We start from the raw sequence: 72,089 nt of genomic DNA, 5'->3' as shown, positions 1-72,089 counted from the left end.
AGTCGTTGTGAGCTAGTAACATTTTACCCCTCAAATGTATGCAGGCAAAAATACATATACAAATGGTTTAATCATTTGTTCACTAGCTTTAAGGAAGGCATTAAAATGATATAAAAATTTCTTTTCAGCTCCAATATCTTATACTTCAATTGGAATATCATATTTGGATTATACTCTTATTTTCCGTCTTACACATTTCTGATATCAGGGCTACTTTGAGCTTTTACTCTTCCTCTAAACTTGTACAAATATCCTGCTTATTTTGCTTTCTAATCCATCTTAAAACTCAATCTGAGCAGACTAGTTTTTCTCATGACTGTTTAACTGAGGAACGCTGTTAATCTTTCAAGTTTCTTGATGATTTGGCACTTAGATGAAATTCAGTCCATTATCATGGATACATAAATATAAAAATCTACCTGACAATGTCCTATTGGTCACTATTGCCTTTTGGTGACTTTACATTTTTATCTTCAGTGATTATACTCACATACTCATTTGGCCACCAATACCTATGACCACACTGTAGACCTTGAAATTACCTGCAGATACTTATCTTCTAATACACAGATTCAAACATCTCATTTTTAGAACACATAGTATTCTTCCATTTCACTCACTTTGTTACTCTTTCCACACCTGTTCTTCAACATTCATCAATATCTTGGAACTCTAGTCTTCAGACCACTGCTATTTTCTCCCTTTATATCACTACATTTACTTCCACTTATCTAAAGTAGAGTCTCCCCTACCCTGAGCCCAAGAAACTCCTGCCAGTTTATTCAACTTTTTACCTTATTTTGTCATCACATATTCTTGGTACAGGACCAAGCCTGAGTTAATCCAGAACTCACTCTTCTCTTCACTTATACCTAGAGCCTGAAGTGCTAAATGAAAAATTCAACACCTGTATCACTTAAATTTCCAACTCCAACATCAACAGTGTCCTTGATTTGCCAGTGCTCCAGTTCATTAGATAGAATTGTTTCATTTTTTTTACTTGTTTGTTCTTAGCAGATGACACTTCCTACATCATAGAGAAAACAGTAGGGTGATACTCTCAAAAGTTATTTTTATGAAAACTACAAGTATAGATGACTTTTGATCCATTGTTTATCCTTCCATTCTATTACAGGAGAAGTGTTACCACTTCCTGTGTCTGAGACTACCTTGTCTTACGTGATCTATATAACTATATTACTTTGCCCTTTGTTATTGGGACTTCATTATTTAATTAGTCTCTATTTTCCAAATTTCCCTTCCCTTTAGCTCCTTTCATTCCATCCTGAAATTCACTCCAATAAGGCAATAAACCCTTATTGAATTCTTTTCATCTCTCTCTCTCTCTCTCTCTCTTTTTTTTTTTTTTTTTTTTTTTTTTGAGACAAGGTCTTGGTCTATCACCTAGGCTGGAGTGCAGTGGTGGGATCTTGGCTCCCTACAGCCTCCACTTTCTAGGATCATGGATCATGGGATCCTAAGTCTCAGCCTCACATGGAGATGGGTCCACAGACCTATGCCACCACACCCATCTAATTTTATTTTATTTTTTGGTAAAACTGTGGTCTCACTTTGTTTCTCAGCCTGGTCACAAACTCCTGGGCTCAAGAGATCTGCCCCCCTCAGCCTCCCAAAATTTTGGGATTACAGTCATGAGCCACTGTGGCCATCTTTTACTAAATACTGAGACATCAAGTTTCTGTAAATATTTCTTACCTTCCTAATCTTTTAATTGCTTGACTATAAAATGAGAAATTCGGGTATGAAAAATTTAAACCGTAACATGAACATAATCTAAAAAAATTAAAAATCAGATAAAGATGGTAGACCGAGCATGTATATCACTTTCTTCTTTCTCAAAACACACACACACATATATATATTTTAAAAGAAAATGATACCATAAATCCATCCTAAAATATACTTTTATCAACTTCAGACAGATCTTTAAAGTGATCTCTGAATTATATACTGTAAATGGGGTTAGATTGCTGGAAAATCCATAGCAGAGAAACCACAACACAGGCAGGTAAACACCATCCTAAAGGGAATAAAAAGTTGTATTCTAACAACATTTTAAAATATACCACCTGAAGGAAGACATCAACAAAAACGCAGAGAAAGAAACTCCAAAATTCTACAGTCTCCTTCAAAGCAATGAAAAAATTGGCAAAAATAGCAAAGTCAATTTTTCAAAACTCTGAAATTAAGCAAAGTATTGCAGCAACACAGGAATCTCTTATTTAAGAAAAATAGGTAATCTTAAAAAAAAAAAAGCAAGTTTTGTAGTATGTTGACTAACATAGCTCTGTCCCCTAATCCCCAGTTCAGTGGTAGTTGTGAATATAGCAGCCTGCGTATTGAGTACCAGACGGAGAAGAATGGAAGTAATTAAAAAATAATTTTAATGATGTGCTTTCTCCTATCTCATGACTCTGTGGGACACTTGTTGAAAAGGCTAGTGTTTATTTTACTAGACTGTTGGAACTAGCCCTATCTGAAAGCTGTTATGTGTGTGTATGGGGTGCGTGAGACCTTTTCCAAAACATTTACAGGGAAATGTTTTAGTCACAGCTGCCCGAGGTGACAGGTAGTAGTGAGGGCAAACAATACATTAATCAAAATTTGGGGGAAAAACTGCTATAGTAGTCTTGAGATGCTATAACAAAATACCAAAAGCTGGGTGCCTTAAGTGACAGAAACTTGTTTTCTCAGAGTTCTAGAGGCAAAAAATATCAGATCAAGGTCCATCAGGTTCGGATTCTGCTGAGGGCTCTGCACCTTCCTTGCAGACAGCTGTTTTCTCACCAGGTCTTCACCTGGTTTTTGCTCTGGGCGTGTACAGGGGGCATGGAGAAGAAAAGCCCCTGATGTCGTTCCTCTTAAGAACACGCATCCTATCAAATCAAGGCCCCAATTTTATACCTCATTCAATCTTAATTACTCTTCCTTAGAGGGCCCATCCTCAAATGCAGCCACACTGGGGATCTGGCTTCAACATATGAATTTTGAGAGGACACAAACATTGAGCTCATAACAAATGTTCTGGAGTAAGATATCCTAAAAGGCTTTGAGAAGTTCTGATGTATTACTGGGATTGTAGAAGGCCACACACCTGGCAATGGCTGTGCACATGCTCAATAAATAACTTTATTTATTCTCACCTGTAGTTGACCTTGAGGCTTAGTAAATGAAGACTAAGACAAAGTTTTAAACTCCTGGGTGTTGAAAGTTAAAGCCAGCACATTCACAGAGTCCCTTAGTAAAGTTTGGAATTTTTTTTTTTTTTTTGGTCTCAGGCACTAAATGAAATAATCATCTAATGATTAGAATTTATTTGGAAAAATTACTAGACAATATAAACTACAATAATTAGTAACAGCAACAAATCATGGGGATAGGAGAGAATATAATTTTCAAATTTATCACATTATAATATGCAATATGTCTAGTTCATAACCAAAATAATTATGAGGCATACAAAGACCCAGAAAAAAAAGATCAACACATAGGAAACAAAAAACAATCAATGTAAACTATACTTGAAGAAGCCCAGATATAGATAAAAGCCTTAAATCAACCAATTTAAATATGTACAAGGAGCTGAAACAAAGCACATCTAAAGAAATAAAGAAATGTATGAGAACAATTTCTCACCAGAGGATATAAATAAAAATACAATAATTATTAAAAAGAATTGAATAATATTCTTGTAGCTAAAACATATAATAAATGAAATTATTACCAAAATAATTTCAGTTAAAAATCACAGCATATTTGAACAGGTGCAAAAAGAATTAATCAACTTGAAGATAGATCGACTGAGATCATTCCATCCGAGTAACAGAAAAAAGGAATGCATGAAGAAAAATAAACAATTTCAGACTCTTCTGGGACAGCAGCAAGCACACTAACAATATACAATGGGATATCAAAAGAGAAGAGATTAAAACAAAAAAAGAGTAGAAAATATTTGCATAACTAATGGCAGAAAACTTGACAAATTTGATGAAAAACCTAAATCATCTAAGAAGTTCCATGTAGGGGAAACTTAATCAGATCTACATCTAGACATACAATCAAACTTAAAAAGACAAAGAAACAAAGAGAGACTCTTAACAGCTTCAAGAGATAAATAATTCATCTCATGTAAAGGATTCTCAATAAGATTAACAGCCAATTTCTCATCAGAAACCATGAAGGCCTTAAAGCAGTGGGATGAAAGTGCTAAAAAATATCTCACTGGATTCTTGTATTAACTAATGATTTAAATACAATTTTTGACACATGTTCATTTTATATTTACCTATAAATTATTTTAAGTTTCTGAAAAATATACTTTAATAATGACATTAATATGTTACTCTATTTTTTATTTTTAAAATTAAAAAATTTAAAAAAATTTCTGCCACTGTAACAAAATACCTGAGACTGGGTAATTTATATAAAAAAAAGATATTTAATTCTCACCCTTTTGGAGGCTCAGAAATCCAAAATCAATGTACAAGCCAGTTCATTGTCAAGCGAGGGTTCTCTACTTTAAATGTAGAGGGTTCTCTACTTTCAATGTAGCACCTTGTTGCTACATTGCTTGGAGGAAACAAACATTTTGTCCTCACATGGGGGATTTAGAAAGGCAAAATGGCCTGAACTAATTTCCTCTAGCCCTTTTTGACAAGGCACTAATTCATTCATGAGGGCAGAGCGCTCATGACTTAATTACTTCCCCCCAAATTCCATCTCTTAATACCACTACAATGGAATTACATTTTAATACGAATTTTGGAGGCGACACATTCAACCCATTGCACCCAGATAGCAGATTAAACATTATTTCCGGATGAATCTGTGACAATGTTTCTGGATGAGATTAGATTTGAATCACTGGACACAGTAAAGTAGATTGTCCTTCCAGTGTGTGTATCATCCTATCTATTGAAGGCTTGAATAGAACAAAAGGAAATGAAATAAATCTTTCACTCCATTTAGCATTGCTTCTTAAGCTTCTTCTGCCTTTGTATTGGAATTTACACCATCAGTCCCCCTGGTCTTGGGCTTTTGGACTAAGACTGAATTACACCACTCAATTTTTGGTTCTCCAGTTTGTAGACATCAGATAGTGGGACTTCTCATCCTCCAAAGTCATGTGAGCCAATTTCTTATAATCTCTCTCTTTACGGATAGGGAGGTACATAGGTGTATATATCCATATCTATATGTCTACATAAATATATCTATCTCTATATCTCCTACTGGTACTCTGGAAAACCTTGCCTAATATAATTCTTAAATAGAACTTGTGGTCATTTTGATTGTTATATAAAAAAGTAACACGTGATGTGTTATTTATAACCGAATCTACAAAACCATGGAAGACACATCCATGGTGGAGGGCTACATTGTATATTATAGGTGCCAGAGTTACAGTCTTGATGTGCATGATCTTAAACAAAAGTTATTATTTTAATAATTTTTTGTTTAAAACAAAACATGATTTTACAACAGCTTCATATATTTAAAAACTAGAATGATGCAACTTACCTCACTTTGTAAAGCAAATGCTCTAATAATTTTTTAGAGTTGAAGAGAAAAAGTACACATCTGATAGGAAAGACAGAAGACAGAGAGAGAAAGAAAAAAATTAGCAGTAAGAAGTGCAGAAAATGCCACAGAAGGAAAAAAAAAAAAAGTAATGCTGTAGGTTACTTCTCCCAAAAGATATGTTGAAGTCCCAACTCCCAAGATATGTGTATGTAATTTTATTTGGTAATAGGTTTTTTGCACATGTAATCAATGTAAAATGAGCTCATACTGGATTAGGGTGGGTTCTAAGCCAATGAATGATTTTCTTCTAAGAGGAGCAATCTAGATGCTTGCTAAGAGGCGGACATAGAGAGAAGGCCATGTGACAATAAAAGCAGAATCTTCTGCTGCACACCAAGTAATGAAAATGACTGCCAGCAACGATTAAAAGCTAGGAAGGATTCTTTGCTAGAGCCTTCAGAAGGAAGATGACTTTACTGATACTTGAGTTTGGACCACTCTGCCTTCAGAACTGTGAGGGAATAAGTTTCTGTTGTTTTAGGCAAATCTGTTTGTGGTATTTTATTACAGCAGTCTTAGGAATCATATTATAGAAATATGAAGGTGCCAGACACACGTCTTAAATCACAGTTTTTCTCTTTCAAGTGTCTGAAGTTCTTGTTTTTTTTAATGTTTAATATGTAATTTATTTAGCTGAACAGATACATTAAAGTTTGAAGCAATGAAGGAAACTAAAAAATAAATGTTCCTTGACAGCAGAATAAATAAATTAATAATTTAGATCATGGCTTTTCTCTAAGGACAACATAAAACATAAACTGCCGTATTCTTTTTTCTTTTTAAAGTAAGTGACTATTACAGGGATTGGGATAAAATAAAGCACTTGCATGTGGAGTTTCTAACTTTAACAAGAGAACAAATCATTAATTCTTATTATCAGCCACCAAATCATTAATTCTTATTATCAGCCACCAAATTTGTAATCAAATTTTACATGCATCTATTCTAACATTTGTTCCTGTATTAATTCATTTATTTTCTTAGATGAAAGTAGTTATTTTAAGACAATTACTACAGTAACTCACCAAGACTAATGAATTTTAAATACCAGTATTGTTACTACAGTAAATACCAGTATTGTTACTACAGTAAATACCAGTATTGTTACTACAGTAGCGCGCCAAGACTAATGAATTTTAAACACCAGTATTGTTGCAATTTACTTGCCCTTGTCTTGACTTTAGATCTGTGGTATTAAACTCTATTAATCAAATATATAGGCATTGGATATGTTGATATGTTAATTTTTCATGATTTTCATCATAAGATAGCTCATGGGAAATTGAGAAATAAACAGATAAAATCATAGTAGTCAAGGGATATATCTGCCTCTGAAATAACATTAATGATAACTCACAGGCTATTGGGATTCAATACTGTTACTGGATTCTTCAGTAATTTTCTAGAACATGCTTACTATATAAACAGAGTTTATTTTATAGCTCTTATATGCATATTTCTAATATTTAAAAACATAAAATAATCTGAAGCCACCTATAAAATTGATGTTTACCAACAGTTTCCTAGTGGTAATAAAAGGCAGATGGGATACAAATACAATTATGTTCAAATAAAAGTAAAAAGGATTAATGCGACATTTAGGAAGGAAAATAGCAATTAAAATAATAGCTGAATTAAGTAAAGCATCATCCTGCATATTATTTGAAGGCTTGTAAACATACAAATGAAATATGCAGATATTTGTTTATAAATATCCTTGAGTATTTAAAAATTTTTTAAAATGTATAGGCAAAATAAATATTTTTATCTGACATATAGCCTAGAACTATACTGACAGATTGAATTAAAGAACTTTGTCTATTTATCTTTTTCATCACATATAGTTATATAATGTTTATGATGTGCCAGACACTACTTAAACAACATTACTAACAAAGCTTAATAAATATTTAGTTCTCATAACAACTTATGTGGCAAATTTTCTAAAGATACATATCTAGTAGATAATAACGTGGATTTTGAAACTAGTAATAATTTGTGTGTGTGTGTGTGCTCTTTCTCCCACTATATCTATTTATACAGATATTTATATAATGTGCATAAACACTATTTATATAAATATATTTAATATTTATTGAAATATATAAATATATAAGACCTATATATGTATGTATATATGTGTATAAGATGTATACATACATTATATAAGTGTATATGTATTATATATGTACATATGTGTGTATATATGTATTAAATTTGAATATTATGAGAACCAATTCCAATTAAGCCGAGGCTGTTAAAATGGAATTCATTAATTTACTTGTTTTCAAGGTCTTAATTTAATTAGATGTTGCTGTGAAAACAAAGCATAATTAAGAGACAAAAATAAAATGGAAGACTTTGTAGTAAAAGCACAGTTTAAAGAAAAGAGCATAATACATGTTTGTGTCTATATATATGGTAGAAAAATAAAATGACTATTCAGATTCCCCTCATAATCTTTATTTTTTAAATATTGATAAACAAGTGGTTTTGAACATATCTTTATGAATAATTGGTGAGTAAAGCAAAGATTAAATAATAAGTATTAAATTATATAAAATTTCAATTAATTTGGTAATTGATTTAATATTTTCATGTAAAATTTATTCCCCCAAATAAAAGAGTTTCTTACCTATACGTGGAACAGAGAAAGTGAGGAACGTTGGGTCAGAAAGCATTTTGAATTCATTTTTGAGGAAGCCATTCCAAGACAAAACAAGAAGGTGCTGTGAATGGCAGGGGTTGTGGGATTTCCATTAAATACTGTGTCTAATAGAGTACTTTTTAGTGGCTTTTCTCATAAAATACATATTGTCATACTGAAAATTGATTATAAATATGAAAATATGACATAGATTAGTTTCAGTATTCAAAAGTGTGCTTATAATTAATTGATCTGACTGGAATAGAAACTCTCGTTTTTCTTTACCAAGCATAAAATACTTAACAATATGTACCAAATTAGTCATATACTATACTATAAAACATATTTATAAATGTCAAAGTTTAATTTCATGACCTAAATTTAATAATGATTTTGTACACTATTTAAAAAATGAATCAGTATGGCCAGGTGCGGTGGCTCACACCTGTAATCCCAGAACTTTAGGAGGCCGAGGCAGGCAGATCACGAGGTCAGCAGTTCGAGACCAGCCTGGCCAACATAGTGAAATCCCGCCTCTACTAAAAATACAAAAACTAGCCAGGCATGGTGGTGGGCACCTGTAATCCCAGCTACTCCAGAGGCTGAAGCAGGAGAATCGCTTGAACCCGGGAGGCAGATGTTGCAGTGAGCTGAGACCGTTGCACTCCAGCCTGGGCGACACAGCGAGACTCTGTCTAAAAAAAAAAAAAAAAAATCAATCAGTGTGACAAAATCTAGCAATCTCTATACACCTACACATAAGCACACACACACACATATGTGTGTGTATATGTATATGTGTGTATATATATGTATATGTGTGTATATATGTGTGTGTATATATATATGTGTGTACATATGTGTGTGTGTGTGTATATATATGTGTGTGTGTATATATATATATGTATATATATATATATATATATATATATATATGTCCTGTATCTATATAGGACTTCCCAACTGTGACAACACATAGTTTTAGATGGATTGTAAACAATATCTACTATAATTGAACATACATACATACGTAGTTGAATATGTGTAGATTTTCTATTTAAAGATAGGCTGTGGCCTTTTGAAAACTTTAGCGAGTATCTTAGGTATAACTCTTGGGTCTGCTATTCCAGCAACGTAGTTCTGATCATGATATTACTGCCATTTCCCTCAACATTACTCAGAATTCTATTAGAAACAGTAAGGTATGACCCCAGCTTCAGCATCTCTCACAAAAGACACCATTCAACTTCTTCGGATATCTTCTCTATCATGCTCCTGAGACATTACTCTCTTTTTCTCTAGGGAAGTTGAATGTCCCATGACTGCTAGTGTAAACAAGTAGGTCCGATTTGACTGCCTGACTTTGGACATTTCTCTAACAACAACTAGACTCAATTATTTTAACTGAACTAGGATTCCTAAAACCTATTAGCTGACCAGGAGGCCACATTGGAGGCACTGTCAACTTCTGCTTACCAGCAAATGTCCCCCATTTTTGGAGAGGGTGGCAATAAAGTATAACCAATACATTTCTTTCTAGGGTCACCATGTATGTCCTCAAATTTGCACTTCTTTATATGAAAACCAGGCATTAATGCACTCCTATTTCAAAAATATAACAGCTCATATATTATGTGGTGTCATAAGAGACCTTTAAGTGTTTATAGAAATATACCTAATGCTAAATGACGAGTTAATGGGTGCAGCACACCAGCATGGCACATGTATACATATGTGACTAACCTGCACATTGTGCACATGTACCCTAAAACTTAAAGTATAATAATAAAAAAAAAATCACATCTGCCGAAGAAGACATTCAGGTCAGGCTCAACTCAGTGGCCAAGTTTGTTTTGGATGCTAGAATTTCACTATAATTCATTCTTGAGGGCCAAGGTAGAGTTTGTGATTTTTTTTCAGCTGGTTGAGTCTGGAAACTTAGGGGGAAGGTTCAAGGTTAATATGACAGATTAGCCTTATTTTGAACTTGGAATTCTGCTGATAGTCTGAATTAAATGCTGTATGAAACAACTGAGATTATTTTTTCCCCCAACTGTCTGTCATTTTTATTAATCAGAACGGTTGGCAGAACAACATTCTCATGGGACAATTCACCAGAAATCAAGACAGTGGAGAAAAGAAGAATGGGCCTCTCACCTTTACACGTGTGTTATAAGCAGAGGCACTCATGGCTTTTGTTCTGTACTGTCTTTTCAATGATGTTTGCATAGCACACAAACATCATTGAAAAGGAGATGGAGATTTTGCTTTATTCCAGAATTAAGGCAGGTTTATTTACTCCTAAGTGTAATAAAAATGATGTTTCTCTTTGGGACAAAGGTCAGCTATGTTTGCTTATGGTCCAGAAAAGGTCATGGGGCAGCAAAGACAGCATCCTCCTGGTCCATTCTCCATCACCCTGTGGGACTCACGGGACAAGCAAAGCTGGCATGAACTTCAAGATCATGCTGTCTGCTGTGTCCTGAGCAATAAAGTTCTATGACTGTCCCAGGAGTCTTGAATCTTCTGCCAACGTATATAAACCTGTGACAAGCTAAATTGTTAGCTTACACATTAGTTAAAATTCCAAGAACTCTTCACGGTTATTGAAATGAACCTCATATATTCAACCTCAGTAATTTTGGGGAAAATTCATGATCTCTTGATATTAGAACACTTTATAGTAGTGACTTACCGATATTTGTGGTAAAATATGTGCAGAGGCAAAGGAATATATTTTGTCGCAGAAGGCTAAGAGTAGAATCTGAAGTTTGATTTCCATTTCTCTATACCTTGAATCTTCTTCCAAATCAGATTTTCACATGAGAAAGAGTCATGTTAATTTTGCTTTCTTCTACATAATGAATTCACATTTGTCTTTATATGAAAATTATACATTAAAAGATTCTTCATATTCCTACTTAACTTGTTCTCTGAGTCTCTCCACCATGCAATCTTCATGTTGTATATATGGACTTAATGCTCACTGGCATAATGTTCTTTGTAACTAGGGAACACAACTCCTAAATTCCCTGAGGATTTGTTTGACTAAGATTTCAAATGGTTGTTACTAGGTGGCCATGAAATTCATCATCTCAAGCCCAGATTTTCTGATTATCTGGAGTCATGTAAAAATCCAATAATATTCATTTTGAGGAATGAATACCTTGCACAGCATTTTCCCTTTGCCCGATTGTCTGCTAATTTTTCAGTGCTCCCAATGCTGAGCTAAAACATGGTCAGCCACCATCATGTTCCCTGGCAGTCATGAAATCATGACATCTTGGAGACTCCACAACTTTCTTTAATAGCCTATTTGGAAACACTTTTATAGCTGGCAGCTTCTAGATGAGATTTAAACTGACTTTTTCCCTCTCATTGTATCTGGATGTCTTGGTTGTAAGTGGATTCCAAGTTAGAATTTAATTTTCACTGGCATTTATTAATAGAATATACTTCTAGATTCAAAATGTTAAGATATACACAAATTGGAATTTTATAAATGGACAAATTTTAAGAGTGTTTAGTTGATGCAAATTTTGCAACACTATTCATTATACATCAACCATAGAGGATAGGCAGAAACAGAATAGATAACTTTTTTCAAACCTGTACATACTCCTAAAAATGGAGAAAATGTGAGGGCATTTAGAAGACTTTATTTTTCCCCATGCCATTTTTATGCAGTGGAAATGCTTAGATAATTTATGCAGTGGAAATGCATAGATAATCATAGAATTACATTGAAAATTTGGATTCAAATACTGTGAACCTCCTAAGATGAAACTCCTAAGATGATTAATATATTTAAGCTCAACCAAAATATTAAATTATGAAAAATATGGTAAATAATTGATAGGATTTTAGAACATGTTGAAAGTTCTATTTGTGTTGATGTGTATTTAATGACTTATATGGTCATATTTTAGGGTAGAGCAATGCAGAAACTATTATTTTTATTCATTGTCAATCTAATATAATTTCCAAAATAATCTGTAACTTTATTGTTTAAGTGCATTCATACCTTTATGATTTTTAAGGAAGAATTGGATAAGAAACAGTCTTTTAATGAGTTCTGATTTTTTGAAAATATCTGTAGTTCATACTCTGGGGTATTTATAAGTTTAAACATTATATTAATAGAAGATAATTAAACAGTAATTTTAAGTCCCTGCTCAGCTCAACACTTCTTGGGGGTACTAGTGCAAATGTGTTGTCCTGAAGTGTTTGAAATTGGTACATACAAATGTAAAATACATTTTGAGAATATAAAAAGTCATATGGATTAGTTATTGATAAATTTTCATTGGGGCACAGGAATATATACTAACTGACATTTACTGAGGAAAACAAAGAGTTGTCGATGGTGACAGGGAAAAATCAAGAGTGATTGATAAAGGAAGTGGCATTTAAGATACAGCTTGATATCTGCCAAGATTTTGACACTTAGAAATTTAGAGAGTATGTTCGTCTTGGAGAAAATATTATCAGTCATTAACATCTAGGCTGCTTAGCATATAATTTTTAATTGTTAACAATAAAAGGGAAAATAAACCCTTCAGTGAAATTTGATCGCTAAGGAATTATTTTGGGGAGAATACGGAAGAGGGAAAACAAGTTTTTACTCCTGATGTGATAGAAGGCAACAAGCACAATATGGGAATGAGAAGCAAACATAAGGTAAGAAGGCAGAAACTGGGCACCAGCTTGAAGGTGACGTACTAGAAAGTAATTTTAGCCTGTTAGTGCTTTGTGCTACTCAGGAGATTCCTTTATACCAACTGTTTCTGCTCAGGGGATGTTGTCTTGTAAATTAGAATCACAGATCATTTTATTTCCCTTTAATTCTAATCAGGTACTTGTCATTTTAAAGGATTCATATGAAAAGGTAGCTTGCATTTTCATCCTCAATTTTAAGCAAATAAATTTGTGAGAATTTGGTAAAATGTTATGTCACACTCAGTAAATTAATAACTTATATTTTCTCTATTTACATAAGTAAACTTTGAGGGGACTGACAGATATGCCCTGGATGTGAAAATGCTACCACACGAGGCCATCTGGCTAATCAGATGTCAGCTTTCTTTTTTTTTAATCAGAAAATTTATTTATTTTTGTTAAAAATGAAGTGAGTTTTGCTAGCAAACCTTCAGAGACAAGATTACCAAACCCTTATCAGAGCCCTTGTGTAATAATGTTTTTGCTCTGCATTTCTTTATATCAAGTTTACATTTCCTCTTCACCTACAGTAGTTGAAGGTTAGTCAATGACTTGGAAAAAAAGTATATCTGACTATAATGAAAAGGAAATTAGGATAGTTAAAATACATGGTATAGGAGAAATATTAAAATTATTCCTGGATATGAATATAGGCTTTGCTCCTCAAAAATCATGACATTGAAAGTAATTTCCTCTCTTTTTTCCTTCAGTTTCCATGTATGTAAAGCATTTCAATCTTATGAGAAGTTGTAAGATGTATCTCCTAGCATAATATAAAGTTATCCTCAGAGGTCTCCTTGCCAGCCAGCTGGATAGTACAGAAATCACATTTCAATCTGTAAACTCAAGAAAAGAAGAAAATATACCTTTATTCTTATTACTAGCTCTTGCTTGCATAGTATTCATAAGTAGGGGCTAAATAAACATCAGCGGAATGAATATATGAATAATGCAACCAGCCAAATAAAAATTTGAATTCTGAAGTCCATTTGGTAAAACTGATTATGAATTTTCTATTTTGATATTCTAAAACAGAGAATCTGTTTTAAAATTACATCTGCAATCCTTACTTCCAGTTTCTGGGTAAGGTGTATACACAAGAAATTCTTATAAATATTTGTAAAATGATTAATGCAATCATTTCAAATTCAGTCCTAAATTTGGAAAGTTTGTGTTTTAATTCTTGGGGATTCAATGCTAAAGTATGTTTGGTTAAATTGATTGTGTATATTCAGTTTGGACCTTCCAGAAATTTGGCCTCTTGAGTGGGATATTTAGTCCCATAAGTGTCTTTCTTTTTATCATATTTATGATTTGTACTAATGTCATGTAATAACTTTATGCCAAAGCTTATTTGATACATGTCATTGCTTTTCCATTGTAATCAATCATTGGCTTTGGAAAATAGAAAGGTTAAAATGACATATGATAGAAACACCTTGAACTTTTGTAAATCCCATAGATTACATATTTTGCAGTATACATACAATGTAATGTATATTGCATTGTAGTTTGAGACCTTGTTAAAACACACAACCTATAAATTTTAGTGATAAAAATTATGGAGATGCATTTTGTTGTGCTAACCAATTGATTCATTCATTTATGCAGTTTTGGAAACTGCTTTCAGCCTTTTTCACAGCTTCTCCTTTTGTTGAAGAACAGTTTGTCTTGATTAAATCAGCAGTCTACTGATTTGGTCATCTTCTCCAGTGTTGCCTGCCAATAATGCACTATTTTCACTTTTGCTAAAGTAATAGTTCTAAGATAAACATACATTATATCTTTTGACCCCCATACTTGTATCATCCAAAATTGTCCTTCAGGAAAACAAAATTTAGTCTGTGATGGAAAGTAATTTATGATTTGGCTTCTGTTGATCACTCCAACTACATCCTATTAAAGTCCTGCTACATATACAACCTTATCGGCATACACTTTTCATATTAAATATGTTGCAGGTTCTCGACTACTACATGCTTTTCCATACTTCCATGCCTTGGCATACACTGTTCCTTCTTTTTGAAACATATCGTTGTTCCCTTACCTTTTAATCTCTGGCCTACACACATTTACCCTCCAAAATGCAGCAGAAACATCACCACTGAGGTTTCACAGAGGCCTTAACATGGTCTTACTTGCTTCTACTTCATTTTCTGATTGTACTACCTACATACACACTGAGCACTTTCAGTATGGCTAATGAGACTGAAGAGCAGAACTTTTCATTTTGTATAATTTTTATAAGTTTAAATAAACATGTATGGATAGTGGTTACTTTACTGGAAAACAGAATTGAAAGAAAGGTTAATTTCTTGCTGATGGAACTTCTGTGTATCTCCTTGAGTAAGTCATTTTACTACTCTTACTACCATTTACTTCAGTGCTAAAGTGTGCTTTTTAATATTAATATCCTTCACAAAGTTTAGAGGAGTCTCAATTGGATAACGTATGTGAAAACACATCAATAATAGCAATTTATGATACAAATGCTAGTTATGATGACCAAAAAGACTATAAAACTGACTTTTAAAAAATATAACTTTCAGCTATTCTTTATCTCATGCTCAAGTAATGGGCAAATAGGTGAACTGCCTATTAATTTAATCATGGCTAATTAATATTTTGCTATATAATGTTACTGCCCTGTGCTGCCAGTACATAATTCAACATTTCTTTCATTGTTGGAGAGCCACTGAATATAAAGGCAACCAACAAATACGAAATCCATTTTTTTTACATTAACATCTTTCTTTTGCTGAATAGCATTATTTTTTCATGCTCTATTTGGCTTTTAATAAAACAAAATTTCAAATTTCAAAATATGTAAATAACCAGAATGTTCAATGGATGTAGCTTTATTACATCATTTTGTTTGTCTCTTTTTTGTACTCATATGAGGAAAATAATATAATATTCAATTTAAATATGTTATTCAATATTCTTCAGTGTAAAATATTCTATTGAAACATTGCATTTCATTTAATAACTGTTGGGAAATATATGTATCTTAAATACAATAATTGTTATAAAAAGATTTTTAGTATATTAAATGTGGTAACCTGGAAACAGTTCTAAGAGCTTTCCGTAGATAGTATCTTGAGCACAAAAAAGTAGGATACTATTTATTGTAAGTGAATTGCTACTGGAAAGTTAATAGCAATATTAAAGTTGTTGTAAAATTTTGATTTTGCTATACTATTGATAAGCTTATGAAATCATGGTAATTTAAAAAGCCATATATGCTTATAATTTGAATACACCTATAATTTACAGAATGAGAAATTTAGACAGATCTGTCAGAAGAGATCACTGTCCATTAAGGTAAGAGATTGTATTAGGTGGCACTTCTTAGTTAAGACAGGACTGCATGTGAAGACTTAATATTTACAATTTTAGTTTTACCTTTTTGTTGTTATATTTTGATAACAGTCTAGAGTTATTTTTTATTTAGAATACTGACAAGTACAAGTTAAAGTTTACTCAATTAAAAAGAAAAAGACATTTCATTTGTATATAAGTATTCAGTAGTAAAGTTTAGTGATTATCTTATGATGTTAAAATGTAAAATAAACTCACATATTTAATTAATTTACTTAGACATATATACAGTATTATCTGTCCAAATAAGATCAGTTGCAATTAGCATTTTCTGACCGTGATAAAGAAAACTGGACAAAATATATTGGGAAAAAAAGATGTTTAGAAATTGGAAACAGGCAAATGGAATATTAGTCTTCAGAGATTGTTTAAAAGAGAGGCAACCAGTATGGCAGTCCATGTTTGTTCCCAACAGCATTTTCTAGACCATAAAAGCCAGGGGGAGATAACAAAGTTGTTTTTTTTTTTTTTTTTTCCTTTTCTTTTGTCTTTTCTTTTAATGTATAGTGGAAGTGGTGGACAAGGGGAGAAACAGTTGGTGTTTTCAGGTAAGAGTACCAGAAAGACAGAAAGGAGAGACCTACTTAAATAAAGAAGAAGAAGAAAAAAATATGTTTAAGGGTATCTTTGGGATTATTGCTAAATATGACCTTGTACATATTGAGAATGAGATTCCACAGTGGCGATCTGAGAACAACTCTCATGGAGCAATAAGCTGGAGAACAAGAGTTTATGAAATCCTGGGAGATGCTGGAGTCTCAATTAGCCACAGAAAAGACATATTGTTGAAAACCTGAGTATAGCTAGAGTTGCGTTAGAGTAGTAACTATTCTTTCTCTACTCTAAAAAGTTTAGAAAAGAAGGTCTGGATGAGTCAAGTTTATGCAAAAGTAAGTTAACTATCTGAAAATACTGTTTAAAAGAAAATGTACCCATTCAAAATATCCAGTGTACAATAATGACATTAATAGATATTCAAAATAGCAAGAAGTGTAACACACAACTATGAGAAAACCCAATCAATAGAAACAGAACCAAAAATTAAGATTGTAGTATTGTCAGTCAAGGACTTTAGAATATATATTTAAAAGATGTTCAAGAATTTAAAGGAGCCAGGTGTGATGATTGATTCCTGTAATCACAACGCTTTGAAAGGCCAAGGTGGGAGGATCCACTGAGGCCAGGGTTTCAAGACCAGCCCGGGAAACATAGTGAGCCTGGCGACAAATGCCTGCAGTCCCAAATGTGAGAGAATCACTTGAGTTAGAGGCTGCATGCAGCAAACTATAAACGCGCTCTTGCGCTACGTGCTGGGCAACAAAGCGAGACCCCATTTCTAAAAAAGAAAAAAAGAGAATTTAAAGAAAAGCAAGAATGAGTGATTATAGAAATAGAAGATACTGTAATTCAAAACATAACATTTCCAGATCTCAAACAATAATAGCCGAAGTGAAAAAAAAATTCCTCAACAGTCTTAATATCAAATTGTACAATATAGAAGAAAGTGTTTCAATGAAAAAGAGGGCATTTGAAGCCTTTGAAATTGAAATATCAAGGGCGGAAAGGCAGAAAAAAGGAAACTAAAGGGAGACTCAGTCACTTGTGGGAGAATAGCTAGTAGTTCAATATCTCTGTAATTGGAGTTCTTTAAGGGGGCGGGGTCGGGGGCAGAAGAAATATTTGAATAAATAATTTTTAAAAACTTCCAGACTCAATGAAGAAAGTTAACTCATAAATAAACTAAGCTCAATGAACAATAAGCAAAATAAACTCAAACAAAGAAATACCAAGATGCATTAAAATAAAATTATTATAAAAAACCTTGAATAAAACAATTTAAAATTGGCCAGAAAAAACATACCATTACACGTAAGGAAATTAAGGGAAGAGTAACCAATAGAACTTAGCAAAAAACATCCAAAAAAGCAATGAAATAATAACTTAAAAATGTGTAAAGACAAAAAGCCTCAACATAGAATTACATATAGTTAATATGTTCTTATATCAGTTATCTATTGTTGATATTATGTATGTATAATAGGAACTGTTGATACTCAAGTGAGAAATCTTTTGGGATAGATAATTTGTTTGAAATGGCTCAAATTTCCACCATGGATTATTTTTAAATATATGGTTTAACTTTAAGAAGATTATGGCCTTCCTAGTTACCTTTCTGTTATTGATTTCTATTTGATTCCATTGTGGTTACAGGGAACAAGACAAATGAGTCCAATCTTTTAAAATTTATTTAGGTGTTTTTATGTCTCAGTACGTTATCAACTTTGGAAAATCAAACCAAGTGTTCTTAAAAGGAACGCAAGTTCTGTTATTATTGATTGCTGTGTTCTCTATACAGATACTGGGTAAACTTATTAGTGTTGTCTGGATCTTCTTTATCCTTGGTAGTTTGTCTTTCTGCTTGTCTTACTAGCAATTGGATAGGTGTGTGTATTCCTACTATAATTGTGGATTTGTCTGCCTCTACTTTTTATGTCAATTATTGAAATTTTTATTTTTATGTAAGATTAGCTTTATATGTAGTTGTGAAAAATACAGAGATTATATACATATGTGAATGTATATAGTGTACATATTATGTGTTATTTTATATATTGAGTGTTATGTAACATAACATAATATTACATTATATATACACAACATATATATTTTATATCACAATGTACTTGCATTGGCATTTTACTTCTTCGAGTACAGTATAGAAACCTTACTTCCATTAAATTGCTTTACCCTTCTGACTTTTAAAATATAACTGACTTAAGTATTTCCTTTATACACAATGAGAACCACATCATGTAGTGTTATAATGTTTGCTTCACCTGTAAATATGATTTAAGAAACCCAGGAGAAGAAAATATATTTACAGATGTTTTTATCCCACTCTATGTTCTTCTTTTATTCCTGAATTTCTAAAACTTCTGCTTTCATTTCTCTTCTGTTTAAAAAGTTCTTTAGCCATTCTTTAGAAGTAACAACTTTTTTTTCTTATCTTTCCTTGTAATTTCTTTATTTCCTTTTCATTCCTGAAGACCATTTCAGCAGCTATCAAACACAGTTGACAGTACTTTTCTTTCAGTAGTTGACGTTATACCACTTGCTTCTGACCTTAATAGTTTTAGATAGGAAACCTACTGCAAATTTATATAAGTAATACACTGTTACCTTTTGGCTGCTTTCAAAATTTTTCTCTGTATTTCATTTTCAGAAGTTTGTGATGTTTTGGTTTGAACTTATTTTACTCTATATGAGGTTCACTCAACTTTGAAATCATTCATATCTGTCACTAAATTTTGGACGTTTTAGCCATTATCTCCTTGAATATTTTTTTCAGTCTCTCTCATTTCCTTAGATATGGAGAATGTATACAACTATTCATGTTATCTTCCCCCATGCTATGAATGTTAGTTCTTTTGCTGTTTTTACACAGATCCCTGAGACATCTTTTTTTTTTTTTCAGTTTATATGCTGGTTTTCACGTTGTATAAATTCTATTGATCTGTAGCTCACTGATTGTACTATCTATCATCCCCATTGTGCTCTTGAGCATATTCAGCACATTTTTGTTGGTGTCATTTTATTTTTCAATTCTATAATTTCCATTTGATTCTTTTTATGACTTCTATTTTCCTAAGATTTTTATTTTTTCAAACAAATATGTCATTGCTTGTTGAAATATTTTTATGACATTTTCTTTAAAATCCTTTTTTTTTCTTTTTGAGATGGGGTCTCACTCTGTCACCCAGGCTGGAGTACAGTGGCTGGATCTCAGATCACTGCAACCTCTGCCTTCTGGGTTCAAGTGATCCTCCTGCCTCAGCCTCCCGAGTAGTTGGGACTACAGGCACATGCCACCACGCCTGGCTAATTTTTTGTATTTTTAGTAGAGAGGGGGTTTCACTGTGTTAGCTAGGATGGTCCCGATCTCCCGACCTCATGATCTGACCACCTTGGCCTCTCAAAGTGCTGGGATTACAGGTGTGAGCCACCGCGCCTGGCCCGAAAGTCTTCTTTTTTTAAAAAATTTTTTATTTTATTTATTTATTTATTTATTTTATCAAAAAGACCCTTTTGAAGATGCAGCAAACTTTTAACCACCCTACTCTTCCCTATTGATGCTAGGTGGGTGTGTAGACACAGCACCTACTGTGCCCTTCAGGAGCCAGGGTAAAGATTACTGGTGACTAGCCGTGCCTTTCATCACCTATTAAGTAATTGTAATTGCTGGATGCAGGAGACTCAGCTTGTTGATGAACCCATTGATTGTTTCTGTAAGAAGTAAAGAGGTAGGTAACTGAAACATCCAACTTCATTTTGATTTATGATAATTCTTACTGATTTAGAGAGAAAAAAAGAAAATTAAACTGTTAGAAGAATTAATATGTGCTCATAAAACCCCAATATTTCTGTTTGTTTGTTTTACAGAATTCAGCCTCAGTAAGAAAGAAATGTATTTATCAGGCTGAAAAGATCCATAAGTGAAAATTTAGCTTGGGTTCAAAAGGAAGGTATCTGAAATAACTTTGCTGCTTTGGCACTAAATACTTATTTTGAGAATAGGAGGATTTTGAGATTGGGATTGGCTTAAGGAAAATGAAAAACTATTACTTACATTGCTTACTCATTGACTATTAGTAAGAAAAAGAAAAGGATAGTCAACCTACTTGTTTAAAGGTTTGGAATTCCTGCAAATAGAAATAATCTTTGCACAAAATATCTGTACTGTACTGTTTTTGTTTTCCATATTCAAATCATGATTGGTAAAATACGTATCATGGACACACATATTATTCGTTTCTATATTTAATATAAAAAGAAATACTGTTTTTTTGAACCTTCATCTCATACCTGAGTAAAAGTGAAAATATAAGACTTCAAAACAGCTGACATTTTAGATATTTTATCAGTCTAAATGATCTCAAAACTTTACACCTGAAAATGTGAAATAGAAGAAACAGATGTTTAGATAGTGTTCACCAAATTTCCTCCGTTCTATAAAATTATAATGAATATAAGAATAGATTCAGTAGAAGTGAGTCTTCTAATAAATGGAATGCAAAATATCCTTATTTCTAAAATCCCTTTCTAAGAACAATTCCTGAAAAAATTAGATGTCAACATATGTGAAAGCCTTGTGATTTTATGAGATAAGTCATGCTGATAAGTCTTTGCCTGCAGTTGTGAAAAATAATTCAAGTGAAATATTAGCAAATTGTTCTATCTGATTTTCAGTGTGTCATGCAATTTGATCAAGTGAAACCTGTCAAATGTATTACTCATAAAAAGGATCATATCAATGCGATGTTTTATTGTTAACATTCAAAGTATAGGGAGAGACAATAGTTATTTGAGAATTTTTTCTTTAACAAGAAAATATGTACATAATTGCAGGAAGATGATACACTTTGAGTGGCAGCCATGGTAATGATTTCAAACAAACAAAATAAAATGTATATTGTGGCCAATGCATAACAGAGAAAAACGTTTAAAGGGAATAGAAGTTGCACACTTCTATTTTATGTGCAATTTGACATGTGTCTCCCTCTTTGTTAATTTCTCCTACCTGTTTAACCATTATAACTTAATTACACACAGGATTTCTTTTTTTCATCACTTTTGTTTCTACACTGGTTTTACTCAAAAATTTGTACTCAGGTTCCTCTCATCCCACAAATCCACTATTTATGGTTTCAATAATAATTACATTGGTAGATAGATAGACAGACATACAATAGGTAGAGATAGATGACGTAGAGATAGATATTCTAAATATATATATTAACTATGGATTTGTATTTACAATTACCTCCTAGAAAGACACAGAAGGCAACAGAAATTGAAATAATATTCACTAATATTGTGTTTCACATGGCAAAATCTCTAAAGGTTTGTTAATCATTATTTATCTATATTGATTTCTTTTACACCTTTAGTTAAAAAGATTGATAAGAATGCAAACATGGTTGAGAGATAAGTGATGCAAAAATTTTAGAATAAAAAGTAATATTTTTCACATTTTCATTGAATTCATGAGCATGCCTTGAATTATTAGAAAAAAAGTGTCATGAGAACAAAATGACAATCATTTCGTGTTTTAAAAACTAGGCTATTAATCAACTTATATCAAAATGAGAGTATATAAAGATATAAAAATAATTCTGAACTTCAAACTATTTTTAGGAGATTTATCGTTGCCAGGGAAAACAAAATTATCTTCTTTTTGAAAGCACCAAGTAATGAATAGATTAAGTCCGCTGATCCTAGAAATGGAGATGAGACACACTGACTTCTCTTTTATTTAAAAGCTTATTTCAGAAAAATATTGAACATTCCAATCACAAGTTATAAAAACATAGTGTAAGTATTTTTCTTTTGTTAATTTTTTTCATTAGCCTTTGAACAGGATACAAACATGACAACTTTAAAAATAATTTATGATTTCCTTTCAATGAGGTTTCCATGTAGATAGAGCTTGTATCTCATGTCTGACTCTGAAATACTAGACTTATGTAATGATACAGCAAATAGAGGCACCCTAGAGGAATCTGATGTAAAGTTTGCTGCTGAAAGAGAGTTTTTACAAGGTGGAAGATCATCTGAAGCTCTGGAAGCCAGTGTGTTATTTGTCTCTAGTAGTTAAAACTCACTTGTCATCACAGCCTCTCGGATACATTGTCTGGAGAGATCATGTAAAGAAAGAGTCTGCTAAAATAAATCAATAAATAAGCAATTGTACTATTTTGATACCCAGGTAACGAAGTATGGGGCAGATAGAGACAGGAGAGTTCTTTCCATTTCAAGGTAGAAGAGGGCATGGCTTAAAACCATGACATGTCAAGGAACAGAAGGACTTTTATCAAAGCCTTCCTTTGTTATAATGGAGGACTGGTAGCAGTAGCAGAATACCATCTCAATTGGCTTCTGAGACAGAAGTCAATGAGGGAGGCTGGAATAAAAGGACACAAAAGGATTATGTGTGTGACATACCCCTGTTGGACCAATAAATAGTTTGAAGAGACAAATTTGAAGGAATTTGATATTCTAGTTTACATAGATAGTGAAATGTTCTTGGTTACTTTTAATGTGGTCTAATTTATACCTATATAAGAGGAAAAATCACATCAGTAATTAAAATGTATGTCCATTACAAAACATTTCATCAAAGCACTTTTGCTGAGGCATATTTAATCTGGATAAGACATTAAATGCGTTCACAATAATGGGAACTACCCTATTTTTGCCACCGAACACCCTGAGTCATATTATATTTTTGTCTCTTTTCACATCTGTAAAGTAAACATGATTGCATTGAACTCAGTTTGTGTCATTAACATCTCTAGCAAAATATATAGAATAATATAATAATACTGTTTCTGAGCACATTAAAGAAATGTTGTTTTGTGTCGGCTGCAGTGGCTCATGCCTGTAATCCCAGCATTTTGGGAGGCTGAGGCTGTAGTACCTGAGGTCAGGAGTACAAGACCAGCCTGGCCAACATGGTGAACACCGTCTCTACTAAAAATACAAAAAAAAAAAAAAAAAAAAAAAAATTAGCTGGACGTGGTGGCACATGCCTGTAATCTCAGCCACTCTGGAGGCTGAGAAGGGAGAATCATCTGAGTCCAAGAGGGGAAGGTTGCAGTGAGACGAGATCGCGCCACTGCATTCTAGACTGAGTGACAGAGTGAGACTCTGTCTCAAAAAAAAAAAAGGAAAAAGAAAATAAATGTTGTTTTGTGAATATTTTAATTCTTATATGCTACATTTATTATATATCCACATTGGATGCAAATTTTCACCATTTAATTAGTTAATTTATAATTGTTAACTGTTTGGCAACTGTACATCACAAGAACATATCTTACACGAAGGAAGCATTGCTATTTGTGGTATATTCTAGTTCATAATAATAAAAAGTAAATATACAGTAACTCTTTGCCGCCTGATAATACCATCTGCACTTTTTAATACATCATCATTGAAGTACCAAAATCATTACTAGGAATGATACTTCCCATTTTTAAAGATCCAGACATCCAGAAAAGGTTTTTCAGTGAGTATAGTTGAGTCAAATATGAGAGATAGATTGTTCCTGCTGCTGAGAAAACATAAATTAATATTTTTCAGTAATCAGATGACGTATAGACTAAATTAAGTTCTGGAAACATCTTTTCAGGCTGTTTTAGATGTTCTATATTTTGATTAATTATGTATTTATTACAACATTTATTAAATTATAATCGAATACAAGGCTGTGAACCATAGAAAGAAACCACCCTGTATAGAGAGTAGCCAAATTGAAATAATACATGAGGTAGCATTTTTGCTAAAATTATAAGACAAAAAGATATCACAAAATAAAAATACCCTTCTAATCATCTCAAGAACGAAATGTGAAAGGAACAATGATAACATATACTTTATTACGTCAGAATAAATTATTTGAGAATATTTTCCTGCTACATTTTGTCTGTGAAAACCAACTACTCATATTAAGAGGTCGTCAAGGGAGGAAGAAATTATACTTAATTCTTTGCAGCATCTCTGAACAACCTCAGACAGCCATCAGCCTCCTAAAAGAAGAAAAGCAAACCGAGTTCATAGAGGCAGTTCATCGGCAGCCCTAATTACTGAGGGGAAAATTGTCAGTAAAAATCTATTTTGAAACAATTTCATTATTTAAACAGTCGGCTCTGGGATAGCTTGAATAAAACCATAATAGTCTCCTAGTAAAGCTATAGAATTGAGGAACAATTACACTCCAGCTCTTAGACCTCTTAGTAGCTGTATCCAGCCTCTAAGGACTGTGCTCAACTTTGTCAAACACAGTTCAGAGAAGAGAACAAAGGAAAAACAAACAATTTTTAAAAGAGAAAGGAGCATAGGATTTAATCAGGCAAACTTAGTTGGTGACACTTACAGAAAAATGACCTAAATTATTTTACACAAACTTCATGAACTGAGATGAAATTGGAGCTTATACTAATGACTACTTTAAAAAATATAAACTACAAAATAGTAGAAGCATTATTTATTTGTACATTTGAGTTTCTGGCATTGTCCTAGGTGTAATATGTCCATTAAATCCTTTAAACAACATACTAATCATAAAAGTAAACATTTTTATCTCTATTTTTATCAATGAAGAAATTGATGCTTTGAAGCACTCCATGTCTTGAATTATTCATATGTAAATTTAGCTCCAATAGTTTTCCTGTTTCAGATTCACAAACCTTCACTGTATGAAAGATTCAGAAGGGAGGTATTTAAATAAAATTGAAGTAAATTAAAGGATATTTCAATAGACTTCCTAGTCAGAAACTTGAGAGCTGTGGTGGGGCCTAGATTTGATTTAATAATCCCCCTCATTGTTTGGATACTTTACAAAACACTATGTCATCCCTTCTTCCCAATTATTAAATTGCATATAGAAATGCTAGCCCAGGGGCTAATACTCAAGAACAGACTTTAATTAAATACTGAAAAGTGTATTTGAATATTCCAGATGTTTTTATTTTCAAATAGAGTATACAATTCCTGAAGACAGGAATATTATCCTTTTAATGTGTAGCTTTCATCATCTCTAGTATCATAGGAATAGAAGACTGTAATTTGTTTTCAATTTTTCTTTTCTACTATTTTGGTAGTCCTAAAGACAGGAGTTGGATTTAATCGTTACAGATGCCTTTGGTGGAGGCACTGCAATGAATATATTAGCTCAATATTAGCCTTTATGTAAAAACAAAACATTTTATGGAGGAAAATCATGTATTTTAGTGCCTTGGAACACTGTCTTCCCTATCTGACTTCCTTTGTTAGAATTCTAGTTTTAGTCTTACTACATGTGTTTGAGCCAGCTATATAGACTCTCAAGGTCTCTATTTTGACATTGTAACATGGAAATAATCACCAAACCTATATATAAATAATTGATTATTGTTAAATTGTACATAAAATGTATTAGACTTACTGCTTAGCACACAGTAGTAACTCAGCAATTGTTCATTTTTATGTTGCCCTCATCATAAAGAGTATCCCAGAATTTTTCACTTCCGTGTGTAGTATTTTTTTTTTGCCTCAGTAACAAATTGCCACAAACTTAGTGGCTTAATGCAACACAAATTCGTCATGAAGCTCTGGAGGTCAGATGTACACAGTAAGTTTTAGTGATCTAAATCAAGTTGTTAACAGAGCTTCATTCCTTTTGTTGATTCCAGAGGAGAATCAGTTATCTTTCTTTTTTTTTAGCTCCAGAAATCCACTTGAATTCCTTAGCTCATAGTCCCTTCTTCTATTTTCAAAGCTAAAAGCATAGTATCGTCAACTTTCTCTCAAACTCTAACCCTCTTGTCTTTCTCCTTTACCTACAAAAATCTCATTTGGGCTCATTTGGATAACCCAAGACATTTTTCCAATTTCAAGATTTAATTAACAACACCTGCAAAATCTCTTTGCCATGTAAGTTTTAGGAGATTAGGAAGTAGATATCTTTTAGAGAGTGAGAGGGAAGTAAAAATTCTGCCTACCATAATGCCCCTAGTGGATTCAATGCTGGCTTTATTGCCTTCAATAAACTTAGCATGATCTATTCAGGATATTTTACTTAAGTAAAAAATATTTGGTCGAACATATAGAGCATTTTGAAATGTTAGAATTTATAGTTCCTCTAAAACAATACAACTGCTAAAGGTAGGCACAGATTGATTATATGCACAAGCATAAACTCTTAATGACATCTCATTGATATCCACTTAATTGTATCTGGTATCCAGGGAACGTCTCTGGGAGTGCTACTCCATTATTCAATAGGGTGAAATACTTTGTGAATGCAATCAAAATGAATTACTGTTTGTCCATTGCGGGGGGGGGCGCAGTGAAGCAAAGAATTAACCTCCAACTAATTTCCAGTCATTTATGAGCTGATAGTTAAATAATTTACTGCAGTAGGCATCAGACCCATGGAGCATTTGCAAAAATGCAAGTTGTAGGGTGTAAGAAACATTATCACCTGTGTCGTGACAGTATTTAAAACCTATTTCCTTATTTATCTTAAGATCTCAATATCTCCTGAGCTTCAGGACATTTACATTTTAATTTTATTATTAAAAAGGTTTCTAAAGCCAACAAGAGCTTCCCATGTTCTCTAAAGCAAACTAAATTCTTTTAGTAGCTTCACTAAATCATTCCAAAATTTAAATTGATGTTAACGTTAAAATCTGAATTCTGGTTAATATCACATTAAATTTCTTTGACAGGAAGCATAAACCACTCCTATAAATTTTGGCTTGTATAGATGATGAGTTATGGTAAAGGAATCAATTACCTAAGATAAACACACTTCATAATGTCCTAATAGAGTTTATGCCCCAGTTGCCTATTAAATTCTAAGATATTGAAGCAGATCTTACAAATATATTAATTGAAGTTCTACTTTGGTCAATAATTGTATGGACTTTATACTTTGTTTTGACTTTTTAAATATTAAAATAAGGCACCTAGTGCCTTCCCACCTGACATAGAGCTTGAAAGTCACTATGTCCAGCTTATCAAACCAGAAAAACCTGCAGAATCTGAAAAGTCAAGAACTCTTCTTAGATTCATCAGAGAATTAAGATCATAGGCAAACTTGTATCCCGAAAACAAAGAAACAGGAAAGTAGATATGGAGAATTACAGCTTACCAGGAGCAAAAGCCTGAGGACTAAAGCCCACAACTGTAGCCAACAAAGGTAAGGAAACTTTAAATTGTGATTGAGAAATGGCTGGAGGGTCAGTGAAGACTAGCATGAAAATTAAAAACTCACAGGGACCCCAGTCAGTCTTGGTAGGAGCCACAGTTTCATGAGTTTTACCTTCAGGAGTCCAACCAGGCTCTCGCAGTAAAAATCTGAGAAATGTGCATTCCAAGCAGCGGGAGGGGAAAAGGTAACCATTGTGAAATAAACACAGATATTTCCACTCACCTTAACATGGCATAACTCAAAGGAAATTACTTAGCCAAAGCCAAACTGGTTGAAGTTTTCTAGAATCAAACTGATTTGGGGGATGTGAAATACTCAACTCTGGCTCACTAAAAGATTGAGTATCTAATCATAAAATTATATAATGTTTCACAATGTCCCACACCTTACCACCACATCAGTAGGGTTCCTGTATGACAATAGAGTTTATAACTTAAAAGCCTTAAAGCCTCAAACCCTATTTAACTACATAAAAAGTCTCTAGGAAAGTTAACTGACAATGAGGAAAACAAAAGCAAGTACACTAGGAGAAATTTTAGCCTCTGACACACCATAACTACAGCAAACACTAAAAACAATTTAATTTCTAGCTGAATAAATATAAGATCTCACACCACAGTTCTGTCTATATCAGTCCCCTTTGCTGGATACTTCACTTCCAGCTTTCAACAAAATTACAGGAATGCTCAAAGACAACACAGTCTGAAGAGACAAAGTAACATTAGATAAAGACTCAGATATGGCAGAAATTGGAATTATCACATAAAACATTTAAATTGCTAAAATAAATATTCTAAGGGATCAAATAAGAAAAATGTACAACATGGTTATTGTAAGCAAAGAGATGAAAACTAAAAAATCACAATGAAATGCTAGAAATAAAAATACTGTTAGGAGAAATTAAAAATACATTGGATGAGCTCATCACTAGGCTACACATGAAAAAGGAAAAGATCAGTGAGCTAGAATATTGTAAATAAAAAGAAACTTCCAAAACTGTAAAGCAAAGAGAAAAAAGGAAAAGATAGAACAGAATACCAAAGAACTGGGAACAAATTCAAAATGCATAACATGTGTAATGAAAATACCAGAAAGAGAATAGAGAAAATACAAAAAAGAAAACAAGGAAGAAAAAATAAGAAGTGTTTGCAGTAATCATAACAGAATTTTGCAAAATTAATGACAGATATGAGCACAAACTCAGGGGTTTCTGAGAACATCAAGAAGAATAAATACTAAAAAGCTATACTTAGGCATATTATATTCAAACTGCAGAAAATTAAAGACAGGAAAAAATGTTGAAGGAAGCTAGAGAAAAAAAAATTCCCTTTTCTACAGAAGAACAAGGGTAGGAATTATACTGGATTTTTCTTCAGAAACCATTGCAACCAAAAAGAGAGCGGAGTGAAATATTTAAAGTGTTGAAAGAAACAACCATCAACCTACAATTCTGTATCAAATAAGATTGTTCTTCAAAAGTGATAGAGAAATAGTCTTTCTTAGTAAAACAAAAACTGAGGGAATTTATTTGACAGTAGATTTGTCTTGCAGTAAATGTTTACAATTGGTCAGAGAGAAGAAAATCATATTGTACAGAAACTCAGATCTACGTAAAGAAAGAGGGTTCGAGAAGAAATAAAAAAGGTAAAATGGAATTATTTAATTATTAATTGATCTATCACATAACATTGTGATAAAAATAACATGATCACATAACATTGTTTAAAAAATAATAGCACAAAGTATTTGTTTATTATAGTTTATTAATAAGTTAAATTAATGATAGTAGTGTTATATGAGAAGGAAAGGCCGGGTGCAGTGGCTCACACCTGTAATCCCAGCACTTTGGGAGGCCAAGGTGGGCAGATCATTTGAGGTCAGGAGTTGGAGACCAGCCTGGCCACATGGTGAAATCCCATCCCTACCAGAAAATACAAAAACTAGCCAAGTGTGGTGGCCCATGTTTGTAATCTCAGCTAATCTGGAGGCTGAGGCAGAAGAATCGTTTGAACCTGGAGGCAGAGGTTGCAATGAGCCAAGATCATGCCACTGCACTCCATCCCGGGCAAGAGAGCAAGTCTGTCTCAAAAAATAAAAAAATAAAAAAATAAAAAAACTTTTGAAATAATGAAGATATGAGAGGGAAGAATTGAGAATACCCTGATATAAGATGCTTACAGTAAAGCAATAGAGTGTTATAAAGTAGACTTGGATTAGTTATAAATATATATTGCTAATTCTAGGGAACCCATTATTTTTCAAAAATAAAATGTTAAGAGGGCAGAGGAAATGGAATCATATAAAAGTACTCAGTTAAAACCAGAGAAATGATTGGAAGACTAAAAAGAACTAGAAGGACAAGGACAATGAATGGAATAGAGTTAAAAATATAGTAGCTCTTAATCCAAGTATATCAATAATAACTTTAAATCACTTCTTTCTGGGCCAGAAAACACACCTTGAAAAATTAAAAATAATAGACATTTTATAATCAATAACAGAGTGCTAGCTGGGAAATGTTCAAATATTTGAAGATGAACAACACACTTCTTAATAAAACATAATATAGATAATAAGTCTCAAAACAATTTACTGTTAACTAAATAAAAATTAAAATACAACATATTAAAATTTGTGGGATGCAGAAAAACTTATGCTCAGAGAAATTTTTATAGCATTGAATTAATTTATTAAGAAAAAAGAAAGATCTAAAATCAGTAATCTAATCATCTAACTTAGAAAGTTAGATAAAATAGTAAAGTAAATCAAAAGTAAGTAGAAGGAAAGAAATAATAAAAGTCGGAGAAAAAGGCCGGGTGAGGTGGGTCACGCCTGTAATCCCAGCATTTTGGGAGGCCAAGGCGGGAGGATCTCGAGGTCAGGAGATCGAGACCATCCTGGCTAACATGGTGAAACCCCGTCTCTACTAAACAAACAAACAAACAAACAATTAGTGGGGCGTGGTGGTGGGCACCTGTATTCCCAGCTACTCTGGAGGCTGAGGTGGGAAAATGGAGTGAACTCAGGAGGCAGAGCTTGCAGTTTTGTCAGAGAAAAAAAATAATGAAATTTTAAACAGAAAAACAGTGAGAATATATATAAAACTAAATACTGGTTCTTTGAAAAATTCAATAAAACGGATAAAACCTGACAGGCTAACAAGTAAAGAAAAAATAAAAAACAGAAATTACTAATATCTGAAATGAAAGAGGGACCATCACTACTGTTTGTAAGCGTTGAAAGGATTAAAAAATATTGTGCACACTTACAAATTTTATAACTTAGATGAGATATAACAATTTATTAAAAAACACAATTTACCAAAACTCACAGAAAAATAGATAATAAAAGTAGACCTGTGCTGATTAAATAAATTGAATCAATAATTTATAACATTCAAAAATAGAAAACAACAGCCCTAGATAGTTGCACTGGTAAATTCTACCAAACATTTAAGGAACAATGACACTAATACTCTACATTCTTTCATTTGAAAGCAGATAGAATGCTTCCTAACTCATCCTATGAGTCCAGTATTACTCTGATACCAAAAGCAGACAAAGACATTACAAGAAAATTTTAAAAAAAATCCTATAGGCCAATAAATATCATGAATATAAATTTTAAAATATCACTAAAATATAGCATATCCTATCTAACAATGTATAAACATAAGCATATACCATAACCAAGAGATATTTATTCCAGGTACGCAAAGTTGGTTCAACATTTAAAAATCAATTACTGTAACTCATCATATCACCATGCTAAGGAAAAAAATTGTATCATAGTAGCTGAGCAAATTCAAAATAATCCCATGGTAAAACAAACAAAAAAACAACCTTAGCAAATTAAAAATAAAGATGCCTTCCTCTACTTGATAAAGAACATCTATAGAATACATATAGCTAAATCATATCTAATGATGAGAAACTAGATACTTTTTCCTCAAGACTAGGAACAAGGCAAGGCTGTTTATTCTCACTACTCCTATTCAACTTTGTACTAAAATTCCCAGCTAATGTAATAATAAAAGAAAAGGGAATAAAAAGTCTACAGATTGGAATAAAGGAATACTATTGTCTTTGTTCACAGTTGGTATGATTACCTATGTAGATAATCCCCTTACATCTACAATAAAAAACAATAAACTTACAACAGGTGATTATAGCAAGGCAGCAGGATACAAGGTTGATATACAAAAGCTACTTGCTTTCCTATTTAACAGGATTGTGCAATCAGAATTCAATATTACAAAAACACTATATATTTCAGCATCAACAAGAGAAGAGAGAGAAATATTTAGGTATAAACTTAATAAAATATGTGTAGATTAAGATGAGGTAAATTATAACACTGTAATTAAGGAAATCAAAGATCAAATCAAATGGAGATATGTTACTTGTTCATGAAGAAGACTCAATGTTTATAAGAAATCAGTTTTTCCCAACTTGATCTGTGTATTTAATATTTCCAAATCAATATGTCAGCAAGTTAGGTTGTCAACACTAACAAACTTATTCTATTATTTATATGGAAAGAAGGAAGACACAGAATAGGGAAGGCAATACTAAAGAAGAACAAAGTCAAAGGATTGACACTGTACAGGACTTCAAGATTTTCTGTAAAGTTACAGTAATCATGACAATGTGTTATTGGTGGAAGGACAGACGAATACGTCAACAAAACAGACAGTTCAGAAATAGACACACAAAATAGTGACTTGACCTTTGACAAAGACCAAGGGCATCCAATGGGAAAGTGTAGTCTTCCCAAATGAAGGGTGCTGGAACACCCTGAACATCCACACACACACCCAAATACATCTGGACACTGACTTGATTTCTTCCAAAAAATTTATTAGAAATAGATGATAGACATGAATATAAAATTCAAAAATACAAAACTTCAAGGAGATAACATCGGAGAAACATAGATGACCTTGGGTTTGGTGATGATTGTTTATATACAAAACCAAAAGTGCAATCTAAATATGATGTTGGCTTTCATTAAATAAAAAACTTCTGCTCTGTGAAATACACTGTAAAATAATAAAAACACAAGTGATATGGTTTGGCAGTTTCTCCACCCAAATCTAATCTTGAATTTTAGTTTCTATAATCCTCATGTGTCCTGCAAGGCACCCAGTAGGAGGTGGCAGAATCAAGGGGGCGATTAGCCCTATGATACTGTTCTCATGATAGTGAGTGAGCTCTCACAAGATCTGATGGTTTTATAAGGCGCTTTTCCCTCCTTGCTCATTCTTCTCCTTCCTGCTGCCATGTGTTTGCTTCCCCTTCCGCCATGATTTTAAGTTTCCTGAGGCATCTCAGCCCTGCAGAACTGTGACTCAATTAAATATCTTTCTTTTAGAAATTACACAGTCACAGGCAGTTTTTTTTAATAGCAGCATGAGAACAAACTAATACAGTAACAAGCCACTAACAGCGAGAAAATATTTACAAAACACGTATCTGATACTGAACGTGAATCAAAAATATACAAAGAAGTCTTAAACTCAACAATAAGAAAAAAATCTAATGAAATAGTAAGCAAAGGAGCTAAATGACACCCCATCAAAGAAGATACATAGATAGAACATTAGCATACAAAAAGAAACAAAACTTCTGATGTCATTAGAAAGTTGCAGATTGAAACAACAGTGAGATACCCACTCATTAAAATTGCTAAAACCCAAAATAGTAATTACACTGGCTATGGTGGCCAGGATATGAAGCAAGAACAAATCTCATTCATCAATTGTTGGAATATGAAATGGTAGAGAAACTTTGAAAGAGAGTTTGAAAGTTTTTTATAAAATTAACCATAGTCTTACCATGTGATCCTGCAATTACACTTCTAGGTATTTTCTACCCAAAATTTAAAACTTACACAAAACCCTAACATAAATATTTATGGCAGCTTTATTTCATAATTGCCAAACATTAGAAGCAACAAGATATCCTTATTTAATTGAACTGAAAAACACACTATAGTATATTCATACAGTGAAACATTATCCATGACCAAAAAATGAGCTAACATGTAAAGACATGGAGATGTTACCAGAAAGCAGTCTCAATCAAGACCCCAAGAAAAGGTTCTTGTGTCTTGCACAAAAAAGAATTCATTGTGAGTCCACAGTGCAAAGCAAAACAAGTTTATTAAGGAAGTAAACTGGTGAAAGAACAGCTACTTCATAGACAGTGCAGGGTGTTCACTATAGTAAGAGGAGGAAGGGATCCATCCTAGGTACAGTGCTTGTTTATATATAGGATTAAAAAAAAGATCATGGGGAGATGTACTCTGTTACAAGGGTTTGTAATAAAGGATTAATTTTCTTAATTATTATGTTTTGCAAGAATCAATATTATCTTTAAAGCAAAATTAGGAATTCTGTTCTCAAGATATTGGGATATCAGGACACTCATAAGTCTGGGACTGTTTAGTAAACCTTATCAACCTGTTCCCTTAACCATAAACATCGAGAGGCTAGGAATACCTAACTTTCTGGGAATGCAGCCCAGCATCTCCCAGCCTTATTTTCCTAGCCCTCATTCAGGTGGAGTCACTCTGGCTCGAACACCTCTGACAGAGGAAACTTAAATACATATAGCTAAGTAAAATAAGCAAGTCTGAAATGATTACATACTGTATGTTTCCAACTACAGTTTCCCGACATTATCTGTGGGTGGATTTATTACAGAACCTTTCCACCTCTTGCAGATTACAAAATCTGCAAACGCCCAAGTTCCTTATATAAAATAGCACAGTATTTGCATATAACCAAACACATCCTCCTCTATACTTTAAATCATCTCTAGATTACTTATAATACCTATGCAATATAATTGCTGTGAATGCTATGTAAATAGTTGTTGTACTGTATTTTATTAGTATTGCTTTTTAGTGTCTTATTGTCATTTTTGTTGTTCAAATATTTTCAAGCCACAGTTGGTTGAATCCACTGATGCCAAATTGGTGGGTACAGCTGCCCAAATATGACATTCTGGAAAGGGATGAACGTAAAAAAAAAAAAAAAAAAAATCTGTGATTGCCAGAAGTTGGGGAAAGAAGAGATGGATGAGTAGATGGAGCACAGGGAACTTTTAGAACAATGAAAACATTCTGTACCAAGCTTTAATGGTTCTATAACCTGATATTGTTGAGGATTAGAGATTGTATTCTCCAAACTCACAAAGCTGAACTCAGAAATGGGTGTTGCTTACCATAGAAAAATTAATTATTTACCACAATGTAGAAAATTGAATTATAAAATTTGATAACCTTATACATCCTTTAAATATTCATCTGCATAGCCTTAACTAAATACTTATTAAAATATTTTAATAATTTAAAATTTAAAAAATTACAGGTACATAGTAGGTGTAAATATGTATAGAGTACATGAGATACTTGATGTAGATATACAGTGTGTAATTATCACAACAGGGTAAATGGGGTATTCATCATCTCAAGCATTTATCCTTTCTTTGTGTTGCAAACAATCAAACTATTCTCTTTGAATTATTTTAAAATGTATAATAAATTATTGTCGGTTGTAATCACCCTGTTGTGCTATCAAATACTAAATCTTAGTCATTGTAAATACCTATATGTTTGTACCCATTTGTCATCCCCCTTTCTCTTTCCCGTAACTAGTTTTTCCAGTCTCTGTCATTCAACTTTATAGCTCCATGAGTTTGTTGTAATTTCTAACTCCCACAAATGAGTGAGAACATGTAAAATTTGTCTTTTTGTGCCTGGTTTGTTTCACTTGACATAATGTCTTTTGAGTTCCATCCATATTGTTACAAATGACTGGATTTCATCCTATTTGATCACTGAATAGTACTTCATTGTACCACATTTTCTTTATCCATTCATCTTTTGATGGACACTTAGGTTGATTTCAAATCTTGGCTATTGTCAGTAGTCAATAAACATGGGAGTACAGATATATCTTAAATATACTAATTTTCTTTATTTTTGTCATATACCTAGCACTGGAATTTCTGGATCATATGTAGTTCTATTTTTAGTTTTTTGAGGAACCTACACACCGTTCTCTATAGTGACCATACTAATTTACATACCCACCAAGGGTTTATTAGTGTTGCCCTTTATCCATATTCTTGCCAGCATTCATTATTTCCTCTCTGCTGGATAAAAGCCATTTAAATGGATAAGATAATATTGTAGTTTTGATTTACATTTCTCTGATAATCAGTGATGTTGAGTGCCTTTTATATACCTGTTTCCATTTGTTTTTCTTACTTTGAAAAATGTTCAGATTTTTTACCCTTTTTCGAACTGGATATTAGTTTTTTTTAATACTGAGATGTTTGGGCTCATTCTATATTATGATTATTAATCTCTGGTCAAATGGAGAGTTTGAAAATATATTCCCCCATTCTATGGATTGTCTTTTAACTTTGTTGATTGTATCATTTGCTATGCTGAAGCGTTTAAACTTGATGTGATCCCATGTGTCTATTTATGCTTTAGTTGTCTGTGCTTGTGGGGTATTACTCAAGAAATCTTTGCCCAGATCAGTATCCTGGAGATTTTTGCCAATGTTTTCATTTCGTATTCCAAAGTTTGATATCTTAGATTTAAATTTTTAATTCATTTTTAAAAATTTGTGTATATGGTGAGATATAGAGGTGTAGTTTCATTATTTTGCATATGGATATCCAGTTTTCCCAGTACCATTTAATGAAGAGACTGTTTTTCCCAGTGTGTGTTCTTGGTAACTTTATTGAAACTGAATGCACTGTAGGTGTACGCCTTTGTTTCTGGGTTCTCTATTCTGTTCCATTGATCTATGTGTCTGTTTTTATGCCAGTACCATGCTGCTGCTTTGGTTACCAAAGCTCTGTAGTACAATTTGAGGTCATATAATGTGATTCCTCCAGTTTTTTTCTTTTTTTTTTTTTTTTTTTGAGACGGAGTTTCACTCTGTCACCCAGGCTGGAGTGCAGTGGTGCGATCCAGTTTTGTTCTTTTTACTCAGGATAGTTTGAGCTATTCTGAGTCTTTTGTCGTTTCATATAAATTTGAGGATTGTTTATTCTATTTTCATGAAGAATATGTTTGATATTTCTATAAGGATTGCATTGAATCTGTAGATTGCTTTGAGTGGCATGGACATTTTAACAATATTGATTTTTTTCCAATCAATGAACATGGAATATCCTTCCATTTTTTGTGTGTACTCTTCAATTTCTTGGATCAATGTATTATAGTTTTTATTGTAGAAATCTTTTACCTCTTTGCTTAAGTTTATTTTATATGTAAGTATTGTAAATGGGATTACTTTCTTGAGTTTGTTCTCAGATTATTCACTGTTGAGATGCAGAAATGCTACTAATTTCTGTATGTAGATTTTGTATTCAGTAACTTTAATAAATTTATTTACCAGTTCTAATAGTTTTTTGGGGGAGTCTTTAAGATTTCCTAAATATAAGATCATATCTTCTGCAAACAAGAATAATTTGATTTCTTCCACTCCAATTTGGTGGCTCTTTATTTATTTCCCTTGTCTGATTGCTCTAGCTAGGCCTCCCAGTGATGTTGAATAAAAACTGTTAAAGTGAGCATCCTTGTGTTGTTCTATATGTCAGAGAAAAATACTTTCAGTTTTTCCACATTCAGTATGATAGTAAGTATGGGTCTCTTATATATGGCTTTTGTTGTGTTGAGGTGTGTTCCTTATATGCTCAATTTTTTAGGGTGTTTTGCATGAAGGGATATTGAATTTTATCAAATGTTTTGTAAGCATAAATTGAAATGATCATATTTTTTTCTCCTTCATTCTGTTGACATGATGTATCACATTGATTGATTTGCATATTTTGAACCATATTTGAATCACTGGGATAAATCCCCCTTGGCTTTGATGAATAATCTAACTTTTTTTTTTTAATTCCCTTTGGTAGTATTTTGTTGAGGATTTTTGCATCAATATTCATCAGGAATGTTGGCCTGTAGTTTTCTCTTTTTGATGTGTCTTTATCTGGTTTTGGTATCAGTGTAATATTGGCTTTGTAGAATGAGTTATTCTCTTCTATTCTATTCTTTGAAATGCTTTAAGTAGGGTTGGTGTTAGTTCTTTAAATATTTGGTAGAATTCAGCAGTGAAGCCATTGGGCCATGTGTTTTTGCTTTTCGTTTTGTTTTTTGTGTTTTTTTGCTGGGAGACATTTTGTTACAGCTTCCATTTCCTTACTTATTATTGGTCTTTCAGGTTTTTTATTTCTTCATGTCTCAAGCTTGGTAGTTTGTATGTGTCTAGAAGTTTATCCATTTCTTCTAGGTTTTCCAGTTAATTTTCCAATTAATTAGTTGCTCATAGTAGTCTCTTGTGATGCTTTGCATTTCTGTGGTGGCAATTGTAATGTTTTCTTTTTCATCTCTGATTTTATTTATTTGGTTCTTCACCGTTTTTTCTTAGTCTGACTAAACATTTGTCTATTTTTTCTTTTCAAAAAGACAACTCTTAATTTTGTTGAACTTTTGTACTATTGTTTTAATTTCATTTATTTTTGCTCTGATATTTACTATTTTTTGTCTGCCAATTTTGGGCTTGCTTTGCTCTTGTTTTTCTAGTTCTTTAAGATGTGTCATTGGGTTATTTGTTTGAAGTCTTTGTTTTTCATGTAGGCATTTATAGCCATAAATTTCTCTCTTACTACTGCTTTTGATATATCCCATACATTTTGTTAAGTTGTGTTTCCATTATCATTTGTTTCAATAAATTTTTAAATTTCTTTCTTAATTTTTCCATGGACCCACTGGTCATTAGGGGTATATTGTTTAATTTCCCTGTATTTGCGTGGTTTCCATAGTTCCTCTTGTTATTGATTTCCAGTTTTATTCCACTCTGATCAGAGACAATGTGATTTCAATATTTTTTAAATTTTTTAGGACTCGTTGTGAGGCCTAACACATGGTCTTTCCTTGAGAATTATCTGTGTGCTGAGGAGAATAATGTGTATTTTGCAGCTGTTGGATAAAATGTTCTTCAAATATCTATTAGTTCCATTTGGTCTGCATTACAGATTAGGTCCAATGTTTCTTCGTTGATTTTCTCTCTGGATGATCTGTTTAATGCTGACAGTGGAGTGTTTACTCATCAACTATTGTTATATTGAAATCTATCTCTCTAATAATATTTGCTTTCTATATCTGGGTGCTTGTAGGTACATATATATCAGCATTGTGTATATATATTAGAATTGTTCTATCTTCTTCCTGAATTAATCTCTTTATCGTTATATAATAACTGTCTCTTTTTATATATTTTTTTGCCTTGAAATCTATTTTATCTGATACAAGTATAGCTACTCCTGCTTTTTTTTTGTTTTTTGCTTTCCATTTGCATGGAATATCTTTTCCCATCCCTTTATTTTCCATCTCTGTGTGTGTTTATAGGTGAAGCATGTTTTTTGTAGGTAACAGATCATTGGAACTTGATTTTTATCCATTCAGCCACTGTGTGTCTTTTGATTACTGAGTTTAGTTGATTTAAATTCACTGCTATTATTGATAAGTAAGTACTTACTCCTGACATTTTGTTATTTCCTGTTTGTTTTGTTGTTTCTTTTTTCTTCCTTCCTTTCTTCCTTTCTCTGAAAGTGCTTTTCTCTGGTGGTATTTTAACATTTATTGCTTCATGTTTTTGTGTATCTGTTGTATGTTTTTCTGATTTGAGGTTACTCTGAAGCTTGCAAATATCTTATAACCCGTTATTTTAAACTGATGACAACATAGATTGCAAAAACAAACAAAAAAACAAAGAGATAGCTAATAGAACTTTACACTTTAACATCATCTCCTCACTTTTTAATTTTTTGTTTCTATTTATGTGTTACTATACCGTCTATGTCTTAAATGCTTGCTGTAGTTATTATTTTAGATAGGTTAAATTTTATTTTTCCTACTCAAGATATTAGCAGTTTACACACCACCATTATTGCCTTATAATATTCTGTATTTGTCAGCGTACTTGCTGTTACCACTGAATTCTGTACCTCCTGATGATATTGTTCATTAACATCCTTTTCTTTCAGGTTGAATAAATCCCTATAGCATTTTTTATATGATGGGTCCGATGTAGATAATTACTTTTGCTTTTGTTTATATGCGAAAGTCTTTAATTATCTTTCAGGTTTGGAGGCTATTTTCACTGGATATAATATTCGAGGATAAAAGATTTTTTTTTTCTGTTTTGTTTTTTCCTTCAACACTTTAAATATATCATGTAAGTTTCTCTTCTGACCTGTAAGGTTACCACTGAAAAAGTCAGCTGCCAGACGTACTGAAACTCCTTTAGTTTTCTTTTCTTTACTCTTCCTGTTTTTAGGACATTTTTTGTATCCTTGACATTTGGGAGTTTGAGTTTTAGATGTCTGGACATGGTGCTATTTGTATTAAATCTGTATTATAACCTTCTTTTACTTGAATATTTATATCTTTCTCTAGATTTGAAAATTTCTCTGTTATTGTCTCTTTGAATAAACTCTCTTACTCTGATCTTGCTCTCTGCCTTCCCTTTGAAACCAATAAATGTTAGATTTGCCCTTGTTTGAAAAATAAGGCTATTTTTCAAATATTGTAGCTGTGCTTCCTTATTTTTTATTTCTTTATTTTTTTTAAATTTTACTTTAAGTTCCAGAATACATGTGCAGAATGTGCAGGTTTGTTACGAAGGTATACGTGTGCCATGGTGGTTTGCTGCACGTACTGACCCATCATCTAGGTTTCCTCCCCTCACCCTCTCCCCGCAAACAGGCCCCAGTGTATGTTGTTCCCCTCCCTGTGTCCATGTGTTCTCATTGTTCAACTCCCAATTACTAATGAGAATATTTGGTGTTTGGTTTTCTTTTCCTGTGTTAGTTGCTGAAGATGATGGCTCCAGATTCATCCATGTCCCTGAAAAGGACATGATCTCACTCCTTTTTATGGCTTCATAGTATTCAATGGTGTATATGTACCACGTTTCTTTATCAAGTCTATCATCAGTCGGCATTTGGGTTAGTTGCATATCTTCGCTATTGTAAACAGTGCTGCAATAAACATACGTGTGTATGTGTCTTCATAGTAGAATGATTTCTATTATTTTGGGTATATAAATATAAATCCCAGTAATGGGATTGCTGGGTCAAATGATATTTCTGGTCCTTGATCCTTGAGGAATAGCCAAACTGTCTTCCACCATGGTTGAACTAACTTAGGTTCTCACCAACAGTGTAAAAGCATTCCTATTTCTTCACAGCTTTGCCAGCATCTGCAATTTTTTGACTTTTTAATGATTGCCATTCTGACTGGCATGAGATGGTATCTCATTGTGGTTTCGATTTCCATTTCTCTAATAATCTGTGATCTTGAGCTTTTATTCGTATGTTTGCTGGCCATGTAAATATTTTCTTCTGAGAAGTTCCTTTTCCTATCATTTGCCCACTTTTGGATGGGGTTGTTTGTTTTTTTCTTGTAAATTTGTTTAAGTTCTTTGTAGATTCTGGATATTAGACCTTTGTCAGATGAATAGATTGCAAAAATTGTCTCCCATTCTGTAGGTTGCTTGTGGCCACCACAGCTGGGAATGTGCTGGATCATGCCTGAAGCCAGCACAATACTGGGTCTTGCCCAAGGCCTGTGGTGACTCCCGCTTGATTATCATTGATATTTGTTCAAGGTTCAAGGGCTTTTTCATCAGCAGGTGGTAAGTTCTGCCAGGACTGGCTCTTTCCTTTCCGTTTCCTTCTAGCCCAGGGTAGGTCTATATATTTCATTCAAGCACTATGGATTGGAAAGGAGGCTTCAGGACCCTGCTTGGTGCTTTATTTTACTGTGGCTAAATTGGCATCCAATTGCAACATAAAGGTCTCCTTACTCTTCCCCTTCCTCCAGAAGCTGTTAGCTTTGCTGTCTGGAATTGGAGGAGAGGTGATAAAAGGACTCCGTTGGTCACCCCAACTCATGTTTTACCGGGTCATTTACATCGCAAGTCCACCGGTTCTGAGCCCAGCACAGCACAAGAACATGCCGAGGAATTGCAGTCTTTGTGGCCTAGACTGCCTTCCAAGTTTGTTTAGAACCGAAGAGCACTTTAGCCCATGGTGGTGGGGCTAGTTGGAACTCAGTTCTGGGCTGCTGGATGGGCAATTTCCCTCTGGTTGGGATGGCCTAAATTCTCCCTTTGTGGGCACTGGCTGAGTACTGCCTTGTGTTGCTTTCCACTTTGACAGGTCAACAATGAGCTCTAATGCAAAGTCCCACAATCACTGCACCTTCCCTCTCTAAAACACACGTTCTCTCTCTGTGCCAAGCAACAGCTGCCAGGGGATTGGGGAAAGGTGGTGTAGGCAATTCAAGACTGTCTTACCCTCTTCATTGCCTTTTTTTCTTGATATGATGTTAAAACCGGGTGCTGTGATCACTCACCTATTTTTTTGTTCTTATGAAGGTGTTGTCTCATGTGGATAGTTGTTCAATTTGGTATTCATGCAGTGGGTTGGGCAAGGGTTCTACTCAGTCATATTGCTCTGCCTCCTTCTGTAGTTTTTCAGATGTGATGTTTGCATAAAATGAAATATAAAAATCATACCTGTACATTTCAAAAATTCTTACATCCTCATAACCCACTGTCAAGATACATAGTACTACCGCAACTCAAGAGAGTTGTTTTATTTTATTTTTTCAGCAATCCCTCTTCCCAGATGCAATCATTGTTCCATTTTTTTCTACCATGGATTACTCTTTTCTATAATTTTCTAAAAGCTGAATTATAAAGGTGTTATTTTACGTAAGACATCTTTCACTTAACATTATATTTTTGGGGTTCATTAATTTGGTGTAAATTAAAGTAAATCATTAATTTTTATTTCTTAGTAGTATTCTATTTGCAGTTATGCCACAGTTTTTAATTCATTCTATTTATGATGTATATGGAGGCTTCGTGACGATGTTGTGGAAACTCTGAATTTTGTCACTTTTCTTTGAAGAGTGTTTAATTTCCTTTTTTGTCAGGTAACTAACTTGACTATACTGATATTAGAAACTCAGTCTCTTCAATGACAGCACAAATCTGTTAAATGATTAAATATGTAACTAGGTTATTTTCAGTCATTCCAAAGAATGCATTTTTCAAGGTTTAGCCAGGGATGAGGACATGGTTTATGCTCATAATGTGGTGATCCATCTCTCTGTCTTTCTCATCTCTCTGGCCCCCAACTCATTTCCCGTAGTTATTGTTGTCCTGATTTATTTCCTAGTAAATTGGTCCAGAAAAACTGCGAGATTTCATTCAAAATTTTAGTTCACCTGCTTAGTGTAGACTTTATTTCCTATTAAATCCAATAAAACAGGAGAATCTTGCCTTGCCATTCTTTCTTAAAATTCTTATCTCTTTTTACTTTTTTCTCTTAGTACTTTTCCTTTAACTTCTCTTTTTGTTTGTTTTTTTTTTTTACTTTGTATTTTTTCAGAGTTGTTGGATTATAACTCATTTTCATGAAAGCGTGGCACACTATATGTCAGCATTAGCAATAAGTTCAAATTTGCTCCAGTGTCTGCACATTTTCTCAACTTAATTTCACTAGTCATAATGTTAGATTCTACAGACAATTCCACTGAGTATACATCACCATGAGAATTAAGCATTCACGTTCTAGAACAATTTGTAACATTCTTTTATAAATCAAAGATAATTGACTAAATTGCATTATATGTGAATTAGTGGCTATTTTATGCACAATTATACTTACAGTTTTTAAAAATATTGTTAATTTTTGTAGGTACATAGTAGATATACATATTTATAAGGTACATGAGATGTTTTAATATAGGCATGGAATGTGTAAAAAATCATATGGAGAGTGGGGTATATTTATCCCCTTAAGCATTTATCCTTTATGTTACAAACAATCCAGTTAATACTCTTTTAGTTATTTTTAAATGTTCAGTTATTTTTTATGATAGTGACCATATTGTGCTATCAAATAGTAGGTCTTATTCATTCTTTCTAACTTTTTTTTTGTATCCTTAACCATTCCCACCTGCCCTCAACCCCCTACTTCCCCTCCCAGCCTCTGGTAACAATTCTTCTATGGTTTATGTCCATGAGTTCAATTGTTTTGATTTTTAAATCTCACAGATAAATAAGAACATGCTATGTTGTCTTTCCATGCCTGCCTTATTTCACTTAACATAATGATCTCTAGTTCCATCAGTGTTGTTGCAAATGACTGGATCTCATTCTTTTTCATAGCTGAATAGTAACCCATTGTGTATGTATATATATATTACACTTTCTTTATCCATTTATCTGTTAATGGACACTTAGGTTGCTTCCAAATCTTGGCTATTGTGAACAGTGCTGCAATAAACATTGGAGTGCAGATATCTCTTCAATATACTGATTTCCTTTCTTTGGGGTATATACCCAGCAGGGGGATTGCTGGATCATATGGTAGAGCTATTTGTAGTTTTTTTGAGGAACTTTCAAACTGTTCTCCATGTGGTAATAATAATTTATATTCCCACCAACAGTATATGAGGGTTCCCTTTTCTCCACATCGCTGCTAGCATTTGTTACTGCCTGTCTATTGTATAATACATAAGCCATTTTAACTTGGGAGAGATGATATCTCATCATAGTTTTGATATTCATATCTCTGATGATCAATGATGTTAAACACCTTTTCATATGCCTGTTTGCCATTTGTATGTATTATCTTGAAAAATGTCTATTCAGATCTTTTGCCCATTTTTGATGAGATTATTAGATTTTTTTCTTATAGAGTTGTTTGAGCTCCTTATATATTCTAATTATTATTTCCTTGGCAGATGGGTAGTTTATAAATATTTTCTTGCATTCTGTGGATTGTCTCTTCATTTTGTTGACTGTTTCCTTTTCTATGCAGAAGTTTTTTACTTTTTAACTCATTTGTTCATTTTTGCTTTGAACTGTGCTTGCTGGGTATTACTCAAGAAATTTTTGTGTAAACCAATGTCCTGGATATTTTTCTCCAATGTTTTGTTTTCATAGTTTAGGGTCTTAAATTTAAGTCTTTAATTCATTTTTACTTTGATTTTTGTATATGGCAAGAGATAAGGGTCTAGTTTCATTCTTCTGCATATGGATATTCAGTTTGCTGAGCACAACTTATTGAATAGAATGTATTTATTTCCCCAGTGTGCATTCTTGGCACCTGTGTCAAAAATGAGTTCATATAGGTGTATGGATTTGGTTCTGGGATCTTTCTTCTGTTCCATTGGTCTGTGTGTCTGTTTTTATGCTAGTATCATGTTTTTGTAGTTATTGTAGCACTGTTTTGTAATTTGAAGTCAGGTCATGTGATTCCTATGGTTTTTTTTTTTTTTATTTTTGCTTAGGATAGCATTTTCTATTCTGTGTCTTTTATGGTTCCATATAACTTTTAGAAATTTTTTTTCTATTTCTGTGAAGAATGTGATTGCTATTCTGAAAGAAATTGCACTTAATTTGTAGATTGTTTTGGGCAGTATAGACATTTTAACAATATTTATTCTTCCAATCCATGAATATGGAATATCTTTCTATTTTTGATGTCCTCTTCAATTACTCTCATCAGTGTTTCATAGTTTTAATAGAGACCTGTTACATCTTTCATTATGTTAATTCCTTAGTATTTAATTGTATTCATGGCTATTGTAAATACAATTACTTCTTCATTTCTTTTTCAGATTGTTCACTGTTGGCATATAGAAATGATACTGATTTTTCTTTGTTGAGTTTATGCCCTACAACTTTACTGAATTTGTTTATCAGTTCTAATAGATTTTTTGTGTGTGTAGTCTTAGGTTTTTCCAAATATAAAATTATATCATCTGTAAACCTGGATAATTTGACTTTTTCCCTACCTATTTGGATGCCTACAGTTACATTTTATTTGCTATTTTCTTCTCATGTAATCTTCTTAAAAATCTCTTGAAGTAAATATTATTGTTACTATCTCATGACTAAAGTCACTGAAGTTGGAAAGGTAACGAACAACTGTAAAGAAACTGTAACACAGATGAGCTTTTTACCATAAGCCCTGAAATCCACATTTTAAATAGACTATTACCTCTGGTCAATACTTTGTAATTTTTTTCAAAGATCACGTAACAATGGGTCATAATTTGAGATTTTCTGATTCAAAATTTCAGAAAACCAAGGATAATCAATAGTGTTTTATTTTTCTGTGAGATTATGTGCGTCTGTTTTCTGTATGCTTTATGTGAATTTGAGGTTTAAAATATTGCATAATTTGCTTTCAATTTTTAGTTTATTGCTTCCCAAAATCATTTTGTAGGGACACAAATTATGAACATATTTGTAATAGAATATTTAAAAAGAGGTATAATGTTGTTTGTCACTGGAGAGTGAAAAATTACATTATATTACTGTTGGCTCCTAGTGTATATGAATGTAGACTTTGGAGAAAATAAATACATTTATAAATAAATTTATCCTAGCTACATGTACACAATTTAAGAAAAAAAGCTGCAGTCTGACTGAATGTACCCTAAAATTTAGAGCATCCCATTTTCTTTAGATAAGGGTATATTTCTATCCTTTTCTAGGATAATAACTTTTTCTTCATATAAAAATATTTATTGAATAAAAATAGGCTAGGGAGACAATTACCAAAAAAGATGTCTGGTAGTTCAGGATTAAAGAATGAGAACATTTAACAGTATGATTATTGTCAATATTTATATAAAATCTCCTATGCATTCTAGCAGTTAAATTAATCCACATCAGACAGAAAAGATAAACAAATGAGGGTGAAAGTAAAAGGAAATTGAAACTGAATGAGGAGGAAAAGAAAAATGAAGCATTTATTGGATTGTATTCAGACTACTCTTACCAAAATTGGGTAATCAAATGAGAGTTTAAATATGTGCATTTTCAAAAAACTGAGGATACTTTAACAGTGTTTTTTGGCATAGGATTACCAGATACAATATTTACTAATATCATCTAGTAATTTTTATTTAATTAATTTGAAGTGTTATTTACTTATTATCTGAAGCTTTTCCTGCTGAAAATTATCATGTTGTACATGTAGAAAGCAATCTCAGTCGTAGATGGTTACTACATCAGGAAAATATATTTGAAGGGATAATGAAATTAAAAATTTTAAATATAGCTATAGAGAAAATGAATAGTACAATTTGAGAGTTACTAAGAAATTTGCATATCCTTTAATAACTACTCCAACACTTGAAATGCTATTAAAACCAACAAAAGATTAATGAATAAAGTTCTTGCTTAACTCTAGGTGGCTAAGAGAAAGCTGCACTTGTGACTTGTGAAAAACTCAGCAACAGGAAAGATGCAACCTGTACTGGGAAAGGGAAGTGAGAGGGTTGGAATGGTAAGATGCTAGAGGTCAGCCTTTCCCTAAAATGAGAGTGAGTGACAAGGTACTTATTAGATTTCTCATAAGCACTATGCCAAAAATAATCTTTATTATCTAGTTTTCTCTAGAATAATGGATGGGAATCTTAATGAAATAATATCCACCAACAAAAAACTAACATTTATCTCAAACGTAATATATACTAGAAATTGTTCTGAGCACTAGACTCGAGATATATTTTATCAATGCTGTACACTGAGAGTTTAGGCCTGTGCTTCTTAACTGGAGGTACTCAGCAGCTTGCCAGAAAGATATGCATATCAAAATGGAAATGTTGGCCTGTTAGCTCTTACCAGAACTCAGTATATTTAAGTTTCAGGGAAAGTTTAAATTCCAAGTAATTTGAAATGAGAAAAATGGTAAAAGAAACATGCTAACAAGAATGCAAAAATGCCTTAACTTTTTGTGACATTAATATACTTTAAAGAGCTTTTAGTTTGCAGTGAGTTGCTTTAGACTAAGATTCTCCTACACACACACACACACACACACACACACACACAGTGGCATGTGCATGCACCTGTGTGCACACATATATCCCATTATTACAGGGTACTATGCTTCAACTAGAGGATTACTTCACTAAAAAATTTGCAAATTATTTTCAAACTAATTTCACAAGTAGCAATTTAATTGACTTTAAGCAGAATTTTATCTTTCTGTATTTAAAATATGTATCCAATACATACGTCGAAATTGTTCCCTCAAACAACGATGCACCTAACAAAGATAATGCAAACGTACAATCTCATGAAAATATTTCATGTATTAGAATAAGGAAATTAAGTATTTCACAGTGTATTCAAATTTCTTCCATTAAATAGTAAATCACCATTGAATTAGATCCTGCAAGTAAAACAGATGGCAACAATAAACTGTTATATCAACACATGTCACATGGAAAAGGTTAATTGAAATACACCATTATCAGTTCAGAAAGCAAATATGCAATAGTAGTCTCAAAACATTAGACATAAGTCAAAGTTTTGTTTTTTTTTTCTACTTCAGTTCAACTAGTATGGTTATATTAATTATAATGGTTTTAGCTTTGTTAAAAATAAGCATATAAAAGATTGATTTATTTTAAAAGTAAAATGTTCTTTGGCCCCTTAAAAAAGCATGTTATGCTCATGACATTGTAAATGACATTCAGATATACTTTTAATCACTTAATGTGATTAAAGAGCGACTCTCATCTAATGATGGTAACAATTTGTTGATCTGTTTCATGTGCAAAGGCCAATAAAAATACTCAGGCCTAGGAAATTTCTCAGGCACAATTTTTTCAGAAAAGCATACAAATTTGTATCTATTCAAAATCACATGAAAAAGATAATGTTACTGTTGGCTGGCTCTTGCCCCCAAAGATTGGAAAAAAAATTGGTAAGAAAGTGGTCACCTTGTCACAAATTTCAACTTTGTAAACAGTACACATCTCAGTTATTTCGTTCTTATGTTTCTTTCTCTTTTAATAATTTTTATCTCATTATTTCTTTGTATATTTCATTTTTATAATTTTAGATAGCTCTATAAATGGAATTATTCTATAAAATTCTCAAAGATGTAAGATTGTAAATAGGTATATTATTTGTTTGTATGTGTCAGGGTGTATGTTTGTTTGTGTGTGTGTGTGTGGTGGGAGGTGGTTTTTAAGCTTAAAGTATTCAAGTTCCTCATTAACACGTTCCTCATTAACTTTTACATATTCACATCTCAAATAATATTTACAGCTCGACTGCCTATTGTGGTGACTGACACTTCATAGTTGGTTTAAATTATTTTCAACTAAATAAATTAATATTTAAGTTTTTAATGTGCACCTTTTTCAAGAGTGCTCAGCAGTACTAGGAAAAATTATATATGACCATGTTAATTAAATTAATTATTCACAATATTTTTCTCAAAGTTCCTTTTTTATATTTTACAATTGCTGATGGAAATTACATGAATATTCTAGTTGAGCTATAATATTTCACTATCTAAACTAAAGCATACTATTTTTTTCAAATATGTTGTATTCATCGCTCTTCTGATGTTACATCTCTAGTCACTGCACATATATCTGAGTGTGGCCCCTATAGATTTCCCAACTACTGCCTAAATTATCCTCTTAAAAATTAAATATGTTCAGTCCATTCCATTGCCTAAAAAGGTTGATTTTTGTGGCAAAAAGAGAGATCTTGTATCTGTTTGTGGGAATATAGATTGGTATAGTCATTATGGAAAACTATAAGCAGGTTTCTAAAGAAATTAAAAACATAGAACTACCGTATGAACCAACAATCCCTTTTCTGGGTGTATACCCAAAAGAAATAGAATCACCACCTCATGAAGATATCTACACTCCCACATTCATTACAGCATTATTCACAATAGCCAAGATATGAAAACAATCTGTGTCCATCAACAGATGAAAGGATAAAGAAATGGTGCTACATTTTATACAATGGAATATTAATCAGCCCTAAAAAAAGAATGCCATCTTACCACTTGTCACAAGGTGGATGAGTCTAGAGGACCTTATGCTCAGCAAAATGAGCCAGATGCCAAAAGAAAAATACTGCATGATCTCACTTATATGTAGAATTAAAAAAATTCAAGTAAACAGAGAACAAACCTAATTATCAAGGGTAAGATGGGGTTGTGGAGCAAAATGGAAAGATGTAGGTCAGATAATGAAAAATTGAAGATATGTAAAATGAACAAATCTAGAGATGTAATGTGCAATGTGAAGACACACAGGTAATAAAAACTGTAATAAATGTGGAATTCACACGAAATGAGCAAATTTTAGCTGTTCTTGCCAGAAAACAACAAAAACTTGAGATGATAGATATATTAATTTGCTTTACTTATAGTAACCATTTTACACAACATAATTTTGTATACCCTAAATATAGAATAAATGTAGGATATGCAAATATAGGGTATAGGTAAAGAAGAGCAGAAAGTTACTTTGATTTCTCAACACCACACCCTCTGACAAAATCCTTAGGATTCAGTCTATAGATAAAAATAAATTTATTTTGTATGAACACAATAAAATTTATTTTATACAAAAAGATGTTGATTTGGCTTCTACAATTTGTGCTAGCTTAAGTTGAACTACACTTTATTTTTCTCATATGCTTCTACTACCAGCCACTATCATTTTTTTATAAAATGTCCTGGTCTTCCCCTTCTAAACCTTTCCTGAAATTGTTTCTTCTCAGTGAACATTCTTTATTTTTACCTCCATACGTCCCATGGAAACCCATATAAATCTTTCAAGCCCAACTAAAATGCCACCTGACTCAGCTGGCCATTCATCCATTCATTCATGCATCTCTAAATAGCTACCTAACTGGTTATTCTATGACAGGCACTGCGTATGCCATTTGGAATAAAAAGATAAAATAATCATACTGTTGATCTGCAAAATCTTGCAGTTCATCAAGAGAATATACATGGAAATATAAAACTGAAATATATTATATTTATTTTATCATCTAACAAAATAATATTTTAATGGATCTTGTACCAAATCTAATCAGGGGCAGTTACTAACTAACCTTCAGACTTTTCATTCACTTCCAGAATTCCTTGAAATAGTATTACAAAGATGTTTTCCCAGAATAACAAGCATGTAGATATTATTTATACATTGTTCTGAATTACCCAGGTTTTGTGACATGGAATATTTTTAGGGAGGCATTCGACAGGGAGAGCAAAATACAGAGCATACCTGAGAAATCTATAATTAGAAGTATCCCTTCTAATCTATTCCATTATGATAAATATTTATATATACATATAATTACAGATATAAATATGAAATAAAACTGAGAAACATTAGAGAAAGCCTAAACAGATCTTTTCAGTTGGAATATATTTCTCTTTTCATTATATTACCATGGCAATTTTTCTGTACTATGAAATTACCGTGCTCTCTTAACTGTAAATTTCTAGAAGTAATTGCCACTATCATTTCATGGAAACAGCTGTTGTCAAGATTACCGAGCACATTTATCTCTTCTCTGTCCTCATCTCATTTTATCCTTCAGGGTCAATTGCTATAGTAAGGTAAATACTGCTTTTTTTCAGCACTATTATTTCTGGTCTTTTGTGAAAACATCCTTCTTCTTTTTTTTTTTTCTTTACTCTGTTTTCTATGCACTATTCACTTTTATCTGTGAGAAACTCCATCTTGTTCCTGCTCTCCTTTCCCATCCCCACTTCCTCTTATGTCATCACTTCCCATGGATTTTCATATAATTTTAATGGTTGATGACTCACAAACTAATAACACTTTCAGATCTCTAAATTTAAATGTGCAACTGTATTTGGATATCTCCACATTGGCATTTAACAAAAGTCTCATCATTTACATTGCCACAGAATTTATTTTCCTTCAAATGTGGTCTTAAGTTCCATTTTCTGTTGCCTTCTCAAACAGGAGCATTATGCACCCATTTTTCATGCATAAATATAATATTTTGTCTTGTTTCTCTCATTACTTAGTTTAGTTTAGTTTTGTTTTGTTTTGTTTTGAGACCAAGTCTGGCTCTGTTGCCCAGGCTGGAGTGCAGTGGCATGATCTCAGCTCACTGCAACCTCTGCCTCCTGGGTTCAAGCGATTCTCCTGCTTCAGCCTCCCGAGTAGCAGGGATTACAGGTGCGCACCACCATGCCCAGCTAATTTTTGTATTTTTAGTAGAGACGAGGTTTCACCATATTAGCCAGGCTGGTCTTGAACTCCTGACCTCAAGTGATCTGCCTGCCTCGGTCTCCCTAAGTGTTGAGATTACAGGCGTTAGCCACCGTGCCCGGCCTCTCTCATTTCTTTCTTTTCTTTCAACATTCCCTGCATACAATTCATGACAAATTTATTTCAACTCTGTCATCAAAATTCATTTTTAAGTATATTCTCTATGTTCTCTCTGTATTACTACCATTTAAATATTCTTATTATTACTTAATTGCATGAATCAATGGCATTTTAATAAATATTCTTGCCACCTTTTTTGTTTTTCTCCGAGTCTTTGCAGAATAGCAAAATTACTATCAATATAAACTTAATTTTTCTTGCAATTTTTAATGTAAATTTATCCAATGGCTTCTCAATGTAACCAGAAATGAAAATCTCAACTGATTACCATGGACTACAAATTTCTGAATAATTTGTCTTCATTATATAATTTTTCTCTCCTTTTGTGCAAGTTCATTACTGCACACCTTTAAAGACATTAATAGATTAATAGCTAATTTACTCCATACTTTTTTTTTTTGAGATAGAGTCTTACTCTGTCACCCAGACTGGAGTGCAATGGCTCAATCTCAGCTCAGTGCAACCTCTGCCTCCCAGGATCAAGCTAATCTCCTGCCTCAGCTACCTGAGCAACTGGGATTACAGGCACCCACCACCACACCCAGCTAATTTTTGTAATTTTAGTAGAGATGGAGTTTAATTATGTTGGCCAGGCTGGTCTTGAACTCATGACTTCAAGTGATCTGCTTGCCTCAGCCTCCCAAAGTGCTGAGATTACAAGCGTGAGCCATGCACTGGGTCCCATACTTTATTTTCAAGGATGTTTACATACCAGGCTGCCTTGAGCTGAAGTAAAAATAGAGATCTCTTTCTTCCTAAAGCTGATTTTCATGACATTTCAGTGTCATAGACAGAAAGACTCTCTCCAGAAGATGGAGATAGACCAATTTGCCAGTAGTCCTTATACAATGTTCAGTTTCTAATATTAGTATTCCTAAGCACATCCCACTCTGGGTATAGGTAATATCTGAACCTTCTCACATTGCCCTGTGAGAACTGGGGCTTACACTGGAACTAAATGTCACCGTGGCTCCTGCTATAGCTGTGAATAGTAAAATTGTATCTTCATCCTGACTCAGATATTTTGTGTCTTTTGACAGTACCTGTACAATTGTGGTAGGCTAACCCATTAGTTTGCAGGTAGGCTAACACCTCAGATACTTGCACAGTTTCTAACTTGACAATTAACATTTTTATAATATTCACTTTTAAGTTTAACCAACAGTCATCCTCATTGCTACCTCAATCTCTCTGCACATGTTTTTTCTTCCAGCTGGAATTATTTTTCCTCCTTCCGTGATATGGTTTGGCTGTGTTCCCACCCAAATCTCATCTTGAATTGTAGCCCCTGTAATTCCCATGTGTCATAAGAGGGACTCATTGGAAGGTAATTGAATCATAGGTGTGGGTCTTTCCTGTGCTGTTCTCATGGTTGTAAGTCTCATGAGATCTGATGGTTTCATAAAGGGGAATTTCCCTGCACAGGTTCACATTCTGTCTTGCCTGCCACCATGTAAGATGTGCCTTTTGCCTTCCACCATGATTATGAGGACTCCCCAGCCACTTGGAACAGTGAGTCCATTAAACCGATTTTTTCTTTATAAATTACCCAGTCTCGGGTATGTGGTTATCAGCAGTGTGAAAATGTACTAATACATTCTGTGTAACATGTTTAACTCTAATTAGGTTTCAGCTTAATGTTTACATCTCAGATAGCCTTTATCTAACAATCCTACCTAAAATAAATTACTTATTATTACCTCTATTTCAACCCATGTTCACACAATAAAATCTCCAGACTTTTTTTTTTTATTTTCCTGGTTTTGTTCTTTCTGTAACAGTAACTAAGAAAGAAAAAGAAGATCAGAAAATTACTTTGGTTTCTTAACACCATATCTTCTAACATAGTCCATAGGATTTAGCAAGCAGCCTGATCTTGTGTAAGAAGATATACATTATTATAAACGCTTATATATTTATCAATTTTATGTCAATTCCAGCTGAATTTCAAATACATAGAAGTCATAAACCAAATAAACACTTTGAGAGAGGAAAAATTATAAATTACATTATCTGGTTGGATTATATATAATATAAAAATGTGTCAGTATATTTCTAGTGATAAATTTGTTTTCTGTAGCAAAATATTAAAGGATTCCTTTTTTTGTTAATTTTACTGAAATATTATAGAAAGAAATTTGCAGTGTCAAGATTTGCTATTTGCTAATAGAATTTAATATTTCATTTATGATCCAGGTTTTATTATTTAAAATTTAAAAAAGAACAGCTTAGTAAAGAAGAAATAATTAGTATGTAACCATTGTTGGAGAGGTTCAAAAGCAATATATATGAATGAATGCCTGCATAATTACTTAATAAATGAGCACTAACATAGATACATATTTTGTTGGTAGAATTGGGTTAACACTTAGACTCTTAGTAATAAAATAAAGCTCACTGATAGTTGATATATGTATTTTTTAATAACTATTAATATGGCAGCTAAATAGCTTATTTTCATTATATTATTTCCTATGCAAGAGTGTTAGGCTAATATTGTTATTAGCTCTCCCGAAAAACATGCAAGAGACCTGAGAAAAAAAATCCTCAGGTTGATAGTTATTCACCCATTTATCCTCTGAGTGAAAATGGTTACTTCACAATGTCAATTATGGGTTTAAATCTGCAGTGAAATCAAAATGGGAGAAAAACTTTTTTCTCATGTTGTTGGTTATATAAAATAATAATTCCTTACCTGTAATAATTTAGTTTCATCTCACTTTGATAAATCTTCGAGAACATTTGGAAATTTAACTTGAAAAAAGTTTTATCTTATATTTACTGCTATGTATTTCTTATTTATGTGTAATCAACTTGCCTTAATGATGGAGATAAATTAGTTTAATAATATATCTATCATTTTAAGGTCTCTTAATTGCTTTGGGTTACATCTTTTTTTTTGCTTAAATTTCATTTATTTGACAAAACTGCATTTTAAATGTAAATGTATGTTTAAATAATTAATTTGAATATTATTTATAATATAAATTATTTAAAAAGTTTATTATACCATTGCAAGTACAAATGTATAGTGCACTGCTATATATCTAAAGATTATTTTTACTGATAGGTAACTCCTGTGTAAATATAACAGCAATTTCTTAGAAAGTTTAGAAAAGTTTCTGATATCCAAGAAAATTTAAAATTGTTAAAAATGTGTTTTTCTAGTAAATATTTTCTCTGATTAAGCTATTGATATCATAAAATATGATTACTTTGTTTTTCTTCCAGTTTTTTAGTATACATAGATTAATATTTTATCTCATTTTTTAAATGCTCCTTTTTGATGTGATATCATTCTAAGCAAAAATCAGTACGCAAAATTTAACACAACTTTTTTGGAATAAAGGCTAACAATGGATAAATTTGTTTATGCCAGATTTCTAATACTTTAATACTATGCTCTTTCCATTATAATAATGTAGTAACTTCATTGTATGATTTAGAAAAGTAACGTGAGTAAATAGAATTAGGATACATTGATTTTATCTCCTGCAACTTATCACTATGTTAACATAATAACTTAGTTTCACCATGTATTTAATCTCCAGATTTATATCCACATGTTATCTAAGATTTTATTTTATTTTATTTTATTTATTTTTTGAGATAGAGTCTCGCTCTGTCACCGAGGCTGGAGTGCAGTGGCTCAATCTCAGCTCACTGCAATGTCTGCCTTCCAGGTTCAAGCAATTCTCCTGCCTCAGCCTCCAGAGTAACTGGGATTACAGGCACGTGCCACCATGCCTAGCTAATTTTTCTACTTTTAGTAGGGATGGGGTTTCACCATGTTGTGAGGTTGGTCTCAAACTCCTGACCTCAAGCAATATGCCCACCTCGGCCTTCCAAAGTGCTGGAATTACAGGTGTGAGCCACCACGCCCATCCTCTGAGATTTACTAAAGTGAAAAGAAATTAAATTATTCCAGGATAGAAAATGATTGATTTACAAGTGAACAATATGAGAAGAGAGCTTCTTTCTCCTTTTGGCATATATTTAAACTGTTAGTCATAGTTAATACTTACAGAGGACTTACTATTGTTACCAAAATGCCAGGAGTTTGATGTAGGTCCTTTTGCTTGCTGCACAGTAAGCCAGTCACTGAAACAACAAATATTGTCAGAGATGGCTTGATTCAATTATGAGTGATGTCAGCCTGAGAGAGAAGAAACAAACCTCAAATCTGACTCTCCTTCCTGACTAAAGTCAAGAGTTTATATAGCAGGGAAGAAAGTCGCATTCAGGAAAACAGGAATTAATCCTGGATGAGGAAAAGGAGTTGGTCACTGGAGGACAGGTGGTAGGTTGGTGTATTAGTCCATTTTCACGCTGCTGAATAAAGAAATACCTGAGACTGGGAAACTTACAAAAGAAAGAGGTTTTATTGGACTGACAGTTCCACGTAGCTGGGGAGGCCTCACAATCATGGCAGAAGGCAAGGAGGAGCACGTCACATCTTACCTAGATGGCGGCAGACAAAAAGAGAGCTTCTGCAGAGAAACTCCCGTTTTTAAAACCATCAGATCTTGTGAGACCCATTGAGTATCGCAAGAACAGCATGGGAAAGACCCGCCCCCAGGATTCAATAGTCTCCCACCGGCTCCCTCCCACAACACGTGGGAATTTTGGAAGCTACAAGATGAAATATGGGTGGCGACACAGAGCCAACCCATATCAGTTGGGCCATCGTGAAGAATGGGGTTCTGGTGTCTAATTGGATGTGGTGATCTGGTAAGTTTCACTTCCCTGATGGGAGGGCTGAAAGTTGATCTCCTGAGAAAGGGACTAAGATAAAACAAATGCTAAGTTTCAAGCTTTAAGACTAGGAGGGTCAATTTCTATGTTTATTAAAAAAAAAAAAAAAAAAAAAAAAAAACAAGCGTTAACATCAGTTCATCAGTTCTATGGGGAAATTGGTCTCGTTTCACTCGGAATCAGACACTCTAAGTATATTCCCTTTTATTTACATTTAACTAAAATCCTATATGAAGGTGCTATAATTATCTTTATTGAACACATTTGGAAACTAAAATTTACAAAAAGTTTACATAAAGTATTCATGACCACATGGGCACATGTATCTGAGCATGATTATCACAGGAGACATAATTATAGAGATACTGTCCCATGGAGAAGAAAGAGGCTAGCAACATCTACGCATCATACTAAAGTATACTAAATGAACCTTCAAGGTAAATATCTACCCCTACCATTTTAGAGATGTAGTAAATTCCCAACACTAACGTTAAGGGAATGTAAATTCAAAATCACCTATTAGTAGTTCATCACACCATTAGCCCAGAGGGTACCTTTTCCTGTTTCTGCACAGCTATTAAGCATTTCATCTTCTCTGCTAACATACTGTTCTAAAACTAGTTTATTTACACCTAAGATAAGACTTAATTTTTTTTTATTTTGGTTAGGAAGCTATTTTTTATTCATTTATCCTTTAAGTTTCTCCAAAAATATAATTCCCTGGTTTTGATCATTAAGCTTCTGCATTATTCCTTGTATTAAAGACATATCATTGTTCCCGTAAAATGCTCCCAGAATAAATTTGTATATGCTCTGCAATGTAAATCAAAGCTTTTGTGCCCATTCTAGGGTCTAATTAGTGCTCTACTTATTTAGCATCTGGGCACTCCCTAGGATAACACTTCCTTGATTTGTGATTTGCATATCCTGAGAGTAGAGACTTGACTTAAAGTACATGGTTGAGTGTACTTTGTCTGTCATTTTATTTTATTTTTTGCTGTATTTCCATGCCAGCAAGGTGCTAGATGATGAATAAATACTACTTCTTTCATAAATCTGTCTTACCAATCTTTTTATGTAAGTAAACTGCCCAATAAAACTGTGAAAATTAAGCCCTAATATCAAATATATTATAGATACTTTTGTTAAAAAAGTTGTTTTGTGAGTTATGATGTATTACCTGGTATTAGACATACCTACTCACCATGAACAAGTGCAAAACTACATAATATGTATTAAAAAACTGTTTTTAGGCATTGTCCAGACAATGCATGTCAGTAATCTTGTCAAAAAAGACAATACATCAGGTGAGCCTCATGTTCTAGGTGGCTTTTTGTCTAGAACATTTGTATTGATATCAGTATAAAGAAGATAGAACCAAATATAGAGGGAAAAATCACATTTAAGGTGGGAGCAGATTGGAGTATGAGGCTGCTGAAGCTGACTTTGTGGAATGGTCAATAAGAAAGGAGGAGTCACTAAAGCTTTATGTAAAATCTTCCCTATTTCACCTTAAATCCTAGGCAGGCATCTTTTAATCCCCAACTATCATCAATATTGATAGCTTATGTTCCATCTGAACTTATGACTATATGTTTTAACAATGTATTTTAACAGAGGGATTCTCAATTGATTAGTGCTTGGAAAAATAATCAATTATGGCCAAGAAAGTAAAAGAAAACAGTGAAAATCATTATCAATGGCTGGTAAGTCAGGGGGTACTAAAGAAGATCAGAGTAAGAGGATATTAGGATAGTATTTGGATTTAGGCTAGTTGAAAAAAAATAGAAAAACAAACAAACAACAACAACAAATAACAGGACAAATCCAGAGTATCTTCTGGCCTATGGGGAACTGCCTTGAGTCCTTACATGAATATGTATTGGGGTAAGGCAGCTATCTTCATGTTGAACAGTTTTTATGCTTGATTATCTCTTGGTAGCTTAAGAACTCAACTGAATTTAAAGAGAGAGAAGAAGGAGAAGGAGAAGAAGCAGCAGGAGCAGGGATAGCAGCAGCAGTGAGAGAGCACTGGGAGAGTAAGATTCCTTGTCATAGAAAACCATTTTTTTTTCCAGAAACAAAATAACAGACTTACAAACTCAAATTGTATAGATTATGGTTCCTGAGCAGAACCGAGAGACTGTTAAAGACCATGATAGGCATTATTAGATCACAGTTAACCAATCACAAATAAAAACAACTAAGGTAAACTGTGAGCAAATGAGCAGTTCCCTATGAGTCAATAAACTCAAGTATTAATTTATAAAATACATGTACATAAAAAATCTTATATATTCTAATGCTTATTTATGATCGGATTCCAATGATGGGCATGTTCCTTTCATTAATATTGTTCAGTATTTAATTAATATATTTAGCAGTGTTCCCCAACCTTTTTGGCATCAGGGAGCGGTTTTGTGGAAGATAGTTCTTCCATGGATGTTCAGGGAGATGGTTTCGAGATGAAACTTTTCTACCTCAGATCATCAGGCATTAGATTCTCATAAGGAGCACGCAGTCTACCTCCCTCACATGCACAGTTCACAGTAGATGTCTCGCTTCTAAGAGAATCTGATGCCACCACTGACCTGACAGGAGGTGGAGCTCAGGAGGTCATGCTGGCTCACCCAGGTGCTGCTCACTTCCTGCTGTGTGGTCCAGTTCCTAACAGGCCAAGATCTGGTAGCAGTTGGTGGCACAGGGATTGGGGACCTCTGTATGATAGCATAGATAGTGTCGATAATGATGGCTAAGCTACTGATGTGATATATGTGGAATAGCTTTGAAAAGAAGAAAATTTTAATCTTAAATATAGCTCAGTAGACCTGACTTTTTTATTATTACCAACAAACACATATTCAAATAACCAAATTTTAGATTATATTTTTGTTTCTTTATACCCTCTAAGATATTTCAGAACTTGAGTTACCAGAATGTGAATTATGCATCTACTTACCAGTACTCTGCATTATTAAATTTTACAAGAACTGCATCTAAAATGTATCTGACAAACATATGTAAAAATCTTTTAGACATATTCTGTGCGTTAGAAAGGGATAAGCATTTCAAATAAAATGATTGTTCTATTGACATACACACAGTGTGAAACTGCATTGGTTCTTAGTGGTACCATATCTTATTTTTGAGGCTTAACTAAAACTTCTCAGGGCAAGAGATAAGAAAGGTGAGGCAGCTTGTAGCTATTTCTGCTTAACTCAAACTCTAATAATGGAAATGGTAGCATAATGCAATTATTAGAACCATGTTAAAAACATATTGCCTGAAACCAGGCTGAGTGCATTCAAAATAAAATGTATTCACAATCTTAAATTTCTTCAAGTCAAAACGAAGAATAATTGAATTTTGTAAAGCAAATGTCTAGGCATTATTAGTGTTAACTTGCCCTAAATTCATGTAAAAAAGGTAAAACATTTTTTCCTTGAACATGGTCTTAATTCTGTTATCTTTTATATATCCTGTGTATAATACTGTTAATAATATTTCTGCATCTACTTAAACTTTCATTTCATGAAAGTAGTATTATGAACATGATCTAATGTATTTAATTTTCTTAATTGAAAATTTAAAAATTTCTCTGCTTCCTAGTGAGAATACACTTGGTATTGTTAAAAACATAACTTCAGCACCCATTAATAAAAAACAATGTAATGTAACAGAAGCCATGTAAATGTGGACTAAATCTCCAAAACTATTTCAATATTAGCAGAAGACTCATTATGAAAACTAATTATGATTATAATAATAAGCTGTGCATTCTTATGTCTGTCAGCCCCTTTCCACAGGACGCATGGTTCTGTCCAGCAAAATGAAGTTAAGATTTTATGGTTTATACAGATAATCTGAGCCCTCAATAGATATTTTGTAAGTTTCTTATCCCACCAGGATTTCTACTAGGCAGTTGTAATTCTTCTTACTGAAGATAACAATAAAATATTAGCCATCTTCTCTATGCAATCCCCATACAGGAATGCAATTAGAGATGATTAATTCTCAAGGCAATGTGCTCTGAATATTTTAAAGAAAGGAGTGAGGCCTATCTTCTGCCCTCAGATAAGGCTTTCACTACTGTCCCCATCAAGCAATCCTACCAGCTCCTTTTGTCCTTTTGACAACAATTCAGCAGCTCCTTGTCACCTTTTTTGTTTGTTTGTTTTGTTTTTGTTTTTGTTTTTTTGTTTTGAGATGGAGTCTCCCTCTGTAGCCCAGGCTGGAGTGCGGTGGCGCTATCTAGGCTCACTGCAAGCTCCGCCTCCTGGGTTCACACCATTCTCCTGCCTCAGCCTCCTCAGTAGCTGGGACTACAGACAGGCACCCACCACCATGCCTGGCTAATTTTTTTTTTTTTTTTTTTTTTTAGTAGAGACGGGGTTTCGCTGTTTTAGGCAGGATGGTCTTGATCTCCTGACCTTGTGATCCGTGGAAAGCATTTTTATCCAGAATAATTAGCTCCTAGATTCAAACCTATAATTTCTAATATCCCTCCTTGAAAAGTCCCTGGATTATCTGTAGCTATAGATTGCAAGGAAACCTTTTCAGCAATTCACTGTAAGAAATAAATAGTTCATCTGAGCAGGCTAATAAAGAGTAAGGAGATTGGTCGATAATAAAAGTCTCCTATCAAAGAAAAGTCTAGGACCCAATGGTTTCACTGTTGAATTCTACCAGACATTTAAAGAAAAACTAAAACTAATCCCCCTCAAGCAATTTCCATAAATGGAAGAGGAAATACTTCCAAATTCATTTTATGAGGCTAGAATTACCTTGATACCAAAGCCAGACAAAGACACTAAAAGAGAAAATTACAAGGCAATATCCTTGATTCAGAGGGATGTAAAAATCCTCAACACAATACTAACAAATCAAATTCAACAACACGTTAAATGGATACTTTTACCATTATTAAGAGGAATTTATCACAGATATGCAAGGATGCTTCAACATATGCAAATCAATAAATGAGATACCACATTAACAGAATGAAGAACAAAATTCGTATGACCAGTACGAATTTCTGCTTCTCAGTAGAAGCAGAAAATACATTTCACAAAATTCAACATCTCTTCATGATAAAAAGCTCTCAACAAACTATGTGCAGAAAGAATGTACATAATACAGGTCATATATGACAAGCCTACTGCTAACATCATGTACAGTGGTGAAAAGTTGAAAGGTTTTTATATAAGATCAAGAAGAATAAGACAAGAGTGCCCAGTCAGGCCACTTCTATTCAACATAGTACTGAAAGAACCGGTCAGTGCAATTAGGCAAGAGAAAAAAATAAAAGGCCACCAAATAGAAAGGAAGAAGTCAAATTGCCTTTTTTGCAGATTACATGATCTTATACTTGAAAAACCATAAAGACTCTATCAAAACTATTAGCACTAGTAAATCAATTCAGGAAAGTAGGAAAATACAAGATCAACATACAATAATCAGTAGCATTTCTATAAAATAACAATGAACTATCTGAAAAATAAATACAGCCACCTGATTAACAACAACTACAAAAAATAAAATACTTAAGACTAAATTTAACTCATGAGGTGAGCTTGTACGCTGTACACTGAATCTATAAAACCAACTGGTATGCTGAACTAATTTGTACACAGAAAACTGTAAAACATTGATTAAACTAATTTAAGATGAAACAAATAGATGGAAAATTACCCAGTGTTCATGGATTAGAAGAATTAATGTTGCTAAAATGTCTATATTATGCAAAGCAAGCCAAAAATTCAATGCAATTTCTAGCAAAATTTTAATGATTATTTTCCTAGAAATAGAAAAATCAACCTTACAGTTTGTATGAAACCACAAAAGACCACAAATAAACAAAGCAAACTTGAGCAAAAACACAAAGTTGGGGGTGTCATACTACTTGATCTCAAGATCTACTACAAAGATATAATAATCAATACATGATACTGTCATAAAACACACACATAGACCAATTGAACATTACAAGCCCAGAAATAAATACACACATTTATTGTTAATTGATTTTTGACAAAGATACCCAGAAAACACAAGTGGGAAAGGACATTCTCTTAAATAAATGGTGTTGTGAAAAGTAACCATTCCTAAGCAAAATAATGAAATTAGACCCTTATCTTACACAATACATAAAAACGAATGCAAAAAGCATTAAAAATTTAAATATAAGAACTGAGACTGCAAGACTGTTAGAGAAAAACATAGGAAAAAAGTCCCATGGCATTGGTCTGGGCAATGATTTTTTGAATATGAATTCAAAAACAAAGGCAATAAAAGCACAAATGTACAAATAGGATTACATCAAACTAAAAAACTTCTGCACAACAATTGAAACATAAACAGATTGATGGGACAACCTATGGAGTGAGAGAAAAGTATTTGCAAACCATACATCTGATAAGAAGTAAAGACCCTGAATAGACATTTCTCAAAAGAATAGATACTAATGGCCACCAATATATGAAAGATATTCAGTGTCATTAATCATCAGGGAAATTCAAATTTAAACCATAATGAGCTATCACCTCACACCTGTTAGAACGACTATTATCGAAAAAGACAGAAAGGTTGTCAAAGATGTAGAGGAAAGGGAACCATGTCACACTGTTGATAAGAACGTAAATTAGTCCACTCATCATGGAAAACAGTATGGAGGTTCCTCAAAAAAACTAAGAACTGCCATATAATCCAGCAATCCAACTGCCAGATATATATCCAAAGGAAGTGAAATCAGTATGTCAAAGGGATATCTGCACTCCTAGGTTCATTGAAGTGCTATTTACAATAGCCAAGACACAGAATCAATGCAAGTACCTATCAATGAATGAATGAATGAATAAAGAACATGTGCTATTCCACCTTAAAAAGAAGAGAATTCTATTTTTTGCAACAATATGTATGAACCTGGAGAACATTATGTGAAGTGAAATATAAAAGCTAGGCACAGAAAGAGAAATACCACATGATCTCACCCATATATGAAATTTTTAAAAGGAGAATTTGTAAATACCTGTAATAGAATGGATTTTGTCAGATTCTGGAAGTGGGAACAGGGGAGATTGGGGAGAGATTGGGTAAAGGATACAAAATTTCAGTTAGGAGAAATAAAGTGATCTACCATACAGCATAGTGATTATAGTTAATAACAATATTGTTATTTTATATTCAAAAATCATTAGGAGACTAGATGTTAAGTGTTCTTACTACACACCAAAAAAGATATGTGGTGAGGTAATGCATATGTTAATTAGCTTAATTCAGCCATTTCACAATGCATACATTATTTAGATGTCATAGTGTGTATTAGTTCGTTTTCATACTGCAATGAAGAACTATCTGAGACCGAGTAATTTATAAACAAAAGATGGTTAATTGACTCACAATTCTGCATGGCTGAGGAGTCCTCAGGAAACTTACAATCATGGCAGAAGGTGAAGGGGAAGCAAGGCATGTCTTACATGGTGTCAGGAGAAAGAGAATGCAAATGCAGAAGTGCCACACTTTTAAACCATCAGATCTCATGAGAACTCACTCACTATCACAAGAACAGCATGGGGAATCCAGTCACCTCCCACCAGGTCACTCTCTTGACACATGGGGATTAGTTTGACATGAGATTTGGGTGGGAACACAAGAGCCAAACCATATCATGGTGTATACCATAAATATATACCATTTTATTTGTCAATTAAAAACATGTTCTCACTTATAAGTGGAACTAAATGATGAGAACACATAGACACATAAAGGGGAACAACACACACTGGGGCCTTTCAGAGGGTGGAGGGTAGAAGAAGGGAGAGGATCTGGAAAAATAACTGATGGGTACTAGGCTTAATATCTGGGTCATGAAATAATCTCTACAACAAACCCCCATGACACAAGTTAACCAGTGTAATAAATCTGCACTTGTACCCTTGAACTTAATATAAAAGTTAAAAAAAGAAAAATAATAATTATTATCTGAGAAGACACACAAAGTAAAAACAACAAAAATTCCATAAACAGTTAATCACATACAATTTTAAACTTGTGTTTATTATTTTCATTCATCCAGCTGTTAGTTGGTAAACTCATATTCTTTTTTTAAATTATGGGTTCATTCACCTATAGAGTTTTGGCCACAATATTTTTGTGGCTACAGTATTACACCCATAATTACCACCAATAAATCTTCATAGACATGTCTTCCTTATGGGGAATATATGTCTCCTTGAAATAATTGCATTCTCGGATTGAAGGAGAGATGACAAAAAGAGGGAAAGAGAAAAAAGGGAAAAAATGTAGAGAAGAGGACAGGATAGAAGAGAGGGATTGAGGAAGAAAGTATAGCGACTGAGCACTGTTGATTTTATAATGCCAAGCATGGAGCTAGGAAAAGAGTGGTTTAGTAATAAGCACTTATTGCACTACATTTGAAAGTGAAAAATAATTCAAATGCTCATCTGTTAAGCAAAGTCTTGGAGCTAGAATTTGTCAAAATGTAAACAAAATTATATAAAGATATTTTTGAGTTAGAGGGAAAGAATAATATTTAGACATAGAAGCCTAGCATCCAAGTGCACTTTCTGTGTGGGGTGAGGAGGGTGCCCTAGTAAACGTATGCTGAAGAATTTGTCTTTGTGGAAAAGGCACAACATTATTGTAATATTGTCTAGCAAATAGAATTCATTACAAACACAGGTTAAAGGTTAAAGTATGATTTCATTTGTATCTCTTTCAATTTCTTTGGAACAGGCTATTTTTGGTTAATGGATTTTCACAGATCTTTGAGTCATGTTCACCTTCTAAATGTTAACTTATTTTTTTATTACTTATTTGTGTATGAATAGTCTATGTTGCCACCTGAAGCATAGTTTGTATTATGGTGTTACTTTTAATTTCTATTTGAGGTGTAAATATTCCCATCTTACTATGTCTGTCTTTCCTTGAAATATTAACACTTTTCTAATTCTTCTGCATCAAATCATCTTTCCTCAGTATGATTGCTTGGAATCAAATAGAGCATAGCAAATTTTCCAGAGGTATATGCTGGCTTGAAATCCAAACTATATAAGAAGTTTTAAAAGAAAAGAGGTTGTTCAAAGTTTAATATGCCAAAAATACATAAATATTTTTGATAATTTTAAAGTGGTTTTGATTGCTGTAAAATGTCTTTGAAATTTAATGAGTATTGGCTAGAAGTGCAATATATCGTATTCCTGAATTTTTCTTTGAATATTAAACTATATCATGTAAGTGACACAGAGAGATACAGAAATACATTTAGAAACTGAACTAAATAACAAAACAGAAGGAAAAAAAGTTATTTTCTCTGCAGAAATTAAATGCAGATAGGCAGAATTAAAAGGTAAAGAAAATTGAGTGCTAAAAATATTTGTATATCTGTGATCTATAGGTACTGCTAAAGGAATAAAGCAAAACATCTCCTCAAAAACTAATAGTTAGGTATATAACATTTTCTACATTACTTGCAAATTGGAAACTCTAAGCACTGTGAACAATATATGTCACCATTCAGGAAACAAAATGACTTAGCTATAAGTAAACTCATACACAGTATTAACTATGTTAAATGCACAACGTATATGGATAGACACATTGTGAATTATGTCATTGGTGGTCATGTTGCCTGTGATTTGGTGGTGTGAAGAAAATTTTGCATCCTTGACATCTATGAGCACAGAAAATTATCTAACTGTATCTGATTTTGTTGAGTCTATACCTGGGGCAGTGCAGATGGTCATCATAGACTCAATAAATCTGGGAAGACTCTCTTTTCATAAACTAGAAAGATTCTATTACAGCATCATTCACAAAATGATTGTGGTAACAGGTTTATCTGCTTCTTTATTTTCTGAAAAGCATATGAAAACTAGGACTCTTTCCCGTTCCTTTTCAAACCTTGACACTTGCACAATTCCTGCTGAATTAGGCACTAGTAAATAATTACTAGATAAATATAGGAATTAAATCAATCTACCTAAAATATTATTCTTTAATTTCAGAACTAAACTGAGCATGATATCTTTGTCAGTACATTTATCCTCTATCCCTAGGTACATGTTTTAAACATCTGTAAGAAGACACACTGTATAAGTAAGTTACTATCTACTCTACTTGATTTCTTGACCTAACATATCTTGTTACCGCCCTGCTAAGAATAAACCAATAATCACTTAAGCCTAAGTGGGTATTTGGAGAACAGAAGTGATAGTTTCTTCCAGTAATCATCTAATATTATATTGGCAATTCACTGTGTAAGCAAGTGTAACATCCAAATTAATATTCTGGTAAAATGAAAGTTAACATTTCTAGACATATATACTAACACAGTCATAGTACCATGACTAAGAGAGTTCTAGAGTATAGGTCACTGTACCTTGAGATATTTTCAAAATTGGATTCATCCAAAGGTAGACTTAATGTTTCCCTTTAAGCTGATTTAAACATAAAAGATGACAGGCTTATTGAGCTGTCTTCTATATCCTATCCTTGGAAAAGCCTGGCCCTTAACCTTTGGTACCGTAGAAACCTGAAACTCAGTCACTCTGAATTATTTAAGATCTTATAAATTATGATCCAAAAGTTATGGTGGGGAATTTTCTGGTATGTCCAAGTGAGGAGGTCAGCAAATCATTTCCACAAAACAGCCATAAAGATGGTCAAAATTTATAAAAATAACCATTTTAGCATGCTGGATATCAACCAAAGGCCTGCAAATAATGTGACAAACATTTATTATTAAAAATTGCTGAACTTCAGGTAAGAGCAGAAGAAATAGACATTCTTGTTGGTTCTGTTTCTTCTTGATCCCCTCCCTTTCCAGCTCAGTCAGCACAGAGGCTCTGCCAGTACAGGGCAAGGGGTGAATATAGGTAAGCTTCTTTTCCACTGGCACAAAAGGCTCACTCAATTTGCATTGGTGTGTTAGTCCATTTTTACACTGCTGTAAAGAACTACCTGAGACTCGGTAAAGAAATTTAATTGAATCACAGTTCTCCACGGCTGGGGAGGCCTCAGGAAACTTAAAATCATGGCAGAAGTTGAAGGGGAAGCAAAGTAGGTATTCCATAGCGGTGAGAGAGAGAGAGAGAGAGAGAGAAAGAGAAAGAGAAAGAGAGAGAGAGCAAAAGAGAGAGAGAGAAAGTGCCACATTTTTAAAGCATTAGATCTCGTAAGAACTCACTCACTATTATAACAGCATGAGGGACACTACCCCCAAGGTCCAATCACCTCTCACTGGGTCCCTCCCTCAACACATGGGGATTGCAATTTGTGATGAGATTTGGGTGGGGACACAAAGCCAAAAATCATACCCACATCCAGTAGTATTGTTGATGGAAGAGACAATACTTCTGGCAAATGTCAGGGAAAGCCAATGACTCTTCTAGCTTAAGGATGCTATCTTCGTTAGAGGAGGCATATTGCTGGCTAAGGCAATATGTATGCAGGGAAGATATGCTAAGATGCATATTTTGATCTCTAGAGAAACAACCAAAATGTAACTAAGAAATATAGTACAAAACATCAACAGAGAAATTTTAGAAGTATGCTAAAAATAATGATGTAACATAAATGAAGGCAGTACGTGAGAAACAAAGAAATGGAAAAAATACAGAAAACATATTAAGAAAAACAAATAGCAATATGCCAAATGGAAATAAATCACTAATCACCTTAAATATAAAAGTTCTAAGTATTATATTCAAAAGGCAGAGATTTTCAGACAGATTAGCAAAGTTATATCCAACTGCATACTGTCTAAAAAAGAAGACACCCACTGGATTTAAAAACACAAATGGGTTCAAAGTAAAAAGATGAAAAAAATATATACCAACCAAAGGGAACATATAATGGAGATGGAGTAGTTTTTCAATGGCGGTCAAAATAGAAACAATATTACCATATATAGACTTGTACTATACAAATATCACCGTATTATCAAGAAAAAAGGGTGGTAGTTCATGGAAATTAAATATTCTATTTATTAGGAAGATACAATAATTATACAAACATATACATCTAACAAATTTTCCAATTGCATGGAACAAAAATGATGGAATGGGAAGAAAAAAAGAAATGATTTAACAATAATCATTTAAATACTTCACTCTCTATAACTGACAAAACAACTAGAAGTATAATTAGCAAGAAGTCTAGAAAAGCACTATCGTTGAAGTTAGCCTAACTGACATATAATATAAAGGATAAATCACCCAATAACTTTAGAATCTGCACTCTTTTCACAAGTCATGAAACATTCACCACAATAGGTCATACGCTATGCTATAAGAATTCTCAATAAATTTCAAATGATTTAAGTTATACCAGACATGTTCTCTGACTAATAAAAAGAGTTAAACAATAGAAAGGAATGTGCAAAATCTTCAAATATTGGTAAATTAAACAAAATGCTTCTAAATAACTCATAGCAAATAAAACAGCACAACGAAAATTAGAAAACACTTTGAATTGTATAAAAAGACAGGTAACATACCAACATTTGTGGAATATTTATAGCTTTTATATTTAAAGTCTATCAGGGAAGAAGAAAGATCTCAAAACAATAATTTAAGCTCCCAGCTTATGAAACTAGAAAGAAAGTAAAGCAAACAAAAACCAAGCAAAGGGAAGAAAGTAATAAAAACTTAAAAATACATCAAATCAAATAGAATGGAGAAAACAACAGAAAAAGTTATGAAAACCAAGTTTGTTCTCTGAAAAGATTAACAAAACTTACTAACTTATATCTGGACGCGAACTGGAACAATGTGGACAAAATTTGAATTACCAAATTAAAGAGAAGATACCTTAAAAGAACATTTAGTAGTTAAAACATTAAAAAATTTATATGAGGATATTGTGAAAATTAAAAATAATAAAATAGCTTTGATCAAATGAAAAAATTTCTAGAAGAGAACACTTTGAAAACCAATTCATGAAGAAACAGAAAGCACAAATACACTGTATAAGACATTCAAAAATTGAATTAGTCATTAAAAATCTGCCCACAAAGAAAAGCAGAGATATTTTAATTGGTGCAGTCTATTTAATAATTGAAGACTAAATAACGTTATACCACCAAAACACTTCTAGCAAGCAAAGGAGTGAATATTTCCCAACTAGTTTTTTATATGAGGTCAGTATTGCCCTGATACCACAACCAGACAACTACATTGCAAGAACATAAAACTACTGTCCAAAGCTCCTCATGAATACTACCTCAGTGGTATTCATATGTTCTTTCAGCAACATATAAAAGAGATTATGCACCATGAGCAAGTTGGATGCCAAGTTAGTTTAATATCTAAAAATTATTTAATATAATATGTCAACATAATAATGGTCAAAAGATGCATTTGACAATATTTGACTAAACAGCAGGAATGAAGCAAACACAACCCTCCTAGCAAATTAAGAGTAGAGGGAACACCTCCCACTTCATAAATGACATTTGTGAAAAACCCACAGTTAACATGATAATTGTGAAAATGCTGATTTCTCTATCTGTAATAAAAGAAACAGGAAAGACCTTTTTTTCTTCATCAGTGTGATCTAACGTTTTTTTCTTGAGGTTTTAGATGTAAAATAAGGGAAAGAAAGAACAAAAACAACAAAAAAGAGCAGGTTGAGAGAAAAGAAGTAAAACTCTTATTTGCAAATGACATCACCTTTTATGTAGATAATTTCAAACAATTAAAGGAAACAAGTAGTAAGATCATAGAATATAATATGGATTTACAAAAATTAAGTGTATTTCTATACACTTAATTTTATATTCAAAACAATTCAAAAATAATATTAAGAAAGTAATACCATTTATAATACGATAAAAATTTAAATGCCTGGGAATAAAAACAAAAGAAGTACAAGGCTTGTAAAGTTAAAAAATAAAACATTGCTGAGAGAAATTAAAGTTCTAAATAAAAATTCATGGGTTGGAAGATATGATGCTTTCAAGATGGTAATCCTCCCCCAATTGATCTAAAAGTTTAATGCAATTCTTATGAAGGTGCCAGCAAATTTTTAAAAATATAAATTAACAAAATGATCTTAAAGCCTTATGGAAATGTAAAGTACATAAAAAAGCCAAAATAATTTTAAAAATGGAACAAATATGAAGTTAACTATCTTTTTTCAAAATCCTTATGAAGTCAGAGTAATCAAACATTTGATATTGGGGCAAAAGGTTCTATGTGAACAATAAAATATAATTGATAATTTAGAAATAAACCTTATATTTATGATGACCTAATTTTTAACAAATGTGCCAAGACAATTCCATGGGGAAAGGATAGGCAGTATTACTTTTCTCCAAATGGTATTAGGATAATTGAATGTCCAAAAAAAAAAGGAAAAAAAAGAAATAGACATAAAACACCTGAGATTTTAACCTTATACCATATGAAATATTAACACAGAATATAGAACATAGATCAAAATGGAATGAAAGTGCTAAAATGATAAAAATTCTAGAATAAAACATACATCTAGATTATAGTCTAGGAGTTTTATATTTCTATGTTTGATATAGGATATTGTAGAACTCTTACAAGATAATAAGAAAAATGTTACACAGTTTTAAAAATAGGGAAAACTATGTATTAGAAATTTTATCAATGAAGATATGCAAATGACTAATACATGAAAAGATGCTCAACATCATTAGTGATTATGGAAACACGAATTAAAACCTCTGCAAAATATTATTTTACATCAATTAGAGTGACCATAAAATGACAGAAAATATTAAATATTGGCAAGCAATTGGAATCTAGACCTTGCTCGTAATGAAAAATGGGTGCAACCATTCTGAAGAATTTTTTGGTTTCTTAAAATGTCAAACATTCACAAAAATCCTAGCAATTTCACTTTTAGGATCAATGA

This window comes from Pongo abelii, chromosome 6, assembly GCF_028885655.2.
Source record: "Pongo abelii isolate AG06213 chromosome 6, NHGRI_mPonAbe1-v2.0_pri, whole genome shotgun sequence".
NCBI classification, from domain to species: domain Eukaryota; kingdom Metazoa; phylum Chordata; class Mammalia; order Primates; family Hominidae; genus Pongo; species Pongo abelii.
The sequence above is the reverse complement of the archived record's forward strand: the minus strand, read 5'-3'. Positions refer to the sequence as shown.